The sequence below is a fragment of the Entelurus aequoreus genome, linkage group LG04, assembly GCF_033978785.1.
Source record: "Entelurus aequoreus isolate RoL-2023_Sb linkage group LG04, RoL_Eaeq_v1.1, whole genome shotgun sequence".
In the NCBI taxonomy this organism is placed as follows: Eukaryota; Metazoa; Chordata; class Actinopteri; order Syngnathiformes; family Syngnathidae; genus Entelurus; species Entelurus aequoreus.
Genome location: NC_084734.1, coordinates 4,641,656 through 4,704,155, shown reverse-complemented (window position 1 = coordinate 4,704,155; position 62,500 = coordinate 4,641,656). Strand labels below are relative to the sequence as shown.

Below are 62,500 nucleotides of genomic sequence, written 5' to 3'. Positions count from 1 at the left end.
TAAGCCCGTGACCTTCCATCCCTCAGGCTGTACTGCATCAACAAGCCACATCAGTGTGTAAAGGATATCACCACATGGGCTCAGGAACACTTCAGAAACCCACTGTCAGTAACTACAGTTGGTCGCTACATCTGTAAGTGCAAGTTAAAACTCTCCTATGCAAGGCGAAAACCGTTTTATCAACAACACCCAGAAACGCCGTCTGCTTCGCTGGGCCTGAGCTCATCTAAGATGGACTGATGCAAAGTGGAAAAGTGTTCTGTGGTCTGACGAGTCCACATTTCAAAGTGTTTTTGGAAACTGTGGACGTCGTGTCCTCCGGACCAAAGAGGAAAAGAACCATCCGGATTGTTCTAGGCGCAAAGTGTAAAAGGCAGCATGTGTGATGGTATGGGGGTGTATTAGTGGCCAAGACATGGGTAACTTACACATCTGTGAAGGCACCATTAATGCTGAAAGGTACATACAGCTTTTGGAGCAACATACGTTGCCATCCAAGCATGGACGCCCCTGCTTATTTCAGCAAGACAATGCCAAGCCACGTGTTACATCAAATTCTAAGTTAATTATTACTTGCAAAAAATACATAAAGGTTATGAGTTTGAACATGAAATATGTTGTCTTTGTAGCATATTCAACTGAATATGGCTTGAAAATGATTTGCAAATCATTGTATTCCGTTTATATTTACATCTAACACCATTTCCCAACTCATATGGAAACAGGGTTTGTAATATATTTAAGGCTGAAAATCGACTCATTTATAGTGGGAACAAATATTATCAGAATTTCTTGGTTTTTGATCGTGAGCGTGGCTTTTAAGGACCTTAAGGGTTAATAAAAATATAAGGTCACCTCTGGTGGCCATTTTATTTTTCTTCAATTTGCTCCGACTTGCCTTTTTTCTAATTCCTCATCCGTCATGCGGCCGTGTTGGACCAAGCGAGCTGGCGTGGCTGCATGGAGAGTGTGAAGTCTGCGGCGTGACACCGCTGCCACTTTTAGTGCTAAAGTGACACGCATGTGGCCATGACACGTGCTTAATGGAGCTTCAGCTGCTTCAAGGGAAGGTGCCGTCTTGCCCGCGTGACGGTGTAATGGAGGAGCACCACCCGAGGAGCACCACCCGCAGCAGCAGGGTCATGCAAGCCTCTTTTGGCAGGAAATTGCATTTTCATATGGGATCTACAGGTGTGCCTAATGTTGTGGCCTAGAGATTTTAGATGTCGTGGTGTGTTCACTGACCAAATGTTTACCTTCAAACATTATATTCGTCTATTTACCCGGGTGTCTGCAACAAAAAATGTTGAAAGAGCCATATTGGACCAACAATACCAATAACAAATCTGTCTGGAGCCGCAGAAAATTAAAAGTCTTATATAAGTGTTATAATGAAGGCAACACATGATGTAAGTGTCTATATTAGCTATATTAGCCTACTATCAAAATGACTTTAAAAGTCTTATATAAGTGTTATAATGAAGGCAACACATGATGGAAGTGTCTATATTAGCTATATTAGCCTACTATCAAAATGACTTTAAAAGTCTTATATAAGTGTTATAATGAAGGCAACACATGATGGAAGTGTCTATATTAGCTATATTAGCCTACTATCAAAATGACTTTAAAAGTCTTATATAAGTGTTATAATGAAGGCAACACATGATGTAAGTGTCTATATTAGCTATATTAGCCTACTATCAAAATGACTTTAAAAGTCTTATATGAGTGTTATAATGAAGGCAACACATGATGTAAGTGTCCATATTAGCTATATTAGCCTACTATCAAAATGACTTTAAAAGTCTTATATAAGTGTTATAATGAAGACAACACATGATGTAAGTGTCTATATTAGCTATATTAGCCTACTATCAAAATGACTTTAAAAGTCTTATATAAGTGTTATAATGAAGGCAACACATGATGTAAGTGTCTATTTTAGCCTACTATCAAAATGACTTTAAAAGTCTTATATAAGTGTTATAATGAAGGCAACACATGATGTAAGTGTCTATATTAGCTATATTAGCCTACTATCAAAATTACTTTAAAAAGTCTTATATAAGTGTTATAATGAAGGCAACACATGATGTAAGTGTCTATATTAGCTATATTAGCCTACTATCAAAATGACTTTAAAAGTCTTATATAAGTGTTATAATGAAGGCAACACATGATGGAAGTGTCTATATTAGCTATATTAGCCTACTATCAAAATGACTTTAAAAGTCTTATATAAGTGTTATAATGAAGGCAACACATGATGTAAGTGTCTATATTAGTTATAATAGCCTACTATCAAAATGAATTTAAAAGTCTTATATAAGTGTTATAATGAAGGTAACACATGATGTAAGTGTCTATATTAGCTATATTAGCCTACTATCAAAATAAATTTAAAAGTCTTATATAAGTGTTATAATGAAGAACATCAACAAAACTCACCTTTGTGCATTCACGCACAGCATAAAACGTTTGGTGGACAAAATGAGACAAAGAAGGCGTGGCATAAAACACGTCTCTCTGTGGCAGCGTCGGAGAAAGTTGTACATGTAAACAAACCACGGTGAGTTCAAGGATCGCTGAAATGAGTAGGACAAACCGGTGCTTGCCAAATACTCTCACTAGTGAAGCATGTTTGATATAAACTGTGGGATTTATAACAATTAGGAAGGTTTGTCCTACAGAAAATATATTAAAACAGAAAAAAAATGTGTGTGTGTGCGGTGTGTGTGTGTGTGTGTGTGTGTGTGTGTGTGTGTGTGTGTGTGTGTGTGTGTGTGAGTGTGCGTGTGTGTGTGCGTGTGTGTGTGTGTGTGTGTGTGTGTGTGTGTGTGTGTGTGTGTGTGTGTGTGTGTGTGTGTGTGTGTGTGTGTGTGTGTGTGTGTGTGTGTGTGTGTGTGTGTGTGTGTGTGTGTGTATGTGTGTGTGTGTGTGTGTGTGTGTGTGTGTGTGTGTGTGTGTGTTCGCCCCAATTAGTCCCATTTTACAGTGCAGGAAACTCCAGCGCTGCTATTTTCAGTGGTATGCACAGCATTGGTGTGGCGGGCGACATAATCAAGTGACTAATTGTGGAGCGTGTGAGGTGTGCTGGTGGGGGCGTTTGCTGCACCGGCAGGAAGAAAATAGTCTTTAAAGCTGGCTGATTTGTCCGCGGAGGAGGAGATGCTTGCAGGGAAGTTAATGCAATTAAGGAAAATGAGAGGAAGGCGCTTTGATTTTGGCACAGTTGATGTTTGACAAGTCGGAGGAAATGTTACAATATGTACAATATGGTGAGATATGTCTCTTTTTTTAAGTGTTTATATTGTTGCTAATATTATCCTTAGTTCCACCAATGACTCAGAAAAAACAAAAAAATAAATAAATATAAAATCAACATAAAACCAATATAAAAATAAATATGATTAAAAACGATTTTGGCAAGGCAAGGCAACTTTATTTATATAGCACGTTTACAACAATGTTTAAATTGGACCAAAGTGCTTTACGGGTTAAAAAGCAAAAAAAAATAAAGAAAAAAAAATAATAATAATAATAGATTTTATTTGTAAAAAGCACTTTACATTGCGTAAACAACTTCAAAGTGCTACAGTGTATTAAAAAAAAAAAAAGATAATAAAAAAAAAAAAAATAGAACAGCCAAATAGCTAGAACTAGTATGCATATATCTAAAAAAAAAAAGGCTTTTTTTAAAAAAAAAAAGGGTTTTTAAGCCTTTTTTAAAAGCATCCACAGTCTGTGGTGCCTTCAGGTGGTCAGGGAGAGCGCTCCACAGACTGGGAGCGGCAGAGCAGAATGCAATACAGAACATAAACAATGCATAAGCTAAACAAGATAGTGCAAAAACAATACGGTGAAAGGGTTCGGATCAAAACTAAAATTGCAAGATAAAAATAATGAAGTAATAAAAGTGTGACAAATTAAAAAAAAAAAAACATAAACAATTGCATAAGCTAAACAAGATAGTGCAAAAGCAATTATGGTGAAAGGGTTCAAATAAAAACTAAAATTGCAAGATAAAATAATGAAGCCATAAAAGTGTGCCAAATTAAAAAATATAAATACAAAAATAAAATAAAATAAAATAAAAAACATAAACAATGCGTAAGCTAAACAAGATAGTGCAAAAGCAATACGGTGAAAGAGTACGGATAAAAAGTAAAATTGCAAGATAAAAATAACGAAATAATAAAAGTGCAACAAATTGAAAAAAACAACAACAACAAAAAAACAAAGGACATAAACAATGCATAAGCTAAACAAGATAGTGCAAAAGCAATACGATGAAAGGGTCCGGATCAAAACTAAAATTGCAAGATAAAAATATTGAAGTAATAAAAGTGTGACAAATAAAAAAATTAAAAAATAATAACATAAACAATGCATAAGCTAAACAAGATAGTGCAAAAGCAATACGATGAAAGGGTTCGGATAAAAACTAAAATTGCAAGATAAAAATAATGAAGAAATAAAAGTGTGACAAATTAAAAAAAAAAAAAAAAAATTTAAAAAAAGAACATAAACAATTGCATAAGCTAAACAAGATAGTGCAAAAGCAATTATGGTGAAAGGGTTCAAATAAAAACTAAAATTGCAAGATAAAATAATGAACCAATAAAAGTGCGCCAAATTAAAAAATATAAATACAAAAATAAAATAAAATAAAAAACATAAACAATACGTAAGCTAAACAAGATAGTGCAAAAGCAATACGATGAAAGGGTTCGGATAAAAACTAAAATTGCAAGATAAAAATAATGAAATAATAAAAGTGCGACAAAAAATTGTTTTTTAAAAATAACATAAACAAATGCTTAAGCTAAACAAGATAGTGCAAAAGCAATACGGTGAAAGGGTTCGGATAAAAAGTAAAATTGCAAGATAAAAATAATGAAGTAATAAAAGTGCGAGAAATTAAAAAATATTAATAAAAAAATTAAATTAAATAAAACAAAGAACATAAACAATGCATAAGCTAAACAAGATAAAAATAATGAAATAATAAAAGTGCGACAAATTTTAAAAAATAAAAATAAATAAAATAAAATAACTAAAGCGAAGGGGGGGGGGGACTATAAATGGTGGCCTAGTGGGCGGGTTCAGCTCAGGTTAAAGGCCAGCGACAAGAGCTAGTTCTTAAGAAGGCTTTTGAAGACCCCCAGGCTCTGGACTGACCTAATGTGGAGGGGAAGGCTGTTCCAGAACTTAGGGGCGGCAACGGAGAAGGCTCTGTCCCCTCTGGTCTGTAATGAATACTTAGGCCTACTACGCAACTGCATGTGAATGTTGGGTCATTATGGCGGCACTTGGAGAGCCAAGGTGGTACTCAGTGGACAAAGTTTCAGAACCACTGCTCTAAAATGTCCACCACTCTGATTGTTTCTGCAGGAGTACCCACTATTATCAATAATGTCACGTTGACCACGTTGTACTGAGCAGCCAGGACGGTGATACCCACTATTATCATGAACGTCACGTTGACCACGTTGTACTGAGCAGCCAGGACGGTGATACCCACTATTATTATGAACGTCACGTTGATCACGTTGTACTGAGCAGCCAGGACGGTGATACCCACTATTATCATGAACGTCACGTTGACCACGTTGTACTGAGCAGCCAGGACGGTGATACCCACTATTATTATGAACGTCACATTGACCACGTTGTACTGAGCAGCCAGGACGGTGATACCCACTATTATCATGAACGTCACGTTGACCACGTTGTACTGAGCAGCCAGGACGGTGATACCCACTATTATTATGAACGTCACGTTGATCACGTTGTACTGAGCAGCCAGGACGGTGATACCCACTATTATTATGAACGTCACGTTGATCACGTTGTACTGAGCAGCCAGGACGGTGATACCCACTATTATCATGAACGTCACGTTGACCACGTTGTACTGAACAGCCAGGACGGTGATACCCACTATTATTATGAACGTCACGTTGACCACGTTGTACTGAGCAGCCAGGACGGTGATACCCACTATTATCATGAACGTCACGTTGACCACGTTGTACTGAGCAGCCAGGACGGTGATACCCACTATTATCATGAACGTCACGTTGACCACGTTGTACTGAGCAGCCAGGACGGTGATACCCACTATTATTATGAACGTCACGTTGACCACGTTGTACTGAGCAGCCAGGACGGTGATACCCACTATTATCATGAACGTCACGTTGACCACGTTGTACTGAACAGCCAGGACGGTGATACCCACTATTATTATGAACGTCACGTTGACCACGTTGTACTGAACAGCCAGGACGGTGATACCCACTATTATTATGAACGTCACGTTGACCGCGTTGTACTGAGCAGCCAGGACGGTGATACCCACTATTATCATGAACGTCACGTTGACCACGTTGTACTGAACAGCCAGGACGGTGATACCCACTATTATTATGAACGTCACGTTGACCACGTTGTACTGAACAGCCAGGACGGTGATACCCACTATTATCATGAACGTCACGTTGACCACGTTGTACTGAACAGCCAGGACGGTGATACCCACTATTATTATGAACGTCACGTTGACCACGTTGTACTGAGCAGCCAGGACGGTGATACCCACTATTATCATGAACGTCACGTTGACCACGTTGTACTGAGCAGCCAGGACGGTGATACCCACTATTATCATGAACGTCACGTTGACCACGTTGTACTGAGCAGCCAGGACGGTGATACCCACTATTATTATGAACGTCACGTTGACCACGTTGTACTGAGCAGCCAGGACGGTGATACCCACTATTATCATGAACGTCACGTTGACCACGTTGTACTGAACAGCCAGGACGGTGATACCCACTATTATTATGAACGTCACGTTGACCACGTTGTACTGAACAGCCAGGACGGTGATACCCACTATTATTATGAACGTCACGTTGACCGCGTTGTACTGAGCAGCCAGGACGGTGATACCCACTATTATCATGAACGTCACGTTGACCACGTTGTACTGAGCAGCCAGGACGGTGATACCCACTATTATCATGAACGTCACGTTGACCACGTTGTACTGAGCAGCCAGGACGGTGATACCCACTATTATTATGAACGTCACTTTGACCACGTTGTACTGAGCAGCCAGGACGGTGATACCCACTATTATCATGAACGTCACGTTGACCACGTTGTACTGAGCAGCCAGGACGGTGATACCCACTATTATCATGAACGTCACGTTGACCACGTTGTACTGAGCAGCCAGGACGGTGATACCCACTATTATTATGAACGTCACGTTGACCACGTTGTACTGAGCAGCCAGGACGGTGATACCCACTATTATTATGAACGTCACGTTGACCACGTTGTACTGAGCAGCCAGGACGGTGATACCCACTATTATCATGAACGTCACGTTGACCACGTTGTACTGAACAGCCAGGACGGTGATACCCACTATTATCATGAACGTCACGTTGACCACGTTGTACTGAACAGCCAGGACGGTGATACCCACTATTATTATGAACGTCACGTTGACCACGTTGTACTGAACAGCCAGGACGGTGATACCCACTATTATTATGAACGTCACGTTGACCGCGTTGTACTGAGCAGCCAGGACGGTGATACCCACTATTATCATGAACGTCACGTTGACCACGTTGTACTGAGCAGCCAGGACGGTGATACCCACTATTATCATGAACGTCACGTTGACCACGTTGTACTGAGCAGCCAGGACGGTGATACCCACTATTATCAATAATGTCACGTTGACCACGTTGTACTGAGCAGCCAGGACGGTGATACCCACTATTATCAATAATGTCACGTTGACCACGTTGTACTGAACAGCCAGGACGGTGATACCCACTATTATTATGAACGTCACGTTGACCACGTTGTACTGAGCAGCCAGGACGGTGATACCCACTATTATCATGAACGTCACGTTGACCACGTTGTACTGAGCAGCCAGGACGGTGATACCCACTATTATTATGAACGTCACGTTGACCACGTTGTACTGAGCAGCCAGGACGGTGATACCCACTATTATCATGAACGTCACGTTGACCACGTTGTACTGAGCAGCCAGGACGGTGATACCCACTATTATCATGAACGTCACGTTGACCACGTTGTACTGAGCAGCCAGGACGGTGATACCCACTATTATTATGAACGTCACGTTGACCACGTTGTACTGAGCAGCCAGGACGGTGATACCCACTATTATTATGAACGTCACGTTGACCACGTTGTACTGAGCAGCCAGGACGGCGATACCCACTATTATCATGAATGTCACGTTGACCACGTTGTACTGAGCAGCCAGGACGGCGATACCCACGCCTCTCCCGTTCATTACACTTCCCGGCCTTGCGCCTGCGTCTGCGGTTATTATTAACTGTTCCACTTTGACATCTGGCATCGGACGTGGGCCTGGCGTGACAAAGGCGCCACGGCAGGCGCGCTCTTCCTCTGTGATGCCGCAGACACGAGCGAGAACACAAAGGGGGCCGACCCTGAAAGCTTCATCTGCCTGTTTCATATTCATTTGCACCTGTTCTGTCACAACAGAGGGGCTCGCAGGCACACACACACACACACACACACACACACACACACACACACACACACACACACACACACACACACACACACACACACACACACACACACACACACACACACACACACACACACACACACACACACACACACACACATACTGCATGCATGCATACAACATGATACATCACACATGCATGCATTCAACATGATACATCACACATGCATGCATTCAACATGATACATCACACATGCATGCATACAACATGATACATCACACATGCATGCATACAACATGATACATCACACATGCATGCATACAACATGATACATCACACATGCATGCATACAACATGATACATCACACATGCATGCGTACAACATGATACATCACACATGCACGCATACAACATGATACATCACACATGCATGCATACAACATGATACATCACACATGCATGCGTACAACATGATACATCACACATGCATGCATACAACATGATGCATCACACATGCATGCATACAACATGATACATCACACATGCATGCATACAACATGATACATCACACATGCATGCATACAACATGATGCATCACACATGCATGCATACAACATGATGCATCACACATGCATGCATACAACATGATACATCACACATGCATGCATACAACATGATACATCACACATGCATGCGTACAACATGATACATCACACATGCACGCATACAACATGATACATCACACATGCATGCATACAACATGATACATCACACATGCATGCGTACAACATGATACATCACACATGCATGCATACAACATGATGCATCACACATGCATGCATACAACATGATGCATCACACATGCACGCATACAACATGATACATCACACATGCATGCATGCAACATGATACATCACACATGCATGCATACAACATGATGCATCACACATGCATGCATGCAACATGATACATCACACATGCATGCATACAACATGATACATCACACATGCATGCATACAACATGATACATCACACATGCATGCATACAACATGATACATCACACATGCATGCATACAACATGATACATCACACATGCATGCATACAACATGATACATAACACATGCATGCATACAACATGATGCATCACACATGCATGCATACAACATGATACATCACACATGCATGCATACAACATGATACATCACACATGCATGCATACAACATGATACATCACACATGCATGCATACAACATGATGCATCACACATGCACGCATACAACATGATACATCACACATGCATGCATACAACATGATACATCACACATGCATGCATACAACATGATACATCACACATGCATGCATACAACATGATGCATCACAATTTCCAGATTGTCTTTTCAACATGTTGGAAAAGGAGTAGGAAGAAGCAGAGTTTATTTAATCCTACCCCTTTTCTTTTACATAACAGTTGCTATAACTTTTTGTTCACTTCCTGTTCACAATTTATTCACAATAAACTCCATATGTAATCACAATAAAAATAAATAAATAATAGTAATAATTCAATAATAATAATTGGTGAAGTAAGTCATATTTCATATGATGAGATAAGTAAGATTACTTTAAGAATGAATGAATGGATGGATGGAATAAATTGAGAATGTTTGTCATGGTTCTTCTTCTTTGTACTTTGTAAACACTTTAAGTGTGAAGAGTTTCTTGAAGTGGATCATATTAGTACATTGTTGGATTGCTTTGCTTCATCCATTCCATCATTTAATTCCATATACTGAAGGTCTTAAGTGTTGTACGTGCATACAAATGTTTTAAATTACGTTTTTCTCTAAGATTATATTTCTCCTCTTTTGTTGAGAAGAATTGTTGTACATTCTTGGCTAGCAGGTTATAGTTTGCTTTGTGTATCATTTTAGCTGTTTGCAAATTCACTATGTGGTGGAATTTCAGTATTTTTGATTCAATAAATAAAGCGTTTGTATGTTGTCTATATCCAACATGATGTATTATTATAACTGATCTTTTTTTGTAACACCGTTAATGAATGAAGTGTACTTTTGTACTTATTTCCCCATATTTCTACAAAATAAGTCAGATATGTAACACTAGTGAGCAGTAGAGAATATGAAGTCATTTTTGGTCTAGAACATGTTTTGCTTTATTCATTGTTGACGTGTTTCTTGCTACTTTATGTTGTATATTTTTTACATGAGATTTCCAGTTCAATTTATCATCAATCATTTAGTTTCATTTACTCTTTCAATTTCTACTCCATCAATTTGTATTTGTGTTTGACTTTCTCTTCTACTATTACCAAATAGCATTATTTTAGTCTTACTGAGATTCAACGATAGTCTGTTTTTGTCAAACCAGAGTTAAACAACTTGCACTGAGCCTGGTCTATAAAATCCGCTACACCTCCCTGATACCGAAGTACATGTCAAACTACTTCCTTAACGTAAATGACCGCCATAACCACAACACCAGGGGGAGCTCCACTAACCACGTTAAACCCAGATTCCCAACTAACAAAGGTCTTAACTCATTCTCTTTCTATGCCACATCAATGTGGAATGTGCTCCCAACAGGTATAAAAGAAAGGGCATCTCTATCCTCCTTCAAAACCACAATAAAAGTTCACCTCCAGGCAGCTACAACCCTAAACTAACACCCTCCCCGGATTGCTAATAATCAAATGTAAACAATCAAATGCAGATACTTTTTCTTTTTCTTATGCCTTCTGATCTCTCTCTCTCTCTCTCTCTCTCTCTCTCTCTCTCTCTCTCTCTCTCTCTCTCTCTCTCTCTCTCTCTCTCTCTATGTCCACTACTTGCTGTCCATATCCTACCCCCCCCCCCCTCCACACCCCTGATTGTAAATAATGTAAATAACTCAATGTGATTATCTTGTGTGATGACTGTATTATGATGATAGTATATCTGATAGTATATATCTGTATCATGAATCAATTGAAGTGGACCCTGACTTAAACAAGTTGAAAAAGTTATTGGGGTGTCACCATTTAGTGGTCAATTGTACGGAATATGTACTTCACTGTGCAACCTACTAATAAAAGTCTCAATCAATCAATCAATCAAAAAGCATCTTTTTAATGTGTTCATTTCTTCTGTTATTATTTGTATTATCTCCTGTGTGTTCTCCCCTGAACAAAACGCTGTTGTGTCATCCGCAAATAATACTAACTTTAAATATTTTGTAACTTTACAAATGTCATTTATATAGAGATTGAATATTTTTGGTCCTAGTATTGATCCCTGAGGTACGCCACAGGATATATTTAGCGTTGTAGACGTGTGTTGGCCTAGCTTCACGTATTGTTTCCTGTTCGTTAGATAACTTCTTGTCCAGTTTAAGACCAACCCTCTGATGCCATATCCTTCTAGTTTTTTGATGTAAATATTGTGATTAATTGTGTCAAATGCTTTAGTTAGATCCATAAAAACCGCTGCCATCATTTCAAAAGGTTTCCCTGTTTTTTTGTCCCCATACCGTCAGAGGTCCCCTAAAGGTGACTGTGTGAACAGAGCGATGTCCCCATTAAGTGGGCCAGAACACACACACACACACACACACACACACACACACACACACACATATACATATTGCAGCAAAGCGTGTTCCTAAATTAGAGAACCGTCACGCTTGAGACAACAGACTTGTCATCAACGGGGGTCCCACATGAACTTTGCATGCACATATAAAGTGGAAATACTTTTTTTGGGAGGAGGGGGGTGTGGGGGTCTTCTCACATGGGAAATCTAATTACAGCCCAAAGCCTTGTTTACACATGTGGATGGTGCTGCAGTAATTGTGGTTTATTATTTCCCGCATGGCTGCAGGCTGGCTACTATCACCATCATCAGCATCATCCAGTAAGATAGTACTAATCCAAAAATACTATGGGGGGGAGGGGGAGGGGGGGAGGGGGGGGGGATCTCTAACAATGCAAGGAGTTAATGAAAATGGCCTCAAGTTGTTTCCGGGATTTGTACGGAGTATTAAGAAGCTCAACTCCGAGAGCAATATTTTAGGTGCGAGATCTAAGACCTGCTCGGTGGCCTCGTGGTTAGAGTGTCCGCCCTGAGATGGGTAGGTCGTGAGTTCAAACCCCGGCCGAGTCATACCATGAATAAATAAATAAATGGGTTATACTTGTATAGCGCTTTTCTACCTTCAAGGTACTCAAAGCGCTTTGACACTATTTCCACATTCACACACACATTCACACACTGATGGTGGGAGCTGCCATGCAAGGCGCTAACCAGCAGCCATCAGGAGCAAGGGTGAAGTGTCTTGCTCAAGGACACAACGGACGTGACTAGGATGGTATATATATATATATATATATATATATAATATGGTATACTATTAATTTAGTTAGAATGTATTTATTTTAGCATTGTGTAATTGCATGTGAATGTAATGTTCATTAGTTTTATGAGTCTCTTCCTATGCAGTATATTTGATTAGTATTTATCAATAATAATATTTGTGAATAACACATGGTTTCTAATAATTTGACAAGGTTAATCCTGGTAATTGTAAATGGATTAGATATAGTTATTGAATACGATTACAATTAAGAGTAAAATTGCTAATTCAATGTTAATATTTGAGTAGGCCCCACGGCCCTCTATAGTGGTAAAGTTGGAACCTGAGGTCAAAAAGGTAAAGAACCCCTGACCTATAAAATAAGATTGTAAATTGCTTTTAATGCTGCTTTTTGGAATAATAGTGTGACCATGACCAAAGACTAGTGAAGTGAAGTGAATTACATTTATATAGCGCTTTTTCTCAAGTGACTCAAAGCGCTTTACATAGTGAAACCCAATATCTAAGTTACATTCAAACCAGTGTGGGTGGCACTGGGAGCAGGTGGGTAAAGTGTCTTGCCCAAGGACACAACGGCAGTGACTAGGATGGCGGAAGCGGGGATCGAACCTGCAACCCTCAAGTTGCTGGCACGGCCACTCTACCAACCGAGCTATACCGCCCCTATAAAAAAAAAAGGGAGCCATTACCTCCCTGCTTGGCACTCAGCATCAAGGGTTGGAATTGGTGGTTGAATCACCAAAAATGATTCCCGGGCGTGGCCGCCGCTGCTGCTCACTGCTCCCCTCACCGCCCAGGGGGTGATCAAGGGTGATGGGCCGAATGCAGAGAATAGTTTCGCCACACCTAGTGTGTGTGTGGCAATCGTCGGTACTTTATTTATTATTTATTATATCTAATGCAAGATTTGCATGGAACAATTCTGGTTGTTAAAGCAAAAACTCACAATACAGTCGTGGTCAAAAGTGTACATACACGTGTAAAGAACATCATGTCATGGCTGGCTTCATTTTACAATCATTTCGACAACTCTTGTTTTTTTTGTGATAGAGTGATTGGAGCACAAAAAAAACATTCATGAAGTTTGCTTCTTTTATACATTTATTATGAGTCTACTGAAAATGTGACTGTGAGGAGGCGTGGCCTGCAGCCCTGCAGCGAGGCAGGGTGTGCCGGGGCCGGCTCCGAGATCGGCGACAGGTGCGTAGATGGCCCACCTGGGCGCGGTTGTCCGATCACCCGTCACTTTACAAAAGGGCAGCAGCCGAGAAGGACGTGGCGGGACAAGTTGGAGCTGATGAGAGAGAGAGAGAGAGAGAACCGGAGAGAGAACCGGAGAACGAACCCGAGCGCGAGCGAAAGACGGAGATGCTGAAAAGCGACTGTCACCAGAGGCGAGTGTTGAAAAGCAGAAGGGCAAGAAAAGAAGAGTTTGTTGAAAAATAAATCCTTGTTCAACAACGACAAAGAAGCCTGTCATGTCTCACATTTGTGGTCCTAGGAACCCCCGGAGATGCGAGTCCTCCACAGTGACCAAATCTGCTGGGTCAAAAGTATAAATACAGCAATGTTAATAGTTGGTCTGTTTGGCCACAATACACAGCAATATGTTTGGAGGAGAAAAGGTGAGGCCTTTAATCCCAGGAACACCATTCCTACCGTCAAGCATAATGGTGGTGGTATTATGCTCTGGGCCTGTTTTGCTGCCAATGGAACTGCTGCTTTACAGAGAGTAAATGGGACAATGAAAAAAGAGGATCACCTCCAAATTCTTCAGGACAACCTAATATCATCAGCACGGAGGTTGGGTCTTGGGCGCAGTTGGGTGTTCCAAACAGGACAATGACCCCCAAACACACGTCAAAAGTGGTAAAGGAATGGCTAAATCAGGCTAGAATTAAGGTTTTAGAATGGCTTTCCCAAAGTCCTGACTTAAACGTGTGGACAATGCTGAAGAAACAAGTCCATGTCGGAAAATCAACAAATTGAACTGCACCAATTTTGTCAAGAGGAGTGGTGAAAAATTCAAGCAGAAGCTTGTGGATGGCTACCAAAAGCGCTATACTTTTGACCCAGCAGATTTGCTCGCATCAGATGGATCAGATAGGTCTTAATTGTCATTGCACTCAGCACAAGCCCGTTCAAGATGAGACAAACAAACAGTGTACAGGGTTACAGAACAGGAACGCTGATGGGTCGCCACACGGCGCCCCGTAAAAGAGGGGGGAAAAGGTACAACGCTGGGGAAGAAGATGAGTAAAAAAATACAATCTAAACTGGGCTCCTAAGGGGGCCTAGTCTGGAGTGGGAAAAAACCTCCACGCTATGCACACATAAACACGTTACATTTAATCACGACAAACTTGCAACAGAGAGGCGGGGAGTTGGGGCCCTGGAGGTCGACTGCTGCTATGAAGCGCTGCCATCCGATCATTACACCGAGGGGAAACAAGTGGTGGTGAAGGTGTGGGGTGGGGGAGCGGGGGGAGTGTGTGTGTGTGTGCTTAATTGTCTTGGGTGTGATGATGTAATGTTTTTTATAGACTGAGGCCGATCTGCAAAAGTTCGATTCCGGGTGTCGTTGAGGAGGGAGGGAGGTCAAAAGAGGTGTCCTCAGAGGTGTTGTTCAGAACAGCCCGGTCCTGTTTTCACAGCGTCAAGGCCATTCAAGGGAGTCAAATCGTAGATTAAAGATGTTTGTTTTCCGCGAGCAGACAAAACAATGACTTGTCTGTTCTATTCGTCCATGCTGGGAGCTCTCGAATTCAATTCAATTTTCCTTTTCAGCAAGACATTTTCAGTAGAGTCATAATAAATTCATAAAAGAAGCAAACTTCATGAATGTTTTTTGTGAGCAACAAGTCACTGCGTTGTGCCTCACCATGGATTGCGCAATGACTGTGCTAACTGCTGGCCTGCTGTGCAGTGAGACCGTATTGCTATATTAACTATATTATACATGTCCATAGTGTAGTTAGCTGAGGTATATCATGTACAGTGTATTTTGTCAACAACTGTATGTGTGTCACGTATTTCTTGTGCTGAGCAATCATAAAACTGCTGCAAAGACGCACTGTGAGAGGCTCGCCTCATAACCCCGCCTCCTGGTGCCAAGCACCTCCTCCGCAGAATGCACCGCCCGACGGGAGCGCCACACCAACCAAAGCCCACACCCAAACCCTCCACGTGCAAGACCGAATCCACCCAAAAAAAGTCACTTTACAAGAAGCCAAAAAGTGCAAAAACAACAATGCTCGCGCTGCAGGAGCCGCGAACGACCGCAGGGACACAACATTAGGTACACCTGCAGACTTCAGCACGGATTTCAAATTTTATTCATTCACAACTCTTCCAACACGAACACCACTGTTCCCGCACTTATAAGTAAAGGTAAGATCATAATAAAGTTTTTTTTATTAAATGTGCTTTTTTGTGTGCTACAGTTTGTATGTGTAAAGTTAAAGTTAAGTTAAAGTACCAATGATTGTCACACACACACTAGGTGTGGTGAAATTTGTCCTCTGCATTTGACCCATCCCTTGATCACCCCCTGGGAGGTGAGGGGAGCAGTGGGCAGCATTTTTGGTGATTTAACCCCCAATTCCAAGCCTTGATGCTGAGTGCCAAGCAGGGAAGAATGCTGGTATGAGCTTTTAAACATAACCCGTTAACTGCTGCCAATCAAATGGTGAATAAGATATTCTTTAGGGTTCATATGTTTGTAAATCTGACTGTGATGAAGTCAGTGCCTCACCAGACATGAACCTCACCGCACGCCACTGGGGTGTCCCTAATGTTGTGGCCTAACTGTGGCGGGGTTCCGCTCGTGACACAAACGCCGCCAGAATGGAATTCTGATGAAGAAAAAGGTCAATTGTAATTCTGCAGATGTGCAGCCTCCATTAAGGGCTATAACTCATCAACATATATAATGGCCATGTTCGTGTATTCCCAGCACACACACACACACACACACACACACACACACACACACACACGCACACACACGCACAACGACATATCGCCACATTGCACGCTTGTCCATGTTGCTGACTTGGTGGCAACGAGAGAGGAAATTGAAACCTAAAGTTCATCTGTAAAGTATTAACATCGCTTCACTTCTTCCACAGTTTGTTACTTTACAGCCTGATTCCGAAATTGAATAAAGTCATTTTTGCCCTCAGAATTCTACAAACAATACCCAATAATGACAGTGTGAAAAGGTTTTTTAAAAAAATGCTGATTTATTACAAATAAAAATCTCACCTTTTCTCCTCCAAACTGTCAGGGCTTGGTAAAAGGATTGGACTCAGATGCAGAGTAGGGAACTTAACAGGCTTTTATTTTGGCAGCTTCCTTTCACCTCCAAAGTCAAGGAATACAATACTATAATTGACCAAAAAACTACTCGATGAAAAAGGTTCCAAAAAATAGGAACAACTGAAAATCACTCCGAACGGAGGAAAATACAAAACCAAAGCCGAACTAATAATTGGCGCAGTAAATGCTATAAAATGTATAAACAAAAAACGCTCCAACGGGAGGAATAAACAACAGCTATGAACAATTCTACACTATCTTATTTAATAAAGTTTAACAAAAATAGTCACTCAAAAATTGAGGAATTTAACTAGTAACTTACCACTTCAGCTGAATAAAGTCAATAACAAAAAATCACTCTGCTGAGGAGGAAAAAGGAAAACTCAAAATAGCCACGAAGGGATTGAAGAACATGGAACATAGACTGGATACAAGGCAAGGCATGGACATGGACGTAGACGCTGGAAAGTACGAATGAACGAAACAATCTGCCACAGAACAAAGGAAGGAGTGGGCTTATAAGACACATGAGGGTAATAGGGAACAGGTGGAAACAATCAGGGAACAGGGATGACGTCAGACTGATGACACAAAAGGAAGGGCAAGTGACCTGAAACGGGAGGAGAGTTACTTTTCAAAATAAAACATGAAAATCACAAGACAGAAAAAAACCAAGACAAGACATCCCTCACCGCGGTGTGACACAAACTGGGTGTTGTGGCCAAACAGCTCCATTTTAGTTTCATCTGACCACAGAACTGTCCTCCAGAAGGTCTTAACTGTCATGATCCGTGGTCCGGATCATGTTTTTGTTATGTTCTGTTAGTTTAGTTCCTGTTTTTTGTGTACTCTTGTTTGTTTTGGTTGCCATGGTTGCGTATGATTTTCACCTGCCGCTGGTGTTCGGGACGCTCACCTGGCTCTAATCAAGAGACACTATTTAAAGGCCTACTGAAATGCGTTTTTTTATTCAAACGGGAATAGCAGATCCATTCTATGTGTCATACTTGATCATTTCGCGATATTGCCATATTTTTGCTGAAAGGATTTAGTAGAGAACAACGACGATAAAGTTTGCAACTTTTGGTCGCTGATAAAAAAAAGCCTTGCCTGTAGCGGAAGTAGCGTGACGTCACAGGAGCTAGTATTCCTCACAATTCCCCGTTGTTTACAATGCAGCTAGAGAGATTCGGGCCGAGAAAGCGACGATTACCCCATTAATTTGAGCCAGGATGAAAGGTTCGTGGATGAGGAACGTGAGAGTGAAGGACTAGAATGCAGTGCAAGACATATCTTTTTTCGCTCTGACCGTAACTTAGGTACAAGCTGGCTCATTGGATTCCACACTCTCCTTTTTCTATTGTAGATCACGGTTTTGTATTTTAAACCACCTGGGATACTATATCCTCTTGAAAATGAGAGTCGAGAACGCAAAATGGACATTCACAGTGACTTTTATCTCCACGACAATACATCGGCGAAGCACTTTAGCTACGGAGCTAACGTGATAGCATCGTGCTTAACTGCAGATAGAAACAAAAGAAATAAAGCCCTGACTGGAAGGATAGACAGAAGATCAACAATACTATTAAACCATGTACATGTAACTACACGGTTAATGCTTTCCAGCCTGGCAAAGCTTAACAATGCTGTTGCTAACGACGCCATTGAAGCTAACTTAGCTACGGGACCTCACAGAGCTATGCTAAAAACATTAGCGCTCCACCTACGCCAGCCAGCCCTCATCTGCTCATCAACACCCATGCTCACCTGCGTTCCAGCGATCGACGGAGCGACGAAGGACTTCACCCGATCATCGATGCGGTCGGCGGCTAGCGTCGGATAGCGCGTCTGCTATCCAAGTCAAAGTCCTCCTGGTTGTGTTGCTGCAGCCAGCCACTAATACACCGATCCCACCTACAACTTTCTTCTTTGCAGTCTTCATTGTTCATTAAACAAATTGCAAAAGATTCACCAACACAGATGTCCAGAATACTGTGGAATTTTGAGATGAAAACAGAGCTTTTTTGTATTGGATTCAATGGTGTCCGAATACTTCTGTTTCAATGATTGACGTCACGCGCATACGTCATCATACATAGACGTTTTCAACCGGAAGTGTGGCGGGAAATTTAAAATGTCACTTTATAAGTTAACCCGGCCGTATTGGCATGTGTTGCAATGTTAAGATTTCATCATTGATATATAAACTATCAGACTGCGTGGTCGCTAGTAGTGGCTTTCAGTAGGCCTTTAAACCTGCCTTTGCCGGTCAGCTGGCCTGGCGTCATTGTTCGGTTTGTGTCTGATTCCAAGTGTATGCCAAGTGTTCGCTTCATGCCTTGTATATGTACGTTTTTGTCTGTTCATGCCCCAGCTAGTACGTTTTTCTTGTTATAGTTTATGCTAAGTGTTAGTTTAGCTCCAAGTGCGATCAGCGCGTTGCGCCTTTGCCTTGTTTTCCGTTTTTTTGTAGTACTTTGAGTTTTGAGAAGATGAATAAATATGCTCCTACCCGCAAGCCTTGTCCGGAATAGTCCGTTTGCATCCCGGGAGAACAAACCTCGCAGCAAGCTGCAACCAAACCGTGACATTATCTTTGTCCATGTGATGTCAGATGAAACGAAAATGTAGCTGTTTTGGCCACAATACCCAGTAATATGTTTGGAGGAGAAAAGGTGAGGCATTTAATCCCAGGAACACCATTCCTACCAAAGAAACAAGTCCATGTCAGAAAACTGACACATGTAGCTGAACTGCACCAATTTTGTCAAGACGAGTGGTCAGAAATTCAAGCAGAAGCTTGTGGATGGCTACCAAAAGCGTCTTATTGCAGGTAAACTTGCCAAGGGACATGTAAGCAAATATTAACATTGCTGTATGTATACTTTTGACCCAGCACATTTGCTCACATTTTCACGTATAAATGTTTGGAAGCCGCAGCGTACTCACGGTACTCAAAGTCCTCCTGGTAAGAGTCTCTGTTCATCCCAGCTCTCCACAGGCCAACGGTAAGTCCACAAAAACGGTCAAAAAATGAGGATTCCTTCCATGAAGTGGCTCCGTAGCAAAAAACGCTGTGGCTGACAGGTGCCCCAGGTGGTGTGTGACGTCAATTCCCGCTTCCGCCCGGTCTGATAGCACCGGATGCCTTTTTATATCCCCACATTCTATTAAGTTGCATTTTTGATATTAGCATGATTATTGAATATGCCTGTAACAGTTCACAATATTAGGTAAATGGATGACATAATAAGTATGTATATACCGTATTTTTCGGACTATAAGTGGCAGTTTTTTTCATAGTTTGGCCGGGGGTGCGACTTATACTCAGGAGCGACTTATGTGTGAAATTATTAACACAATAGCGTAAAATATCCAATAATATTATTGATGTCATTCACGTAAGAGACTAGACGTATAAGATTTCATGGGATTTAGCGATTAGGAGTGACAGATTGTTTGGTAAACGTATAGCATGTTCTATATGTTATAGTTATTTGAATGACTCTTACCATAATATGTTACGTTAACATACCAGTTGGTTATTTATGCCTCATATAACGTACACTTATTCAGCCTGTTGTTCACTATTCTTTAAAAAAATTTAAATTGCCTTTCAAATGTCTATTCTTGGTGTTGGCTTTTATCAAATACATTTCCCCCAAAAATGCGACTTATACTCCAGTGCGATTTATATATGTTTTTTTCCTTCTTTATTATGCATTTTCGGCCGGTGCGACTTATACTCTGAAAAATACGGTACTTCTTTTCCCAGCTGCGCACAAGTTAATTGTGACTGGCAATATTTATTATATATATATACACATCGATGGACCCCTATGGCCATTACAGTCAGGATAGAGGGAAAGATGAATGCAGCTATATATATATATATATATATATATATATATATATATATATATATATATATAGACATCCTGTATGAAAACCAACGCTTCCCATGCATCAGCAAAGTATTGAGCATTGTCAAGTTCAAACACTGATGACATCTATTAATCAGACAAGAAGCAAGGAATCATGCAGAGACAGAGTTCATTTTAGCTCATGAGGAGAACGCATGGAGCTGCACACTTAGTCACAGTCTCACCCTACGCTCTAAAGTGATACACTTCAAGAAACTCTTCACACTTAAAGTGTTTACAAAGTACAAAGAAGAAGAACCATGACAAACATTCTCAATTTATTTCATCCATCCATTCATTCATTCTTAAAGTAATCTTACTTATCTCATCATATGAAATATGACTTACTTCACCAATTATAATTATCGAATTCTTACTTTCATTTATTTATTTATTTTTATTGTGATTACTTATGGAGTTTATTGTGAATAAATTGTGAACCTGAAGTGAACAAAAAGTTTTGCAACTGTTATGTAAAGAAAAGGGGTAGGATTAAATAAGCTCCGCTTCTTCCTACTCCTTTTCCAACATGTTGAAAAGAGAAATTGGAAATTGTGATGTATCATGTTGTATGCTTGCATGTTCCAAATAAACTCAAAACTCAACTCAAACTCAACTCAAAGTTCAGCTCCTGTGTCCCTCTATTTATTCGGGAGTTCCACAGTCAACAACACTAAGGCCGCCTCTAAAAGGAGTGGTCACATATATTGTGCAAAGCAGGTCCAGGACGCACAATACGTGACGGAATGTGCTGGGGGCCTTGTGATTTCGCCTTGTCCCCGCTTCGTCTGCGTGTTGGCATCTTATCTTCGTTGAGGTCCTTGAAGTATCTGCTTCGTCTGCGTGTTGTCATTTTATCTTCGCTGAGGTCGTTGAAGTCCTTGGCTGTTAGCGGACTAAAACAAAGATAACATCTGTGGCTGATTCCACCCCTCAGACAAGAAGTTTTGTCCTTGCATGGATTAGAAAAGTCTAACTTGAGCACAATAGCTAATAACTAAAGCAACAGACTTTAAAGGCCTACTGAAATGATTTTTTTAAATTTAAATGGGAATAGCAGATCCATTCTACGTGTCATACTTGATCATTTCGCGATATTGCCATATTTTTGCTGAAATGATTTAGTAGAGAAAATCGACGATAAAGTTCGCAACGTTTGCTCGCTGATAAAAAAAAGCCTTGCCTGTAGCGGAAGTAGCGTGACGTCACAGGAGCTAGTATTCCTCACAATTCCCCGTTGTTTACAATGGAGCGAGAGAGATTCGGACCGAGAAAGTGACGATTACCCCATTAATTTGAGCGAGGATGAAAGATTCGTAGATGAGGAACGTTACAGTGAAGGACTTGAGAGACAGCGATGGACGTATCTTTTTTCGCTCTGACCGTAACTTAGGTACAAGCTGGCTCATTGGATTCCACACTCTCTCCTTTTTCTATTGTGGATCACGGATTTGTATTTTAAACCACCTGGGATACTATATCCTCTTGAAAATGAGAGTCCAGAACGCCAAATGGACATTCAGTGCCTTTTATCTCCACGACAATACATCGGCAAAATGCTTTAGCTACGAGCTAACGTGATAGCATCGTGCTTTAACTGCATATAGAAACAAAAAAATAAACCCCTGACTGGAAGGATAGATAGAAAATCAACAATACTATTAAACCGTGGACATGTAAATACACGGTTAATGCTTTCCAGGCTGGTGAAGGTTAACAATGCTGTGCTAACGACGCCATTGAAGCTAACTTAGCAACTTAGCAACCGGACCGCACAGAGCTATGCTAAAAACATTAGCTCTCCACCTACGCCAGCCAGCCCTCATTTGCTCATCAACACCCGTGCTCACCTGCGTTCCAGCGATCGGCGGAAGGACGAAGGACTTCACCCGATGCGTTTGGCGGCCCGGAGACGTAGGAAGTCAAGGTGAGGTCGGCGGCTAGCGCGGCTAGCGCTCCAACAAAGTCCTCCTGGTTGTGTTGCTGTAGTCCGCTGCTAATACACCGATCCCACCTAAAACTGTCTTCTTTGCAGCCTTCATTGTTCATTAAACAAATTGCAAAAGATGTCCAGAATACTGTGGAATTATGAAATGAAAACAGAGCTTTTTGTATAGGATTCTACGGGGTACCATAACTTCCGTTACTCGGACTTCGTCACGCGCATACGTCATCATACCGCGATGTTTCAGCCGGATATTTCCCGGGAAATTTTAAAAGTCACTTTATAAGTTAACCCGGCCGTATTGGCATGTGTTGCAATGTTAAGATTTCATCATTGATATATAAACTATCAGACTGCGTGGTCGCTAGTAGTGGCTTTCAGTAGGCCTTTAAGCATACTAAAGTTAGTGTTATAATATATACATAATTATAGGTGCATCAACAAAGTATTGAGCAAAGGCTGTGAATACTTGTTTTTTTATGAAATAATTTGCATTAAAAATATTTTTTTTTAAATTAAGGTTGTCATTATTGGGTATTTTCTGTAGAATTTCTTGGACAAAATATTTTTTTTTTTCCATTTTGGAATAAGTCTTTATCATAACAAACAGTGAAGCACCGTGAATACTTTCCGGGTCCTCTCTTGTTGTCCTCCGTGTTTGTCCACATTATCTCTGCTTTTCCTTCTGCTTCCTTCCAAGCCCGTCATTCCCTCTCTTACTGACTTTTAATCCACTTAATCCATGACACACACAAAAAAAAAATAAGTGGAGCAAAAGAGACAATTTATCCGTGCGAGCACAGGGAGCTTCAGAACTCCGATAAACACAATGGAGATAAACAAGAACGCTTCAATTATTCTTCGGACTGTAATGATGTTTTAAAAGGAAGGAGAAGAAAGGCGGAGGAAGTAGTTAACAGAATCTCCTTAGTTCCAAATGGTGTCCCTTGAAAGTCAACAGGGATTAGTGTGTGTGTGTGTGTGTGTGTGTGTGTGTGTGTGTGTGTGTGTGTGTGTGTGTGTGTGTGTGTGTGTGTGTGTGTGTGTGTGTGTGTGTGTGTGTGTGTGTGTGTGTGTGTGTGTGTGTGTGTGTGTGTGTGTGTGTGTGTGTGTGTGTGTGCCCAAACAACACACACACACACACACACATTCAGTCGGGGAAAGTGAAGCACACACACTCTCCAACATCATAATAACTTGGCCCGGCTCTATTTACAACACTTGCAGGAGAAAAGTGATCAATATTAATAGAAGCTCTCAAAGTTAATAGAATGCAAGACTTGGCTGCAACCAGCAGGGGCGCTGTTGATTCAGTCTGGACTATTCAATCAATCAATCAATGTTTATTTATGTAGCCCTAAATCACAAGTGTCTCAAAGGGCTGCACAAGCCACAACATCATCGGTTCAGATGCCACATAAGGGCAAGGAAAAACTCACAACCCTGTGGGATGTCAATGTGAATGATTATGAGAAACCTTGGAGAGGACCACAGATGTGGGTGACCCCCCCTCCCCTATAGGGTAGACCGGATGCAATGGACGTCGAGTGGGTCTAGCATAATATTGTGAAAGTCCAGTCCATAGTGGATCTAACATAATAGTGTGAGAGTCCAGTCCATAGTGGATCTAACATAATAGTGAGAGTTCAGTCCATAGTGGATCTAACATAATAGTGAGAGTCCAGTCCATAGTGGATCTAACATAATAGTGTGAGAGTCCAGTCCATAGTGGATCTAACATAATAGTGTGTGAGTCCAGTCCATAGTGGATCTAACATAATAGTGTGAGAGTCCAGTCCATAGTGGATCTAACATAATAGTGTGAGAGTCCAGTCCATAGTGGATCTAACATAATAGTGTGAGAGTCCAGTCCATAGTGGATCTAACATAATAGTGTGAGAGTCCAGTCCATAGTGGATCTAACATAATAGTGTGAGAGTCCAGTCCATAGTGGATCTAACATAATATTGTGAGAGTCCAGTCCATAGTGGATCTAACATAATAGTGTGAGAGTCCAGTCCATAGTGAATCTAACATAATAGTGTGAGAGTCCAGTCCATAGTGGATCTAACATAATAGTGTGAGAGTCCAGTCCATAGTGGATCTAACATAATATTGTGAGAGTCCAGTCCATAGTGGATCTAACATAATAGTGTGAGAGTCCAGTCCATAGTGGATCTAACATAATAGTGTGAGAGTCCAGTCCATAGTGGATCTAACATAATAGTGAGAGTCCAGTCCATAGTGGATCTAACATAATAGTGTGAGAGTCCAGTCCATAGTGGATCTAACATAATAGTGTGAGAGTCCAGTCCATAGTGGATCTAACATAATAGTGTGAGAGTCCAGTCCATAGTGGATCTAACATAATATTGTGAGAGTCCAGTCCATAGTGGATCTAACATAATAGTGTGAGAGTCCAGTCCATAGTGGATCTAACATAATAGTGAGAGTCCAGTCCGTAGTGGATCTAACATAATAGTGTGAGAGTCCAGTCCATAGTGGATCTAACATAACAGTGAGAGTCCAGTCCATAGTGGATCTAACATAATATTGTGAGAGTCCAGTCCATAGGGGATCTAACATAATAGTGTGAGAGTCCAGTCCATAGTGGATCTAACATAATAGTGTGAGAGTCCAGTCCATAGGGGATCTAACATAATAGTGTGAGAGTCCAGTCCATAGTGGATCTAACATAATAGTGTGAGAGTCCAGTCCATAGGGGATCTAACATAATAGTGTGAGAGTCCAGTCCATAGTGGATCTAACATAATAGTGGGAGAGTCCAGTCCATAGTGGATCTAACATAATAGTGTGAGAGTCCAGTCCATAGTGGATCTAACATAATAGTGAGAGTCCAGTCCATAGTGGATCTAACATAATAGTGTGAGAGTCCAGTCCATAGTGGATCTAACATAATAGTGTGAGAGTCCAGTCCATAGGGGATCTAACATAATAGTGAGAGTCCAGTCCATAGTGGATCTAACATAATAGTGTGAGAGTCCAGTCCATAGGGGATCTAACATAATAGTGAGAGTCCAGTCCATAGTGGATCTAACATAATAGTGTGAGAGTCCAGTCCATAGTGGATCTAACATAATAGTGTGAGAGTCCAGTCCATAGTGGATCTAACATAATAGTGTGAGAGTCCAGTCCATAGTGGATCTAACATAATATTGTGAAAGTCCAGTCCATAGTGGATCTAACATAATAGTGTGAGAGTCCAGTCCATAGTGGATCTAACATAATAGTGTGAGAGTCCAGTCCATAGTGGATCTAACATAATAGTGAGAGTCCAGTCCATAGTGGATCTAACATAATAGTGTGAGAGTCCAGTCCATAGTGGATCTAACATAATAGTGTGAGAGTCCAGTCCATAGTGGATCTAACATAATAGTGTGAGAGTCCAGTCCATAGTGGATCTAACATAATATTGTGAGAGTCCAGTCCATAGTGGATCTAACATAATAGTGTGAGAGTCCAGTCCATAGTGGATCTAACATAATAGTGAGAGTCCAGTCCGTAGTGGATCTAACATAATAGTGTGAGAGTCCAGTCCATAGTGGATCTAACATAATAGTGTGAGAGTCCAGTCCATAGTGGATCTAACATAATAGTGTGAGAGTCTAGTCCATAGTGGATCTAACATAATAGACCGAATCACAGCAGTGCTCAAATTAAAAAACAGCATTCCCTCTCATGTGATATTGCTTAATTAACATTAATGATGTGCACTTTAACAACTAGGCTTACAACTATACCTAATATATAAAGGGGTGGAAAAGTGACTATTACCTGCAGGGCAAATATTAGCTAACCAGAAGGCAATAACAATGTAAACAAAAAACACCTGCTTAAAAGATCGAATACAAATGTCCCTGAGGAATGTAAGGTGGGAGTACTGTAATTACCTAACGTTATATTATTATTTTCCATAACAATTTAGCCCCCTCCACAATATTAACCCGACGTTAAAACAGAACTAGCTATTTATTGATTAGCAATTGCCGAATCATGTAACATTAGCTTAATGCTAAAAAGCCAGGTTACTATCACATTCTGTAACAGACAAATAATTTAATGTAGGCTAACGTTACCTACCTGCTACCTCTGTCTTTTTCTCGTTTCTCCTCTTCTTTTCTCCTTTTTCTTCCCTGGGCACCTGACAGTTTTGGCCGTTTTGACACTTGTGGTGACGTCCAAAAAGAGTCATGATACAGGAAGGGAGGGGGCGCACCGTGCTGGGGGAGGGGAGGGGCGTAATGTTGTAACAAATAATATTTCTATTAAATAGTCTTTACTTTGCATTTTAATTAACGTGGGATTATTTTTTGCATTTAGAAATGATAGTACCAACTTTTTTTTTTTTCTCCAACATTTGTGGCACTGGCGTGGCGCCCCCTGATGGACGGCGCCCTTAGCATTTGCCTATACGGCCTATGCCACGGGCCGGCCCTGCTGTGGACGGTTTGCTGTCTCCAGTTCTCCTTGTTTCCTAGTTTCCTGGTTCCTGGTTCCTGTTTCCCCGCATTTTATTTTTGACATTAAAGGTCATGTTTTCCTGCATCAAGCCTGCCATGTCTGCGTCACCAACACTTCCTGACACTAGCAACACACTGAGCATCTTTTCCTGGTTTTATAGGAGACTGTACTCATGTTTAGAGACTCTTTAATTCTGTCCCTCGATGCAGTTGGAAGATATTAAAGTGTGTCCACATGGTAGACATTCTGCCTCTGCTCCAGACATTCCCGTGCGTATTGCTTATGCCGTCCCAACATCTGGTTTCGACAGCACTGTTTCAGTTAACAGTCGTTTTTCGGCGGCCAGCTACATTTTTGTTTCATCTGACATGACTGATAAGTTCTGTTGTTTAGATGAAACAAAACTTGAGCTGTCTGGCCACAATACCCAGCAATATGTTTGGAGGAGAAAAGGTGAGGCCTTTAATCCCAGGAACACCATAACTACTGTCAAGCATGGTGGTGGTAGTATTATGCTCTGGGCCTGTTTTGCTGCCAATGGAACTGCTGCTTTAAATGGGACAATGAAAAAGGAGGACTACCTCCAAATTGTTCAGGACAAGCTAAAATCCTCAGCCCGGAGGTTGGGTCTTGGGCGCAGTTGGGTGTTCCAACAGGACAATGACCCCAAACACACCTCAAAAGTGGTAAAGGAATGGCTAAATCAGGCTAGAATGAAGTTTTTAGAATGGCCTTCCCAAAGTCCTGACTTAAACGTGTGGACAATGCTGAAGAAACAAGTCCATGTCTGAAAACCAACAAATTTAGCTGAACTGCACCAATTTTGTCAAGAGGAGTGGTCAACAATTCCAGCAGAAGCTTGTGGATGGCTACCAAAAGCGCCTTATTGAAGGTAAACTTGCCAAGGGACATGTAAGCAAATATTAACATTGCTGTATGTATACTTTTGACCCTCACATTTTCAGTAGAGCCATAATAAATTCATATAAGAAGCAAATTACAAGAATGTTTTTTGTGACCAACAAGTATGTGCTCCAATCACTACATCACAACAAAATAAGAGTTGCAGAAATTATCGGAAACTCAAGACAGCCATGATATGATGTTCTTTACAAGTGTATGTAAACTTTTGATCGTGACTGCGTGTGTATATATATATATATATATATATATATATATATATATATATATATATATATATATATATATATATACACTACCGTTCAAAAGTTTGGGGTCACCCAAACAATTTAGTGGAATAGCCTTCATTTCTAAGAACAAGAATAGACTGTCGAGTTTCAGATGAAAGTTCTCTTTTTCTGGCCATTTTGAGCGTTTAATTGACCCCACAAATGTGATGCTCCAGAAACTCAATCTGCTCTACGGAAGGTCCGTTTTGTAGCTTCTGTAACGAGCTAAAGTGTTTTCAGATGTGTGAACATGATTGCACAAGGGTTTTCTAATCATCAATTAGCCTTCTGAGCCAATGAGCAAACACATTGTACCATTAGAACACTGGAGTGATAGTTGCTGGAAATGGGCCTCTATACACCTACGTAGATATTGCACCAAAAAGCAGACATTTGCAGCTAGAATAGTCATTTACCACATTAGCAATGTATAGAGTGTATTTCTTTAAAGTTAAGACTAGTTTAAAGTTATCTTCATTGAAAAGTACAGTGCTTTTCCTTCAAAAATAAGGACATTTACATGTGACCCCAAAATTTTGAACGGTAGTGTATATATATATATATATATATATATATATATATATATATATATATATATATATATATATATATAAACCTATGTGTATATATATATATATATATATATATATATATATATATATATATATATATATATATATATATATATATATATATATATATATATATATTACTTTCATTTCTTTTCAAGAAATAAACCCTAATTTTTAAGGTGTAGCGGCTTTTATTTTGCTGTGGCAAGCCGCCACGATCGATTAAATGTAGGGGAAACCCTGACATTACCTAGACCAGACCTGGGCAAAATAAGCTTTTCAATCTGGCCCGCCGGACATATAATAACAAATAATAATATTTTTAGATGTTTAAGATGTAAAGTGTAGCTGCCATTATGATGTGCAGTGATGCTTTCAAATGAGCGGAAGTCTTCAACTATACTAAGTATTCCAATGTTTGGAATCTGCGCTTTTGCATGATATACTAGTTACTATGGTAATATAATGAGTTATTATGGTAGTCTAATTAGTTACTATGGTAATGTAAGTCCCAGCAGCTCAGACGAGGCACCAAGCAGTGTGGGTGGGGAGCGTTTCCACAGGAGATTTTTACAACAAAGTTCTAAAGCTTAGTGATATATCACATATATCAGATTGTAGGTGGGGGTTTTTTTACCCTTTGCGTTCATATTTCGCTGTGTTTGTTGCATTTTTGTTGTGTTTCGCTTGATTGTAAAATATGTGGATGGAGAGGGGGTGTGATGTTCATATGTTGTCAATATTCACTGTTTTATCCTTCATAGTTAATATTGTAAATCCTGCATTCTTTATTTTCATGTACATTCTGGGTGTCTCATTCAGTAAGAAAATGTTGAATGACATTCCGTTTAAGGCCATCTGTCATAACGTTTTTAGCATTTAATCAAACATTATTTTGAGGTTTTGTATTAGTGTTCCTAAAAATAGATATACCGGCCCCCAGACACATTTTTTTTCTTTAAATGTAGCCCCCCCGAGTCAAAATTATTGCCCAGGCCTTACCTCAAGGCAGTTTGACTCTGAGTGCATCACAAGCAACAAAGGTATCAAAATATTGCACTCTTTTTTACGTGAATCGATACCCAGTAGTACCCTTTAAATGGTGCGTTCAAGGTTAATGAGGGGTGCGGGAAAAAAATGGATTCACATCTGATTCTTAATTCTTGTTTATTACAATTTTGAATTGATTCGAAACTTTCAGAAATACTTTACATTTTTATTTTAAGGCCATTTCCAAACCTACACGACAGCAGCCAAAAGGCGCTTTTGTCATTTGAAAACCTGTTTTGAAAGCATCATTTGTGAGAATCGGGACAAGCGGTAGAAAATGTATGCGTGGGGTTTGAGTCAAGAATCGTGTTATACATTCCGAATTGAATCGTCACCCCAAGAATCAGAATCAAATTGAATCCCGAGTTTTTGTACGATTCCCGTTCCTACGGTTTATTATTGTTTCATATGCATGACTATGTAGTGGTTAGGTTATTTTTACACTTGAATGACAGCTACTTTATGATGACGGTAACATTTTAACTTGATACCAAGACTTTCTGTAGCACTACTCCTCCGTCAACTACCATTTGGGTTGTTTATACTTTAATGGTACAGCCATAGTGGATCATAAATGGTTAACAGATTGTGATCTTGAGTCACACCCAGTGGACTGTAAAGATCATCTTTAGTTGCAGCTACCATTTACACATTCAATCTGCAGTCAATAAAAGTGAAATGTCTCCAGCTTGGCAAATATTTTTACTCGAGGGCCCATTGCCGGCCCGTGGCATAGGCCGTATAGGCAAATGCTAAGGGCGCCGTCCATCAGGGGGCGCCACGCCAATGCCACAAATGTTGAAGAAAAAAAAAAAAAGTTGGTATTATTATTTCTAAATACAAAAAATAATCCCACGTTAATTAAAATGCAGAGTAAAGCCTATTTAATAGAAATATTATTTGTTACAACATTACGCCCCTCCCTCCCCCGGCACGGTGCGCCCCCTCCCTTCCCGTATCATGACTCTTTTTGGACGTCAACACATCAAAAAATCAACACAAGATGTCAAAACGGCCAAAACTGTCAGGTGCCCAGGGAAGAAAAAGGAGAAAAGAAGAGGAGAAACGAGAAAAAGACAGAGGTAGCAGGTAGGTAACGTTAGCCTACATGAAATTATTTGTCTGTTACAGAATGTGATAGTAACCTGGCTTTAGCATTAAGCTAATGTTACATGATTCGGCAATTGCTAATCAATAAATAGCTAGTTCTGTTTTAACGTCGGGTTAATATTGTGGAGGGGGCTAAATTGTTATGGACAATAATAATGTAACGTTAGGTAATTACAGTACTCCCTGGTGTACAGTCATTTGTAAGTCATTCTAGTTAATGCAATATTAAAAAGCACAAATAGAGAACTCTGTAGGATCCCCTTTTTTTGTAATATAGTTGTTAAAGTCATACTGGTTTGATATCTTGTTTTGTGCAGTGCCTTATTTATATTGTATTTTTTATTTATTTTATGCAACTTGTTGACACGTTTTATTTTGTGTTTATGTATGTAAAAAATATTGTATTTCATATATTCATTTTTTATTTTTTGTATTCATTTATTTATTCATATTATTTTTTTATATTGTTAACTATTCTGATTGTTAATTTGCTTTCTTTAAGTAAAAAAAAAAAATGTCAAAGACAAAGCTATTCGGTTTCTTGTGAGTATATACACTTCACTGCCGATGTGGGGGGGCGCCACCTAACATCTTGCCTAGGGCGCCAGATTGGTTAGGGCCAGGCCTGCGAGGGCCACATTGAGAGAAAAAAGTGGGTTTGGGTGGCCAATACGTATGTGTGTATAAATGATATATACACATTTATCCGTAAAAACCTGCTGTACAGTATGTGTGTTTGGCTCTATTTTTTTCAGGAACACTAATACCTAAAGTCGCAACGTCCGAAAAGTTATGACAGACCACCTCAAAAAAAGGAATTCATTTTTTCAGTTTTTTACTGATTGTGACACCCAAAATGTACATGAAAATAAAGAAAGTGGGATTCAAATATTAACTATGAACAATAAAACACTGAATATTAACAACATATGAACATGTTGTACTTCTCAGACCAGCTCCTCCACAGACATATTTTACAATCAAGCAAAACACAACACAAATGTAGCAAACAAAGGGTAATAAACACCTATAATATGATATATGACAATACTAATCCGCATGCTAGTTAGCTAGCGACCGCTACGTCAGGCTAACGTTTCGCTAACTGCTGCTACGGTTCAAGTCGCCAAGAAATGTACAAACGTGGTCATGAGCATTTGTATTTGTCTAATTTTACGCAGCGTGTCGAATTTGGTCACAATATTAATAGCTATGGGCTGTTGACCATGCTAACGCCTGAAGCTAATAGCTAACAGTGGGCTCTTGTATGCAAGTCAATCAGGTATTAACTTGTGGGTGTTAAAATACTCAAACACAACTAACCACAAGTATCAGTCATTGGCAACTATATTTGTTTGCCCTCATGTTTTAAAACGAGTGCAAACGCTCCTCTCACTAGTTAGTAATAGCGGCCACATTGCATAACAAGAATGTTGAATGTTGTTTTACCATGAATTGATTAACATGGACCCCGACTTAAACAGGTTGAAAAACTTATTCGGGTGTTACCATTTAGAGGTGAATTGTACGGAATATGTACTGTACTGTGCAATGTACTAATAAAAGTTTCAATCAATATTATCACTTTTATGCAGAAATTTGTTGTACAAATCTGCTTCCGCGTCTGTTCCTGACACATGCGTTTGGGGCTGGCTGCGTTGTAGCGACGGTTGTGTTCCCAGGATGCAAAAGACAGGAACAGAAGGAGAAAAGTAAAAATGACTTGCCGCTGAGAAGCACACAGAAAGTACAACAAAGATGTGCTCACCAGAATGTCCTTTCTTGGTGGTCCTGTGAACCCGGAATACAGCTTGAGTCGTTCACAGTAGCATGAAGCGAACAGCAAGAAAGTCTTAAAAAGTAGCCACAAAGGCAAACCAACATGCAGAGCGAACAATGGACCTGCCGGGAAGGCTGGTTGACTCTCTGCTTCAAAGCTCTCTGATTAGTGAATCAAGAGCAGATCAGAGGCAGGTGAAGTTAATCAGCGTCCTATAGTGACAAGAAGATAATCAAAAGGAACGTTGAAACAGAAATAGACTTTCCAGTTTCAGTTTATTTGGAACATGCATACGATACAATGTCATGCATCACATACTTCCTGTTGTTTCATTTCAGCACGTCCGAAAAGGAGTAGGAAGAAGCTGAGCTTATTTAATCCTACCCCTTTTCATACCATAGCAATTGTATCCCATTCCTTTGTTCTCTGTAACAGAACAGTGAATAAATCAATCATATATTAGAGTAAGTAAACAAATATTAAATAGAAGGGTTGAAGATGTTCATCATAACTATTGTTTTGTGTACTTTGTGAACACTTGTAGTTTGAACTGCCTCTTAAAGGCCTACTGAAAGCCACTACTAGCGACCACGCAGTCTGATAGTTTATATATCAATGATGAAATCTTAACATTGCAACACATGCCAATACGGCCGGGTTAACTTATAAAGTGACATTTAAAACTTCCCGGGAAATATCCGGCTGAAACGTCGCGGTATGATGACGTATGCGCGTGACGAAGTCCGAGTAACGGAAGTTATGGTACCCCGTAGAATCCTATACAAAAAGCTCTGTTTTCATTTCATAATTCCACAGTATTCTGGACATCTTTTGCAATTTGTTTAATGAACAATGAAGGCTGCAAAGAAGACAGTTGTAGGTGGGATCGGTGTATTAGCAGCGGACTACAGCAACACAACCAGAAGGACTTTGTTGGAGCGCTAGCCGCGCTAGCCGCCGACCTCACCTTGACTTCCTACGTCTCCGGGCCGGCAAACGCATTGGGTGAAGTCCTTCGTCCTTCTGCCGATCGCTGGAACGCAGGTGAGCACGGGTGTTGATGAGGGCTGGCTGGCGTAGGTGGAGAGCTAATGTTTTTAGCATAGCTCTGTGCGGTCCGGTTGCTAAGTTGCTATGTTAGCTTCAATGGCGTCGTTAGCACAGCATTGTTAAGCTTCGCCAGCCTGGAAAGCATTAACCGTGTATTTACATGTCCACGGTTTAATAGTATTGTTGATTTTCTATCTATCCTTCCAGTCAGGGCTTTATTTCTTTTGTTTCTATATGCAGTTAAAGCACGATGCTATCACGTTAGCTCGTAGCTAAAGCGTTTCGCCGATGTATTGTCGTGGAGATAAAAGGCACTGAATGTCCATTTTGCGTTCTCGACTCATTTTCAAGAGGATATAGTATCCCAGGTGGTTTAAAATACAAATCCGTGATCCACAATATAAAAAGGAGAGAGTGTGGAATCCAATGAGCCAGCTTGTACCTAAGTTACGGTCAGAGCGAAAAAAGATACGTCCTGCACTGCATTCTAGTCCTTCACTCTCACGTTCCTCATCCACGAATCTTTCATCCTCGCTCAAATTAATGGGGTAATCGTCACTTTCTCGGTCCGAATCTCTCTCGCTCCATTGTAAACAACGGGGAATTGTGAGGAATACTAGCTCCTGTGACGTCACGCTACTTCCACTACAGGCAAGGCTTTTTTTTTATCAGCGAGCAAAAGTTGCGAACTTTATCGTCGATTTTCTCTACTAAATCCTTTCAGCAAAAATATGGCAATATCGCGAAATGATCAAGTATGACACATAGAATGGATCTGCTATCCCCGTTTAAATGAAAAAAAATCATTTCAGTAGGCCTTTAAAGTCAATCATATTGGTTGGATTTCTTTGCGTAATCCATTCCATAAATTGATTCCACATACTGATATACTAAAGGTTTTAATTGTTGTACGTGCATACAAATGTTTTGAATGAGATTTTCCTCTTATTATATTTCTCCTCTTTAGTTGAGAAGAATTGTTGTACGTTCTTGGCTAGCAGGTTAAAGTTAAAAAAAACCCTCCTTATAGGATGTTGCCTTTTGTTACAACTTTGTGACATGATACAAAGCACATGAATGAACATAGCGAGTATAAATGTGACAGATTGTAGCCAAAAGCTGATTTCCATCTGCAATGAGATCCCCAGCAGGTGCCCATCAACCTGCTGGGGATCTCATTGCAGAGAAACAAGCCCAGTGCTGCCACTAATTCAGCGTCGCAGTGAATTGTATTTTTTATGCACTTAGTTTTGCTTTATTCATCTGGCACACGTGGAAAGCTGGTCCATGAAAATAATGTCGACATTAAACCGGTCGGTGGTGCAAAAAAAGGTTGGGGAACACAGCTTTAGATGACAGAGGATCCAAACACACAATGACATTTGTATCTTGGATCGCTGTTGTTGTGATCAGATGTAATAATAATGTGTGTATTATCACTCTATGTGTGTATTATCACTCTAAGTGTGTATTATCACTCTATGTGTGTATTATCACTCTAAGTGTGTATTATCACTCTATGTGTGTATTATCACTCTAAGTGTGTATTATCACTCTTTGTGTGTATTATCACTCTATGTGTGTATTATCACTCTAAGTGTGTATTATCACTCTATGTGTGTATTATCACTCTAAGTGTGTATTATCACTCTATGTGTGTATTATCACTCTAAGTGTGTATTATCACTCTATGTGTGTATTATCACTCTAAGTGTGTATTATCACTCTAAGTGTGTATTATCACTCTATGTGTGTATTATCACTCTATGTGTGTATTATCACTCTAAGTGTGTATTATCACTCTTTGTGTGTATTATCACTCTATGTGTGTATTATCACTCTAAGTGTGTATTATCACTCTAAGTGTGTATTATCACTCTATGTGTGTATTATCACTCTATGTGTGTATTATCACTCTAAGTGTGTATTATCACTCTAAGTGTGTATTATCACTCTAAGTGTGTATTATCACTCTATGTGTGTATTATCACTCTATGTGTGTATTATCACTCTATGTGTGTATTATCACTCTATGTGTGTATTATCACTCTATGTGTTTATTATCACTCTAAGTGTGTATTATCACTCTATGTGTGTATTATCACTCTAAGTGTGTATTATCACTCTAAGTGTGTATTATCACTCTAAGTGTGTATTATCACTCTATGTGTGTATTATCACTCTAAGTGTGTATTATCACTCTATGTGTGTATTATCACTCTAAGTGTGTATTATCACTCTAAGTGTGTATTATCACTCTAAGTGTGTATTATCACTCTAAGTGTGTATTATCACTCTATGTGTGTATTATCACTCTATGTGTGTATTATCACTCTAAGTGTGTATTATCACTCTAAGTGTGTATTATCACTCTAAGTGTGTATTATCACTCTATGTGTGTATTATCACTCTATGTGTGTATTATCACTCTAAGTGTGTATTATCACTCTATGTGTGTATTATCACTCTAAGTGTGTATTATCACTCTATGTGTGTATTATCACTCTATGTGTGTATTATCACTCTAAGTGTGTATTATCACTCTAAGTGTGTATTATCACTCTATGTGTGTATTATCACTCTAAGTGTGTATTATCACTCTAAGTGTGTATTATCACTCTAAGTGTGTATTATCACTCTATGTGTGTATTATCACTCTATGTGTGTATTACCACTCTAAGTGTGTATTATCACTCTAAGTGCGTATTATCACTCTAAGTGTGTATTATCACTCTAAGTGTGTATTATCACTCTATGTGTGTATTATCACTCTATGTGTGTATTATCACTCTAAGTGTGTATTATCACTCTAAGTGTGTATTATCACTCTAAGTGTGTATTATCACTCTATGTGTGTATTATCACTCTATGTGTGTATTATCACTCTAAGTGTGTATTATCACTCTATGTGTGTATTATCACTCTAAGTGTGTATTATCACTCTAAGTGTGTATTATCACTCTATGTGTGTATTATCACTCTAAGTGTGTATTATCACTCTATGTGTGTATTATCACTCTAAGTGTGTATTATCACTCTAAGTGTGTATTATCACTCTATGTGTGTATTACCACTCTAAGTGTGTATTATCACTCTAAGTGTGTATTATCACTCTATGTGTGTATTATCACTCTAGGTCCTCTCTCTCATCACCAGGGGGCACTCCCCCGCACACTGACCCCCATCACCCGCAAATAGACTCAACATCCCCGCCTTACTTCTGAGGGAGAGGCATCTGCACTTTGTGACTTTACTGTAGCACACCCCTGTCAGGTGACACACACACACACACACACACACACACACACACACACACACACACACACACACACACACACACACACACACACACACACACACACACACACACACACACACACACACACACATTCTTGTATTTCTTACCTTCTTGAGACCTGAGAAAAATGCCTACCTCTTTAGGACCAGCCTTTCTAGATATATAAAGATGTGTATTTACAACATATTGCTGCCTTTGCACCTGTCGATGTTTACTTTTGTATGCACATTAAATCAACCAAAAAAATCCAGACTTTGGAGCAATGTTCACGGACTCTAGTATTTGGCTCTCTATTAGATGCGATGGTTTTCCGTATTGGGACCAGGATTTCGGTCCTAACTTGTTCACCAGTCCTCACATGGAAGGTACTTTTCCTTGTTGATGTCTCAAGAAGGGTAGTAATACAAGAACACACACACACACACACACACACACACACATTCTTGTATTGGTTACCTTCTTGAGACCTGAGAAAAATGCCTACCTCTTTAGAACCAGCCTTTCTAGATATATAAAGATGTGTATTTACAACATATTACTGCCTTTGCACCTGTCAATGTTTACTTTTGTATGCACATTAAATCAACCAAAAAATCCAGACTTTGGAGCAATGTTCACAGACTCTAGTATTTGGCTCTCTATTAGATGCGATGGTTTTCCGTATTGGGACCAGGATTTCGGTCCTAACTTGTTCACCAGTCCTCACATGGAAGGTACTTTTCCTTGTTGATGTCTCAAATAGGGTAGTAATACAAGAACACACACACACACACTCACACACACACACACACACACACATTCTTGTATTGGTTACCTTCTTGAGACCTGAGAAAAATGCCTACCTCTTTAGAACCACCCTTTCTAGATATATAAAGATGTGTATTTACCACATTAATAATACATACATGCAAATATAAAAAAGCTTGCTGTGAAAAATTAGTTCGAATTTCACAAGAAAAAGGTCACAATTTCACAAGAAAAACTTGGAATTTTGGCAGTGTTGTAACAAAAGTCGGAATTTTACTCAACGCAAGTCAAAATTTTACAAGAAAAACTGAACATTTGTGCAATTTTATGATAAAAGTTGGAATTTTACTCGATAACAGTCGCAATTTTACAAAAAAAAAGCTTCAAATTTGGGCAATTTTATGAAAAGAGTCATAATTTTACTCGACAAAAGTCACAATTTTAAAAGAAAACTTTAACATTTTGGCAATATTATAATACTAATCGGAATTTCACTTGGCAAAACTATGACAAAAGTCATCATTTTACTGTAGAAGCTAACTGTTAATGGCCACTATAGTCTTAGTAGCATAGTGTATTTGTTCATCCTATGGTTACACGCAGGTTGTCTTACGTCAGCACCCGGAAGTCATAAAATCAGCTGTTCACCTGGCGGGTTTTTTCGGCAAGTCCTTCTTTGGCTTGTTTGATCATATATTGCTGCCTTTGCACCTGTCAATGTTTACTTTTGCACATTAAATCAACCAGGAATCCAGACTTTGGAGCAATGTTCACGGACTCTAGTATTTGGCTCTCTATTAGATACGATGGAAGGTACTTTTCCTTGTTGATGTCTCAAGAAGGGTAGAAATACAAGCACACACACACACACACACACACACACACACACAAACACACACACACACACACACACACACACACACACACATTCTTGTATTTGTTACCTTCTTGAGACCTGAGAAAAATGCCTCCCTCTTTAGGACCAGCCTTTCTAGATATATAAAGATGTGTATTTACAACATGAATAATGTATGCATACTATGCAAAAATAAAAAAGCTTCTTTTGAAAAATGAGTTGGAATTTAACAAGAAAAAGGTCACAATTTCACAAGAAAAACTTAGTATTTTGGCAGTATTATAATAAAAGTCGTAATTTTACTCAACACAAGAAAATCTGAACATTTGTGCAATATTATGATACATTTGGAATTTTACTCAATAACAGTCGCAATTTTACAGAAAAAGCTCCAAATTTTGGTAATTTTATGAAAAGAGTCGTAATTTTACTCGACAAAAGTCACAATTTTAAAAGAAAACTTTAACATTTTGGCAATATTATAATACTAATCGGAATTTCACTTGGCAAAACTATGACAAAAGTCATAATGATCCTGTAGAAGCTAACTGTTAATGGCCACTATAGCACCCGGAAGTCGTAAAATCAGCTGTTCACCTGGCGGGTTTTTTCAGGAAGTCCTTCTTTAGCTTGTTTGATCATATATTGCTGCCTTTGCACTTGTCAATGTTTACTTTTGCACATTAAATCAACCAAAAAATCCAGACTTTGGAGCAATGTTCACGGACTCTAGTATTTGGCTCTCTATTAGATGCGATGAAGGTACTTTTCCTTGTTGATGTCTCAAGAAGGGTAGAAATACAAGCACACACACACACACACACACACACACACACACACACACACACACACACACTGCCCTATCTCTCTTATGACACAGACATGCAGCAGAGCTTGCCGACCTGCTGCTGCGTCTTTCCGTGCGCCATTCCTCCCATTCCTGCCCTCCTTTCAGCCTGACGGCAGCGTTCATCCTCGTCCACGCCGCTGCGGTTCTTCCACGGACACCCGCGGGGGGAGGCAGCGGCTTCCTTGGAGAGAGGCGAGCTCCGGCGTGCATATTTCCTCCGCACGCTGCGCGCACAAGCGCACGCAGGCTTGTTTTTCATGCGCACTACGACGCACAAGAAGTGTGCACAAATCGGGATCGTGAGGACCAGTTTTTGAGTCCCTACAAAGCACACCTGGCGGTGGGATCAAAGTTGTTGCTGCAGCTGACCAACATCTGGATTGCGCGCCACATTGCGCTTTTTTTTCAACCCCGACCATCCACGTATGGACTGTGGGCGCATCGTGCAAGACAACGTCTGCGTGGAGTCCTCAGTGGGTGCTGGACTGGACCGGACCTTACTCTGACAGGAATGCAGAGCCGGGATTTGTCCTATCCACTATCAGCTGTGACACTCATGTAAGTCATCCTTAGTTTTGTCTTCAATTGCACACGCAAAATGTGTCTTATTGATCTAATTCTATCACTCAAAAGTAATATGGTGCACATTTTCTATATGAGTGACAATAAGTTGAAATACACCCATTTAATATGATTTATTATAAAGTAACCAGGCTTTTTGTGGCCCTAAACACGATTTTATTTGTGGCCCCTTGTCAGTCTTTAATATTAGCCGTGTAACAGACGACTGGCTATAGGGCCACTTGTCCCTCCACATGTCGCGCTTCCAACTATGTGGGTATTATTTCATGTCTAGAGGTCTTCCTCCAGCTCAAAACTGTATTATGAAGTCGTAAACCCTTTTTTTATGCTCTACATAACAGGTGTTAAACCCGAGGCCTGGGGGCCAAATCTGGCCCGCCACATCATTTCATGTGGCCCGCGAAATCTTGGAAATAATATGCGTCAATAAAGTACTATATGATTAAATTTTGACAGAAAAAATATGTACTGTATGCATTTTTAAATGTAATATTTTCTAACTATGCTACAACTACTATATTATCATTTATTCATAACATTTTAGGTAAAATAAAAATAAATCTTTAAATATCTGCTTGACTTGTGATGTCAAAGCAAGTTATCCAACAAATAGTTTCTTCAATTGCACACGCAAAATGTGTCTTATTGATCTAATTCTATCACTAAAAAGTAATATGGTGCACATTTTCTATGTGAGTGACAATAAGTTGAAATACACCCATTTAATATGATTTATTATAAAGTAACCAGGCTTTTTGTGGCCCTAAACAAGGTTTTATTTGTGGCCCCTTGTCAGTCTTTAATATTAGCCGTGTAACAGACGACTGGCTATAGGGCCACTTGTCCCTCCACATGTCGCGCTTCCAACTATGTGGGTATTATTTCATGTCTAGAGGTCTTCCTCCAGCTCAAAACTGTATTATAAAGTCGTAAACCCTTTTTTTATGCTCTAGCTAACAGGTGTTAAACTCGAGGCATGGGGGCCAAATCTGGCCCGCCACATAATTTTATTTGGCCCGCGAAATCTTGGAAATAATATGCGTCAATAAAGTACTATATGATTAAATTTTGACAGAAAAATATGTACTATATGCATTTTTAACTGTAATATTTTCTAACCAAGCTACAAATACTATATTACCATTTATTGCAAACATTTTTGGTAAAATAAATCTTTAAATATCTGCTTGACTTGTGATTTCAAAGCAAGTTATCCATCAAATAGTTTCTTCAATTGTGTCTTATTGATCTAATTCTATCACTAAAAAGTAATATGGTGCACATTTTCTATATGACTGACAATAAGTTGAAATACACCCATTTAATATGATTTATTATAAAGTAACCAGGCTTTTTGTGGCCCTAAACACGATTTTATTTGTGGCCCCTTGTCAGTCTTTAATATTAGCCGTGTAACAGACGACTGGCTATAGGGCCACTTGTCCCTCCACATGTCGCGCTTCCAACTATGTGGGTATTATTTCATGTCTAGAGGTCTTCCTCCAGCTCAAAACTGTATTATAAAGTCGTAAAAACTCTTTTTTATGCTCTAGCTAACAGGTGTTAAACTCGAGGCATGGGGGCCAAATCTGGCCCGCCACATAATTTTATTTGGCCCGCGAAATCTTGGAAAAAATATGGTTCAATAAAGTACTATATGATTAAATTTTGACAGAAAAATATGTACTATATGCATTTTTAACCGTAATATTTTCTAATTATGCTACAAATACTATATTACCATTTATTCCAAACATTTTTGGTCAAATAAATCTTTAAATATCTGCTTGACTTGTGATTTCAAAGCAAGTTATCCATCAAATAGTTTCTTCAATTGTGTCTTATTGATCTAATTCTATCACTAAAAAGTAACATGGTGCACATTTTCTATATGACTGACAATAAGTTGAAATACACCCATTTAATATGATTTATTATAAAGTAACCAGGCTTTTTGTGGCCCTAAACACGATTTTATTTGTGGCCCCTTGTCCCTCCACATGTCGCGCTTCCAACTATGTGGGTATTATTTCATGTCTAGAGGTCTTCCTCCAGCTCAAAACTGTATTATAAAGTCGTAAACCCTTTTTTTATGCTCTAGCTAACAGGTGTTAAACCTGAGGCATGGGGGCCAAATCTGGCCCGCCACATAATTTCATGTGGCCCGCGAAATCTTGGAAATAATATGCGTCAATAAAGTACTATATGATTACATTTTGACGGAAAAAATATGTACTGTATGCATTTTAAACTGTAATATTTTCTAACTGCTACAAATACTATATTACCATTTATTCCTAACATTTTTTGGTAAAATAAATCTTTAAATATCTACTTGACTTGTGATTTCAAAGCAAGTTATCCAACAAATAGTTTCTTCAAGAGCACACGCAATATGTGTCTTATTGATCTAATTCTATCACTAAAAAGTAATATGGTGCACATTTTCTATATGAGTGACAATAAGTTGAAATACACCCATTTAATATGATTTATTATAAAGTAACCAGGCTTTTTGTGGCCCTAAACACGATTTTATTTGTGGCCCCTTGTCAGTCTTTAATATTAGCCGTGTAACAGACGACTGGCTATAGGGCCACTTGTCCCTCCACATGTCGCGCTTCCAACTATGTGGGTATTATTTCATGTCTAGAGGTCTTCCTCCAGCTCAAAACTGTATTATAAAGTCATAAAAACTATTTTTTTTATGCTCTAGCTAACAGGTGTTAAACTCCAGGCCTGGAGGCCAAATCTGGCCCGCCACGTCATTTCATGTGGCCCGCGAAATCTTCGAAAAAATATGCGTCAATAAAGTACTATATGATTAAATTTTGACAGAAAAAATATGTACTGTATGCATTTTTAACTGTAATATTTTCTAACTATGCTACAAATACTATATTACCATTTATTCCTAACATTTTAGGTAAAATAAAAATACATCTTTAAATACCTGCTTGACTTGTGATTTCAAAGCAAGTTATCCATCAAATAGTTTCTTCAATTGCACACGCAAAATGTGTCTTATTGATCTAATTCTATCACTAAAAAGTAATATGGTGCACATTTTCTATATGAGTGACAATAAGTTGAAATACACCCATTTAATATGATTTATTATAAAGTAACCAGGCTTTTTGTGGCCCTAAACACAATTTTATTTGTGGCCCCTTGTCAGTCTTTAATATTAGCCGTGTAACAGACGACTGGCTATAGGGCCACTTGTCCCTCCACATGTCGCGCTTCCAACTATGTGGGTATTATTTCATGTCTAGAGGTCTTCCTCCAGCTCAAAACTGTATTATAAAGTCGTAAACCCTTTTTTTATGCTCTAGCTAACAGGTGTTAAACTCGAGGCCTGGGGGCCAAATCTGGCCCGCCATATCTTTTCATGTGGCCCGCGAAATCTTGGAAATAATATGCATCAATAAAGTACTATATGATTAAATTTTGACAGAAAAAATATGTACTGTATGCATTTTTAACTGTAATATTTTCTAACTATGCTACAAATACTATATTACCATTTATTCCAAAAATTTTTTGGTCAAATAAATCTTTAAATTGACTTGTGATTTCAAAGCAAGTTATCCATCAAATAGTTTCTTCAATTGCACACGCAAAATGTGTCTTATTGATCTAATTCTATCACTAAAAAGTAACATGGTGCACATTTTCTATATGAGTGACAATAAGTTGAAATACACCCATTTAATATGATTTATTATAAAGTAACCAGGCTTTTTGTGGCCCTAAACACGATTTTATTTGTGGCCCCTTGTCAGTCTTTAATATTAGCCGTGTAACAGACGACTGGCTATAGGGCCACTTGTCCCTCCACATGTCGCGCTTCCAACTATGTGGGTATTATTTCATGTCTAGAGGTCTTCCTCCAGCTCAAAACTGTATTATGAAGTCGTAAACCCTTTTTTTATGCTCTAGCTAACAGGTGTTAAACTCGAGGCCTGGGGGCCAAATCTGGCCCGCCACATCATTTTATTTGGCCCGCGAAATCTTGGAAATAATATGCGTCAATAAAGTACTATATGATTAAATTTTGACGGAAAAAATATGTACTGTATGCATTTTTAACTGTAATATTTTCTAACTATGCTACAAATACTATATTATCATTTATTCCAAACATTTTAGGTAAAATAAAAATAAATCTTTAAATATCTGCTTGACTTGTGATTTCAAAGCAAGTTATCCATCAAATAGTTTCTTTAATTGCACACGCAAAATGTGTCTTATTGATCTAATTCTATCACTAAAAAGTAACATGGTGCACATTTTCTATATGAGTGACAATAAGTTGAAATACACCCATTTAATATGATTTATTATAAAGTAACCAGGCTTTTTGTGGCCCTAAACACGATTTTATTTGTGGCCCCTTGTCAGTCTTTAATATTAGCCGTGTAACAGACGACTGGCTATAGGGCCACTTGTCCCTCCACATGTCGCGCTTCCAACTATGTGGGTATTATTTCATGTCTAGAGGTCTTCCTCCAGCTCAAAACTGTATTATAAAGTCGGAAACCCTTTTTTTATGCTCTAGCTAACAGGTGTTAAACTCGAGGCCTGGGGGCCAAATCTGGCCCGCCACATCCTTTTATGTGGCCCGCGAAATCTTGGAAATAATATGCGTCAATAAAGTACTATATGATTAAATTTTGTCTGAAAAAATATGTACTGTATGCATTTTTAACTGTAATATTTTCTAATTATGCTACAAATACTATATTAGCATTTATTCCAAACATTTTTGGTAAAATAAATCTTTAAATATCTGCTTGACTTGTGATTTCAAAGCAAGTTATCCATCAAATAGTTTCTTCAATTGTGTCTTATTGATCTAATTCTATCACTAAAAAGTAATATGGTGCACATTTTCTATATGAGTGACAATAAGTTGAAATACACCCATTTAATATGATTTATTATAAAGAAGCCAGGCTTTTGTGGCCCTAAACACGATTTTATTTGTGGCCCCTTGTCAGTCTTTAATATTAGCCGTGTAACAGACGACTGGCTATAGGGCCACTTGTCCCTCCACATGTCGCGCTTCCAACTATGTGGGTATTATTTCATGTCTACAGGTCTTCCTCCAGCTCAAAACTGTATTATAAAGTCATAAACCTTTTTTTTATGCTCTAGCTAACAGGTGTTAAACTCGAGGCCTGGGGGCCAAATCTGGCCCGCCACTCCTTTTATTTGGCCCGCGAAATCTTGGAAATAATATGCGTCAATAAAGTACTATATGATTAAATTTTGACAGAAAAAATATGTACTGTATGCATTTTTAACTTTAATATTTTCTAACTATGCTACAAATACTATATTACCATTTATTCCTAACATTTTTTGGTAAAATAAATCTTTAAATATCTGCTTGACTTGTGATTTCAAAGCAAGTTATCCATCAAATAGTTTCTTCAATTGCACACGAAAAATGTGTCTTATTGATCTAATTCTATCACTAAAAAGTAATATGGTGCACATCTTCTATATGAGTGACAATAAGTTGAAATACACCCATTTAATATGATTTATTATAAAGAAGCCAGGCTTTTTGTGGCCCTAAACACGATTTTATTTGTGGCCCCTTGTCAGTCTTTAATATTAGCCGTGTAACAGACGACTGGCTATAGGGCCACTTGTCCCTCCACATGTCGCGCTTCCAACTATGTGGGTATTATTTCATGTCTAGAGGTCTTCCTCCAGCTCAAAACTGTATTATAAAGTCATAAACCTTTTTTTTATGCTCTAGCTAACAGGTGTTAAACTCGAGGCCTGGGGGCCAAATCTGGCCCGCCACTCCTTTTATTTGGCCCGCGAAATCTTGGAAATAATATGCGTCAATAAAGTACTATTTGATTACATTTTGACGGAAAAAATATGTACTGTATGCATTTTTAACTGTAATATTTTCTAACTATGCTACAAATACTATACTACCATTTATTCCTAACATTTTTTGGTCAAATAAAAATAAATCTTTAAATACCTGCTTGACTTGTGATTTCAAAGCAAGTTATCCATCAAATAGTTTCTTTAATTGTGTCTTATTGATCTAATCCTATCACTAAAAAGTAACATGGTGCACATTTTCTATATGACTGACAATAAGTTGAAATACACCCATTTAATATGATTTATTATAAAGTAACCAGGCTTTTTGTGGCCCTAAACACGATTTTATTTGTGGCCCCTTGTCCCTCCACATGTCGCGCTTCCAACTATGTGGGTATTATTTCATGTCTAGAGGTCTTCCTCCAGCTCAAAACTGTATTATAAAGTCGTAAACCCTTTTTTTATGCTCTAGCTAACAGGTGTTAAACCTGAGGCATGGGGGCCAAATCTGGCCCGCCACATAATTTCATGTGGCCCGCGAAATCTTGGAAATAATATGCGTCAATAAAGTACTATATGATTACATTTTGACGGAAAAAATATGTACTGTATGCATTTTAAACTGTAATATTTTCTAACTGCTACAAATACTATATTACCATTTATTCCTAACATTTTTTGGTAAAATAAATCTTTAAATATCTACTTGACTTGTGATTTCAAAGCAAGTTATCCAACAAATAGTTTCTTCAAGAGCACACGCAATATGTGTCTTATTGATCTAATTCTATCACTAAAAAGTAATATGGTGCACATTTTCTATATGAGTGACAATAAGTTGAAATACACCCATTTAATATGATTTATTATAAAGTAACCAGGCTTTTTGTGGCCCTAAACACGATTTTATTTGTGGCCCCTTGTCAGTCTTTAATATTAGCCGTGTAACAGACGACTGGCTATAGGGCCACTTGTCCCTCCACATGTCGCGCTTCCAACTATGTGGGTATTATTTCATGTCTAGAGGTCTTCCTCCAGCTCAAAACTGTATTATAAAGTCATAAAAACTATTTTTTTTATGCTCTAGCTAACAGGTGTTAAACTCCAGGCCTGGAGGCCAAATCTGGCCCGCCACGTCAATTCATGTGGCCCGCGAAATCTTCGAAAAAATATGCGTCAATAAAGTACTATATGATTAAATTTTGACAGAAAAAATATGTACTGTATGCATTTTTAACTGTAATATTTTCTAACTATGCTACAAATACTATATTACCATTTATTCCTAACATTTTAGGTAAAATAAAAATACATCTTTAAATACCTGCTTGACTTGTGATTTCAAAGCAAGTTATCCATCAAATAGTTTCTTCAATTGCACACGCAAAATGTGTCTTATTGATCTAATTCTATCACTAAAAAGTAATATGGTGCACATTTTCTATATGAGTGACAATAAGTTGAAATACACCCATTTAATATGATTTATTATAAAGTAACCAGGCTTTTTGTGGCCCTAAACACAATTTTATTTGTGGCCCCTTGTCAGTCTTTAATATTAGCCGTGTAACAGACGACTGGCTATAGGGCCACTTGTCCCTCCACATGTCGCGCTTCCAACTATGTGGGTATTATTTCATGTCTAGAGGTCTTCCTCCAGCTCAAAACTGTATTATAAAGTCGTAAACCCTTTTTTTATGCTCTAGCTAACAGGTGTTAAACTCGAGGCCTGGGGGCCAAATCTGGCCCGCCATATCTTTTCATGTGGCCCGCGAAATCTTGGAAATAATATGCATCAATAAAGTACTATATGATTAAATTTTGACAGAAAAAATATGTACTGTATGCATTTTTAACTGTAATATTTTCTAACTATGCTACAAATACTATATTACCATTTATTCCAAAAATTTTTTGGTCAAATAAATCTTTAAATTGACTTGTGATTTCAAAGCAAGTTATCCATCAAATAGTTTCTTCAATTGCACACGCAAAATGTGTCTTATTGATCTAATTCTATCACTAAAAAGTAACATGGTGCACATTTTCTATATGAGTGACAATAAGTTGAAATACACCCATTTAATATGATTTATTATAAAGTAACCAGGCTTTTTGTGGCCCTAAACACGATTTTATTTGTGGCCCCTTGTCAGTCTTTAATATTAGCCGTGTAACAGACGACTGGCTATAGGGCCACTTGTCCCTCCACATGTCGCGCTTCCAACTATGTGGGTATTATTTCATGTCTAGAGGTCTTCCTCCAGCTCAAAACTGTATTATGAAGTCGTAAACCCTTTTTTTATGCTCTAGCTAACAGGTGTTAAACTCGAGGCCTGGGGGCCAAATCTGGCCCGCCACATCATTTTATTTGGCCCGCGAAATCTTGGAAATAATATGCGTCAATAAAGTACTATATGATTAAATTTTGACGGAAAAAATATGTACTGTATGCATTTTTAACTGTAATATTTTCTAACTATGCTACAAATACTATATTATCATTTATTCCAAACATTTTAGGTAAAATAAAAATAAATCTTTAAATATCTGCTTGACTTGTGATTTCAAAGCAAGTTATCCATCAAATAGTTTCTTTAATTGCACACGCAAAATGTGTCTTATTGATCTAATTCTATCACTAAAAAGTAACATGGTGCACATTTTCTATATGAGTGACAATAAGTTGAAATACACCCATTTAATATGATTTATTATAAAGTAACCAGGCTTTTTGTGGCCCTAAACACGATTTTATTTGTGGCCCCTTGTCAGTCTTTAATATTAGCCGTGTAACAGACGACTGGCTATAGGGCCACTTGTCCCTCCACATGTCGCGCTTCCAACTATGTGGGTATTATTTCATGTCTAGAGGTCTTCCTCCAGCTCAAAACTGTATTATAAAGTCGGAAACCCTTTTTTTATGCTCTAGCTAACAGGTGTTAAACTCGAGGCCTGGGGGCCAAATCTGGCCCGCCACATCCTTTTATGTGGCCCGCGAAATCTTGGAAATAATATGCGTCAATAAAGTACTATATGATTAAATTTTGTCTGAAAAAATATGTACTGTATGCATTTTTAACTGTAATATTTTCTAATTATGCTACAAATACTATATTAGCATTTATTCCAAACATTTTTGGTAAAATAAATCTTTAAATATCTGCTTGACTTGTGATTTCAAAGCAAGTTATCCATCAAATAGTTTCTTCAATTGTGTCTTATTGATCTAATTCTATCACTAAAAAGTAATATGGTGCACATTTTCTATATGAGTGACAATAAGTTGAAATACACCCATTTAATATGATTTATTATAAAGAAGCCAGGCTTTTGTGGCCCTAAACACGATTTTATTTGTGGCCCCTTGTCAGTCTTTAATATTAGCCGTGTAACAGACGACTGGCTATAGGGCCACTTGTCCCTCCACATGTCGCGCTTCCAACTATGTGGGTATTATTTCATGTCTACAGGTCTTCCTCCAGCTCAAAACTGTATTATAAAGTCATAAACCTTTTTTTTATGCTCTAGCTAACAGGTGTTAAACTCGAGGCCTGGGGGCCAAATCTGGCCCGCCACTCCTTTTATTTGGCCCGCGAAATCTTGGAAATAATATGCGTCAATAAAGTACTATATGATTAAATTTTGACAGAAAAAATATGTACTGTATGCATTTTTAACTTTAATATTTTCTAACTATGCTACAAATACTATATTACCATTTATTCCTAACATTTTTTGGTAAAATAAATCTTTAAATATCTGCTTGACTTGTGATTTCAAAGCAAGTTATCCATCAAATAGTTTCTTCAATTGCACACGAAAAATGTGTCTTATTGATCTAATTCTATCACTAAAAAGTAATATGGTGCACATCTTCTATATGAGTGACAATAAGTTGAAATACACCCATTTAATATGATTTATTATAAAGAAGCCAGGCTTTTTGTGGCCCTAAACACGATTTTATTTGTGGCCCCTTGTCAGTCTTTAATATTAGCCGTGTAACAGACGACTGGCTATAGGGCCACTTGTCCCTCCACATGTCGCGCTTCCAACTATGTGGGTATTATTTCATGTCTAGAGGTCTTCCTCCAGCTCAAAACTGTATTATAAAGTCATAAACCTTTTTTTTATGCTCTAGCTAACAGGTGTTAAACTCGAGGCCTGGGGGCCAAATCTGGCCCGCCACTCCTTTTATTTGGCCCGCGAAATCTTGGAAATAATATGCGTCAATAAAGTACTATTTGATTACATTTTGACGGAAAAAATATGTACTGTATGCATTTTTAACTGTAATATTTTCTAACTATGCTACAAATACTATATTACCATTTATTCCTAACATTTTTTGGTCAAATAAAAATAAATCTTTAAATACCTGCTTGACTTGTGATTTCAAAGCAAGTTATCCATCAAATAGTTTCTTTAATTGTGTCTTATTGATCTAATCCTATCACTAAAAAGTAACATGGTGCACATTTTCTATATGACTGACAATAAGTTGAAATACACCCATTTAATATGATTTATTATAAAGTAACCCGGCTTTTTGTGGCCCTAAACAAGGTTTTATTTGTGGCCCCTTGTCAGTCTTTAATATTAGCCGTGTAACAGACGACTGGCTATAGGGCCACTTGTCCCTCCACATGTCGCGCTTCCAACTATGTGGGTATTATTTCATGTCTAGAGGTCTTCCTCCAGCTCAAAACTGTATTATAAAGTCATAAAAACTCTTTTTTTATGCTCTAGCTAACAGGTGTTAAACTCGAGGCATGGGGGCCAGATTTGGCCCGCCACATCATTTTATTTGGCCCGCGAAATTTTGGAAATAATATGCGTCAATAAAGTACTATATGATTAAATTTTGACGGAAAAAATATGTACTGTATGCATTTTTAACTGTAATATTTTCTAACTATGCTACAAATACTATATTACCATTTATTCCAAACATTTTTTGGTCGAATAAATCTTTAAATATCTGCTTGACTTGTGATTTCAAAGCAAGTTATCCATCAAATAGTTTCTTTAATTGTGTCTTATTGATCTAATTCTATCACTAAAAAGTAACATGGTGCACATTTTCTATATGAGTGACAATAAGTTGAAATACACCCATTTAATATGATTTATTATAAAGAAGCCAGGCTTTTTGTGGCCCTAAACACGATTTTATTTGTGGCCCCTTGTCAGTCTTTAATATTACCCGTGTAACAGACGACTGGCTATAGGGCCACTTGTCCCTCCACATGTCGCGCTTCCAACTATGTGGGTATTATTTCATGTCTACAGGTCTTCCTCCAGCTCAAAACTGTATTATAAAGTCGTAAACCCTTTTTTTATGCTCTAGCTAACAGGTGTTAAACTCAAGATCTGGCCCGCATCATAATTTTACGTGGCCCGCGAAATCTTGGAAATAATATGCCTCAATAAAGTACTATATGTTTTTATTTGGACAGAAAAAAAAATGACTGTATGAAATTGCGTGCATTTTACTTGGTGAAAAATGTCTGGATGCAGATATAATGGTAGCCTACGTTTTCGTGTTCATCACCATTGTTTAAACAGGAATAGCAACCGGTAGCTTTTTTTTAACAAAGCACCTCGTTTTGACAGAACACCGGAACCAATTAACAGGGATAAGCGAGGGTTTAATATGCTACACTTGGCCACCATTTGGCTATGTGAGTGTGTGCGTAAAAGACACAATCAACAAAAGGGTACTTTTATGTTAGACATTATGAGATGATGTATGTGGAGGGGGGGCGTGGCCTGCGGACCTGCAGCGAAGCCGTTCCAGGCACACCCCACTTCGCTGCAGATCCGCAGGCCACGCCCCCCTCCACAATGTATTATTCATGTTTTATTAGTAATATAAAGGTTTGTATGTACTATAAACAATCACATATGAAAGAACAAAAAGACTACATTGACAACTACAATTCAGTTCAATGATCCAATACGTTCAAAAGTCATGTGTTTGTCTTCCAGATAATGTCCAAAGTTATGAAAAAAAATTAAATATGTTGATCGGTCCAATGGAAAAGAAAACATGTTAATATCTTTCATTCAAAACTGCTATGCCGCTTGGGTATTAATTGAAAAAGTCAACAAAACACAGTAAATGAGCAAAAACAATGAGAAATCTCATGTGTTTTTAGACATATGTTTAGGGCTATATTATAAATTTAAATCAGGGGTCACCAACGCGGTGCCCGCGGGCACCAGGTCGCCCGTAAGGACCAGATGAGTAGCCCGCTGGCCTGTTCTAAAAATAGCTCAAATAGCAGCACTTACCAGTGAGCTGCCTCGATTTTTTAAATTGTATTTATTTACTAGCAAGCTGGTCTCGCTGTGCTCGACATTTTTAATTCTAAGAGAGACAAAACTCAAATAGAATTTGAAAATCCAAGAAAATATTTTAAAGACTTGGTCTTTACTTGTTTAAATAAATTCATAATTTTTTTTACTTTGCTTCTTATAACTTTCAGAAAGACAATTTTAGAGACAAAATACAACCTTAAAAATGATTTTAGGATTTTTAAACACATATACCTTTTTACCTTTTAAATTCCTTCCTCTTCGTTCCTGACAATTTAAATCAATGTTCAAGTATATTTATTTTTTTTATTGTAAAGAATAATAAATACATTTTAATTGAATCCTTCATTTTAGCTTCTGTTTTTTCGACGAAGAATATTTGTGAAATATTTCTTCAAACTTATTATGATTAAAATTCAAAAAAAATATTCTGGCAAATCTTGAAAATCTGTAGAATCAAATTTAAATCTTATTTCAAAGTCTTTTGAATTTCTTTTAAAATTTTTGTTCTGGAAAATCTAGAAGAAATAACGATTTGTCTTTGTTAGAAATATAGCTTGGTCCAATTTGTTATATATTCTAACAAAGTGCAGATTGGATTTTAACCTATTTAAAACATGTCATCCAAATTCAAAAATTAATCTTAATCAGGAAAAATTACTAATGATGTTCCATAAATTATTTTTTAAATTTTTTCAAAAAGATTCGAATTAGCTAGTTTTTCTCTTCTTTTTTTCGGTTGAATTTTGAATTTTAATGAGTTGAAATTGAAGCTAAACTATGTTTCAAAATTTAACTGTCATTTTGTTTGTGTTTTCTCCTCTTTTAAACCGTTCAATTAAGTGTAAATATCATTAATTATTAATATTAACAGAGAGTTAAAGGTAAATTGAGCAAATTGGCTATTTCTGGCAATTTATTTAAGTGTGTATCAAACTGGTAGCCCTTCGCATTAATCACTACCCAAGAAGTAGCTCTTGGTTTCAAAAAGGTTGGTGACCCCTGATTTAAATAGTACGGTGGTTTTATGATTATAGCCATAAATCTCTCACAATGGCGGCGTTCGAAATGATGCTAAATAAGAAAATATCTTAGACTTCGACAAACTTTAATGATCCACAAGGGAAATTGTTCCACACAGTAGCTCAGTTACAATGATGGAAAGTGTAAGGATGGAAAGGACAATGCAGTTATAAATAGACTAAATATAGCGATATAAAATATAACATACCGTATTTTTCGGACTATAAGTCGCACCGGAGTATAAGTCGCACCTGCCAACAATGCATAATAAAGAAGGAAAAAAACATATATAAGTCGCTTTTTTTGGAGAAATTTATTTGATAAAATCCAACACCAAGAATAGACATTTGAAAGGCAATTTAAAATGTCTAAAGAATAGTGAACAACAGGCTGAATAAGTGTACGTTATATGAGGCATAAATAACCAACTGGTATGTTAACGTAACATATTATGGTAAGAGTCATTCAAATAACTATAACATATAGAACATGCTATACGTTTACCAAACAATCTGTCACTCCTAATCGCTAAATCCCATGAAATCTTATACGTCTAGTCTCTTACGTCAATGACATCAATAATATTATAATGTGTTAATCATTTCACACATAAGTCGCTCCTGAGTATAAGTTGCACCCCCAGCCAAACTATGAAAAAAACGGCGACTTATAGTCTGAAAAATACGGTATTTGTAATAATTACATAATATATGTACAGTATATTATATATACTGATATATTATATTATGTCTATAACATATATACAATATATAACAATTACCATGTACAATATTACAGTATAAGTGACAGCTGCAGCATAAAATAGAGAGTAGATCCAGCAGAAAATAGAGATTAAAAACAAAGAAGTAGCTGACATAGAAGCCCATGTCTATGAAAGGACATGGCCTCGATGCTGCTTCGCCAAACCAAAACTGTTAAAAAGGGACATGATGACTCACTGCTGAATAGAGGTGTAGCAGAAATCAAGTGTACTTTATCCACGAGGTCATTCAGTCCATGAAAATAGAACCAGCAAAGACCTGTATAGCACAACGTTGATGATCAGATGTCAAAGTGACCGGTCACCATAATCATTGACCTCCTTTAGTCGTTGTGTTGTGGCCCTAATGCTAGGTTCACACCAACGACGCTTTGACGGCACTTTAAAGCGGCGTTAAAGCGTAACAAAGACTGATTAAAGCGTGAGGGTCCTAATGGATCATGGGAGCGGGACATGCGGCAAGTTCGCCAAAAAATTTTAAACGGTTTAAAAAAATTCTGCGCTTTGTCAAAAAAGGAATAAAGCGCCGAGAGCGTATGAAAGCGTGACAAAGCTCAGTAAAACTTGACTAAAAGCGTAGGAAAGCTTAACAGATCTTGGTTCAAAGCGCGGACCCCTACAAATAGGAAGTGACTGTGATATTGACTAGTGACATTGAAACTTTTATGTAAAACCAACACAGGATTACAAATCCATTCTCTTTTGCATCATTGCCTTTTTTATACGATGATCATTGTTTCTGTACTTCTGATGTTTGATGTTGCACTTTGACATTACTGTCTATCATTGTTCTGTATGAAAATGTTAATAATAAAGAGAATATGTTACGTTTTATAAAATAAATGCCTTTTATTATTTTCAACTAGCATAAGAAATGAAAGACAGATATTTATTAAGATGACAAAAATAAAAGAAATGAAGATATAAAACATAATATAACGAAAAAAAAGAGAAATTGAAAAAATAAATGAATTTAAACAATGTGTGGGTAATTGCCTTTTATTAATTTCAACTAGCATAAGAAATGAAAGATAGATATTTATTAAGATGACAAAAATAAAAGAAATTAAGATCTAAAACATAATATTATGAAAAAAAAGAGAAATTTAAAAAATAAATGAATATAAAAAATGTGTGGATAATTGCCTTTTATTATTTTCAACTAGCATAAGAAATGAAAGATAGATATTTATTAAGATGACAAAAATAAAAGAAATGAAGATATAAAACATAATATAACGAAAAAAAAGAGAAATTTAAAAAATAAATGAATTTAAACAATGTGTGGGTAATTGCCTTTTATTAATTTCAACTAGCATAAGAGATGAAAGATAGATATTTATTAAGATGACAAAAATAAAAGAAATTAAGATCTAAAACATAATATAACGAAAAAAAAGAGAAATTGAAAAAATAAATGAATATAAAAAATGGGTGGATAATTGCCTTTTATTATTTTCAACTGGCATAAGAAATGAAAGATAGATATTTATTAAGATGACAAAAATAAAAGAAATTAAGATCTAAAACATAATATAACGGAAAAAAAGAGAAATTGAAAAAATAAATAAATATAAAAAATGGGTGGATAATTGCCTTTTATTATTTTCAACTAGCATAAGAAATGAAAGATAGATATTTATTAAGATGACAAAAATAAAAGAAATGAAGATATAAAACATAATATAATGGAAAAAAAGAGAAATTGAAAAAATAAATGAATATAAAAAATGAGTGGATAATTGCCTTTTATTATTTTCAACTAGCATAAGAAATGAAAGACAGATATTTATTAAGATGACAAAAATAAAAGAAATGAAGATATAAAACATAATATAATGGAAAAAAAGACAAATTGAAAAAATAAATGAATATAAAAAATGGGTGGATAATTGCCTTTTATTATTTTCAACTAGCATAAGAAATGAAAGATAGATATTTATTAAGATGACAAAAATAAAAGAAATGAAGATATAAAACATAATATAACGAGAAAAAAAAAGAGAAATTGAAAAAATAAATGAATATAAAAACTGTGTGGAAAACAGTATACTGAGTTTTTCACATTTTTTTCTTATTTTTGTTGTAACAATGCACAACAGAGCTTGATAATCGTGTCAGAGCTTGATTTAAAGCGTCAGGATCGCATCAAAGCATAATAAAGTTCAATAAAGCGTAATAAAACGTATCAAAGCGTGATTTGAAGCGTATCAAAGCGGGATCAAAGCGTGAGGAACGGTAACAAAGCGGCAACTAATTCGTATCAGAGCGTATCAAAGCATAACATTACTTCAGAGATCGGGATGTTCGTGGAAAAATTGACAAAAATGACGGCGCATTGCTCGCCGCTTTAAAGCGCGGCAAGCGCCGTTGGTGTGAACCAGGCATAAACAACCACATAGAGCAGTCCTGGGCAAATTAAGGCCCGGGGGCCACATGCGGCCCGTCAAGGTTTTCAACCCGGCCCGCCGGACGTTCTACATAATGTTTTCAGACTTTTAACATCAAAACTGTCGCCGCCATTATTATTTGTGCAGTGCTGTTTTTAAATGACTGCAAGTCTTGAATTATAGAAAGTACAAACCCTGTTTCCATATGAGTTGGGAAATTGTGTTAGATGTAAATATAAACGGAATACAATGATTTGCAAATCATTTTCAAGCCATATTCAGTTGAATATGCTACAAAGACAACATATTTCATGTTCAAACTCATAAACATTTTTTTTTTTGCAAATAATAATTAACTTTAAAAATTGATGCCAGCAACACATGACAAAAAAGTTGGGAAAGGTGGCAAAAAAGACTGATAAAGTTGAGGAATGCTCATCAAACACTTTTTTGGAACATCCCACAGGTGAACAGGCTAATTGGGAACAGGTGGGTGCCATGATTGGGTATAAAAGTAGATTCCATGAAATGCTCAGTCATTCACAAACAAGGATGGGGCGAGGGTCACCACTTTGTCAACAAATGCCTGAGCAAATTGTTGAACAGTTTAAGAACAACCTTTCTCAAGCAGCTATTGCAAGGAATTTAGGGATTTCACCATCTACGCTCCGTAATATCATCAAAGGGTTCAGAGAATGTGGAGAAATCACTGCACGTAAGCAGCTAAGCCCGTGACCTTCCATCCCTCAGGCTTTACTGCATCAACAAGCCACATCAGCGTGTAAAGGATATCACCACAAGGGCTCAGGAACACTTCAGAAACCCACTATCAGTAACTACAGTTGGACGCTACATTTATAAGTGCAAGTTAAAATTCTCCTATGCAAGGCGAAAACCGTTTATCAACAACACCCAGAAACGGCGTTGGCTTCGCTGGGCCTGAACTCATCTAAGATGGACTGATACAAAGTGGAAAAGTGTTCTGTGGTCTGACGAGTCCACATTTCAAATTGTTTTTGGAAACTGTGGACGTCGTGTCCTCCGGACCAAAGAGGAAAAGAACCATCCGGATTGTTCTAGGCGCAAAGTGTAAAAGGCAGCATGTGTGATGGTATGGGGGTGTATTAGTGCCCAAGACATGGGTAACTTACACATCTGTGAAGGCACCATTAATGCTGAAAGGTACATACAGGTTTTGGAGCAACATATGTTGCCATCCAAGCAACGTTACCAAGGACACCCCTGCTTATTTCAGCAAGACAATGCCAAGCCACGTGTTACATCAACGTGGCTTCATAGTAAAAGAGTGCGGGTACTAGACTGGCCTGCCTGTAGTCCAGACCTGTCTCCCATTGAAAATGTGTGGCACCTAAAATACCACAACGGAGACCCCCGGACTGTTGAACAACTTAAGCTGTACATCAAGCAAGAATGGGAAAGAATTCCACTTCAAAAATGTGTCTCCTCACTTCCCAAACCTTTATTGAGTGTTGTTAAAAGGAAAGGCCATGTAACACAGTGGTGAACATGCCCTTTCCCAACTACTTTGGCACGTGTTGCAGCCATGAAATTCTAAGTTAATGATTATTTGCAAAAAAAAAATAAAGTTTATGAGTTTGAACATCAAATATGTTGTCTTTGTAGCATATTCAACTGAATATGGCTTGAAAAGGATTTGCAAATATTCCGTTTATATTTACATCTAACACAATTTCCCAACTCATGTGGAAACGGGGTTTGTAAAAGTTCCTATATATACATGAATGAGTTGTACAATTAATACGTGCTGGATCACTGACAGTCAAACATGTTTTCCCTGCAGTCTGTCCAGTCATAGGTCATGCTGAGACAAGTCCTCCTCAACTACACCCGCACCCCTCACCTGGACCTGGTGCTTATGGCCGCGTCCTCCACCAGCGCCCCCGCCTCCGTCAACGTGTCCCACGGCAGCTTGGTGAGTGTGGCCGCGCTGCTCAGACCCACCTCGGGCCGGGGCGGCGGCGGCGGGCTCCGAGATGGCGAGCTGCACAAACCGGACCTCCTGACCTACATCGTCATGTGCCTGCTGCTCTTCCTGCTGGTGCTGCTCATCGTCTTCTTCATCAACTGCCAGCTGAGGAACTCTTTCTTCGCCTCCATGCCCTACGACAGGTCTCTGAGAGAAGCCCGGACCTCCTACAAGTAGGATCGGGTTCCCGGCTTCCTGCTCAAGGGATGCGCGTGAAAATGGTTGCCTTTCTCGTTTCTGTCGGACATGGTCTTGATGGTCTGGATGGGAATCCCAAACATGAGCCCACACATGCTGGTCAGGATTAAAGCAAGCAATGATCAATAATGAGTATGGGCCTACTGCAGCTTACAGGACCACAGGCCACTGGGGACTTGTATTTTCTTTTATTTGGAACACACCTTACTTTCATTTTTTTTTTAGACACATAAACCTTGTTGGTGTTTTATGCTGCATTCAAGATTTCCTGGGAAGTTGGAAGAAACTTACAAAAAAAGATTGATACGCTAGTTTTTGTTTATGAACAGAAGGAAAGCCTTGGGCAGGTTTTAACTGATTCACTTACAGTAGGAAGGGGTTTCATCTGGCCCCATTTGTCACGGTTCACCTGACACATGAAACGTGACGAATTGGGGAGTGCACCATTCACTTAAGCCGCCAGACGTCAGTAGAGCGTTGAATATCTTAACATGTATTTTGTGGCAATTCCAACTTTGACCACAACCTCGCATTACGACGCTGTATCGATCCGTTGTGGTGAAGAAGGAGCTGAGCCGGAAGGCAAAGCTCTCAATTTACCGGTCGATCTACGTTCCCATCCTCACCTATGGTCATGAGCTTTGGGTTATGACCGAAAGGACAAGATCACGGATACATATGAGCTTCCTCCGCCGGGTGGCGGGTCTCTCCCTTAGAGATAGGGTGAGAAGCTCTGTCATCCGGGAGGAGCTCACCTCATCTGGCTCCTCCACATGGAGCCAGATGAGGTGGTTCGGGCATCTGGTCAGGATGCAACCCGGACGCTTCCCTAGGGAGGTGTTTTTGGGCAAGTCCGACCAGTAGGAGGCCACGGGGAAGACCCAGGACACGTTGGGAAGACTATGTCTCCCGGCTGGCCTGGGAACGCCTCGGGACCGCGACCCGACCTTGGATAAGCGGCAGAAGATGGATGGATGGATGGATGGACCGCAACCTCAGTTGCTATGTAGAGGGGCGCTTTACATTATTTTCAGAAGACTACATTGCAAAATGATTATTCTCACACAAGATCCTCCCGGGAATGGGTCCATTTGAATCCCTTCAAAAAAGTAAGGAGAATTTTTTTATCCTTTCTATTTCCAACTTTTTGTTTTGTTATTCCCAAATCTCGGAAACTTTGAGTTTTTTCACAAGATCTTTTAAAACCTCTTAAGGCCCAAGCTGTTTGTTTACATGTTTTTTTTTTTATTTCTCTTTGCTATTTGGGCTTATTGGACCCTAATTAGAATAAAAACTAAGAATCATCTTTTGATATGATGTACTTAGTCCATAAGTACACAAACGTGTACTTCATGTTTAGTCACATGCTAATTCTTATTTTTACACCTTTTATTCCCAAATTCCATTGTATGTTACACTCTTCCGACACCACCAGATGGCAGTATAAGTGTCCACATAAGCGGCCATAATACCCCAATTCAGTAGTGTACACAATTTTGTAAATAAGAGCTAAAAGGTGCTGTCCACGCATGTGGCCACTAAGCCTTTAGAGGTTTTAAACACCACATACTACAACTTTAGGAAGTTCTCTGCTGAATGCGATTGGTCACTTTTTCTTGAAAACGTCAGCCAGCAATTGCGTTTTATGGTCGTTTACACTGCACATCAAATCTGGTTTTTGTTTGCCCTCAAGTGACACAGATCAGACATTTTTTGCCAGTCCAAACGATCCAATGTGCTTCAAAATCGCATCAAATTCAGGCCCACATAAGGAGGTAGTCCAAATCCGATTGGAATCAGATTTTTTCAAACGTGACTTCAGTCCAAACGCAATGCGACTTGAAAACGACTACATTTCCCAGTAGCTTGGCGGTAGCTTCACTATACTTTGAGTTAGTGGCGATTCCTGTAGCTTAGCTATTTTTAAGACTCATGCAGCGAGGTCGCTTACATCAAAGCTACAAAGAGAGAAAATGGACTGCAAGTCCAGGCCAAAAAATCCGGAGAAAACCCTATGACATGAAAGAATGACAACATCCATACATACGGAGAACATTCATTGATTGATTGATTGAGACTTTTATTAGTAGGTTGCACAGTGAAGTACATATTCCGTACAATTGACCACTAAATGGTAACACCCGAATAAGTTTTTCAACTTGTTTAAGTCGGGGTCCACTTGATTGATTCATGATACAGATATATACTATCAGATATACTATCATCATAATACAGTCATCACACAAGATAATTACATTGAATTATTTACATTATTTACAATCAGGGGTGTGGGGGGGGGGGGATATGGACAGCAAGTAGTGGACATAGAGAGAGAGAGAGAGAGAGAGAGAGAGAGAGAGAGAGAGAGAGAGAGAGAGAGAGAGAGAGAGAGAGAGAGAGAGATAGATAGATCAGAAGGCATAAGAAAAAGTATCTGCATTTGATTGTTTACATTTGATTATTAGCAATCCGGGGAGGGTGTTAGTTTAGGGTTGTAGCTGCCTGGAGGTGAACTTTTATTGCGATTTTGAAGGAGGATAGAGATGCCCTTTCTTTTACACCTGTTGGGAGCGCATTCCACATTGATGTGGCATAGAAAGAGAATGAGTTAAGACCTTTGTTAGTTCGGAATCTGGGTTTAACGTGGTTAGTGGAGCTCCCCCTGGTGTTGTGGTTATGGCGGTCATTTACGTTAAGGAAGTAGTTTGACATGTACTTCGGTATCAGGGAGGTGTAGTGGATTTTATAGACTAGGCTCAGTGCAAGTTGTTTAACTCTGTCCTCCACCTTGAGCCAGCCCACTTTAGAGAAGTGGGTAGGAGTGAGGTGGGATCTGGGGTGGAGGTCTAGAAGTAACCTGACTAGCTTGTTCTGAGATGTTTGGAGTTTAGATTTGAGGGTTTTGCAGGTGCTAGGGTACCAGGAGGTGCATGTGTAATCGAAAAAGGGTTGAACGAGAGTTCCCGCCAGAATCCTCAAGGTGCTTTTGTTGACCAGAGAGGAAATTCTGTAGAGAAATCTTGTTCGTTGGTTAACCTTTTTGATTACCTTGGTTGCCATTTTATCACAGGAAAGGTTAGCCTCTAGAATGGAACCTAGGTAGGTGACCTCATCTTTCCTGGTGATGACACTGTCACCTACGTGTCTGGTCCATAGTGGATCTAACATAATATTGTGAGAGTCCAGTCCATAGTGGATCTAACATAATATTGTGAGAGTCCAGTC

At 38.6% G+C, this 62,500-nt stretch overlaps 1 protein-coding gene across 1 annotated transcript; it reads left to right on the top strand.

The window, feature by feature from the left end:
* Positions 1 to 40,219: 40,219 nt before the first annotated feature.
* On the top strand, positions 40,220 to 61,450 carry LOC133647707 (small integral membrane protein 32-like). The gene is made up of 2 exons (XM_062043390.1): positions 40,220 to 40,671; positions 58,892 to 61,450. Exon 2 carries the CDS (start codon positions 58,910 to 58,912, stop codon positions 59,252 to 59,254), a length of 345 nt encoding a protein of 114 aa, XP_061899374.1. The 5' UTR covers positions 40,220 to 40,671; positions 58,892 to 58,909; the 3' UTR covers positions 59,255 to 61,450.
* The last annotated feature ends 1,050 nt before the right edge of the window (positions 61,451 to 62,500 follow it).

Excerpts from the sequence above, each read along its gene's own strand:
- LOC133647707 (XM_062043390.1), top strand. The coding sequence starts at position 58,910 with ATGCTGAGACAAGTCCTCCTCAACTACACCCGCACCCCTCACCTGGAC.